Below are 72,089 nucleotides of genomic sequence, written 5' to 3'. Positions count from 1 at the left end.
CTGTTGAAACTGCACACACAGTTCAGTTCAAAGTGAATGATGGCAGGCCTGTGTGGCAAATGGCTTGTTTGCAGAAAGGCCTAATGTAGATCCGGTCTGCGTAGACTCCGGTCCTGGATTAGACAGTTATTTTTATTAGGTTTTATTTACTACAGTGTCTATTCATTTTTCAATTGCACGTCCACTTTCCCACTCTATATTGCTATAGAATTTTCACAATCGCCTTAGTATACGTAATTCCCAAACATTTGAAGAATTTATGAAAATGTGAAAATGACCATATCTAAGTGCTCGTTTGTCAGAAAATGTTTTAAAAAGCGTCATAGTCTTCCTGGGGGAGTATATGAACAGATTTGAATAAGATTTAATTTTGACAAAATGCTGTCAGTTCCACTTTAACATTCGGAATGAATGCCTAAACTTAACCTTCGAAATGTGATGTTGATGAATAAATGTTAGAATCTGCAGTGAGATTGAGAGCTTGTTGTATATCTACTGTGTACCAGCTCATAAACTGAAATGACCCTTATGTTGAAATGATGACACAAGAGTCTCACTGAAAATTATACTGTAATTGAGATGATAATACAGTGAGAATAGTCCTGTTAGTGAGACCTAAGACAGTGCTAATAAGGTTTTTAAAATAGCTATATCTTCAAGGAGGAGGTTGCTATGGCAGCACGGCAACCACCCGTGACAAAATGTGTATATTTAGAAAGTGTGAAAAAAATAGAAACCAATCATTACAATTTATTCCTTACGGAGAGTATGACGGAATGTATTTAGGAATATTGTGTGTGTTTGAGTGTGCGTGCACGTATGTACTGTATGTGTCTCTGTGTTCAATAAGCTCTCAAAGACTCAATGCAGAATCCAACGTTTTTCCATAAACAACACATTTTGAAAGTTAAGTTTATGCATTAATTCAGAATAGGGTTTGGGATAGGGTGTAACGATGTACGCTGATAGTTGGGAAGCAAGTTCAGGGAGTGAGTGTTTTAATAAATAAACACAACATAATACAAAACAAGAAACACGAACAACGCACAGACATGAAACAGAAACAATAATGTCTGGGGAAGGAACCAAAGGGTGTGACATATATAGGGAAGTTAATCAGGGAAGTGATGGAGTCCAGGTGAGTCCAATGACGCGCAGGTGCACGTAACGATGGTGACAGGTGTGCGCCATAATGAGAAGCCTGGTGACCTAGAGGCCGGAGAGGGAGCACACGTGACAAAGGGATGAAAAAAAACAACAACAAAAAAACTAGTGCCTAGCACTGGGATTGAAGACAAAAAAAAAGATTCCTAGCACTGGGATTAAAGACAAAAAATGAGTGCCTAGCACTGGGATTGAAGACAAAAAAAGATTCCTAGCACTGGGATTGAAAACAAAAAAAGATTCCTAGCACTGGGATTGAAGACAAAAAACAAGTGCCTAGCACTGGGATTGAAGACAAAAAAAGATTCCTAGCACTGGGATTAAAGACAAAAAATTATTCCTAGCACTGGGATTGAAGACAAAAAAGATTCCTAGCACTGGGATTAAAGACAAAAAATGATTCCTGGCACTGGGATTGAAGACAAAAAAGATTCCTAGCACTGGGATTGAAGACAAAAAAGATTCCTAGCACTGGGATTAAAGACAAAAAATGATTCCTGGCACTGGGATTGAAGACAAAAAAGATTCCTAGCACTGGGATTGAAGACAAAAAATTATTCCTAGCACTGGGATTGAAGAAGAAAACAATTCCTAGGACTGAGATTGAACATGCCACCCTCAGAGCCGGAGTTCGCGGCTTATACCCATCCAACATCCTGGTCCACAACACCCAATCATAACCCAAGCCTACTTGATGGTAATAGCGCTCACCGTTGTCCCTAGTGGCGGGTTTTGAAGGCATTTCCCGACGTCCTGGGGGCCTAGACAGACGTTGCATTTCAAAGTGGATCTTGAGCTACCTGGCTGCTTTGTTAGTGTGTGTGTGAGACAAATAATAACAGTATGTGTGTACAGTATGTGTGTGTGAGAGAGAAAGATAATGACAGGATGTGAATGTGTGTGTGTCCATGTGTGAGCACCATATCAGGGGCTGTGGTAGCAAGGGATCCAGTGTTTCTCAGCTAATTAGAGACATGTGTTAGTGAGACAGGGGCTTAGTGAGCAAGCTTCTCATACCCCCCCACACCCCAAATGATGGGAGTTGAGTGCTGTGGAGCATCTGTCTGGCTGAGCTGCATGGTTGCGGAGAGGTGGGGTGACAGCAGCTAAACTACGTTAATGAAGACATCAGCTTAGTCTGAGTCACAGGCAGCTGCCAAAACTCACACGTTACTAGTGTGTGAACCAACACCGCTGACAGCCCAGCTCGAAGGCCGAGACACACACACACACAGAACAGACAGTATGCAGTGCTTGTGAATGCAGCTTGGAGAGAGAGGCTGATATAGTGTGGGAGTGAGAGAGCATCATGACTGTGTCTCACAGCCAAGGAGATGTATGGAGGAAAAATGCGAGAGAGACGACAGCCTATCTCTCTCTGTGTGATGGTTTGATCTGATTTCATTTATTTCTTGGCTAGTCTGTAGTCCTATTAGTTTACTGCGGGAGGTGACTTGAGGATGCAGCAGTCAAGCAGACTGATCAATAGCAGCTGGCATTGAAAATATGAAGAAGTTAATTGCACATTTCACTCATCACTGCTGAGGTAACCTCTTCTAACCATCATCAGTTACTATGGTAATTCTGAGGGCTTGTGGATACGCGAGAGAAAAAAAGTCACATTTTATCTCTCTAGAATTTCTCAAAATGTTGTAGATAGGGCTGTTACAGTGACCGTATTACCGCCACACTGGTGGTCACGAGTCATGAAGGCAGTCAAACTCCATGTGACCGTTTAGTCACGGTTATTAGGGTTCTGCAAGCTCTGATGCTGCTGATGGTCATTAGTAGCCTACCAAACTTGCTGCCTGGTACTGCCTGGTACTCAGCACTCTATTGTCCCTCTAATCACTCAGACATCAGTGCAAATGTAATCGAAAATGACCTCATGTTGCGCAACATTTCTATAGGCTATGCAATTGCGGGAGAAAACAGAGTGATGCCTTCTATTAAAAAGAGGAGGATCCCATGAGCTTTCTATAGGCTAGGGCTACTATATTTATTTCTCAACTTTCCTAATATTAAGCACATTACTTGTCTTTACAACAGGAGTATAGCCTACCAGGCTGGCATGAAAATTAACCACGGGAATAGTGTCCCCCATTTGCTATCTAAGTGTAAGTGCATAGATGACTTATTATTTTTTTTCTGCCCCTGTCTCGAGGCAGGTGCATGATGGTGGTCTAAAACAAATGTAACAAATATTATTTAGTACAGTTGAAGTCGGAAGTTTACTTACACCTTAGCCAAATATATTTAAACTCAGTTTTTCACAATTCCTGACATTTAATCCGAGTAAAAATTCCCTGTCTTAGGTCAGTTAGGATAACCACTTTATTTTAAGAATGTGAAATGTCAGAATAAAAATAGAGAGAATGATTTACTTCAGCTTTTATTTCTTTCATCACATTCCCAGTGGGTCAGAAGTTTACAAACACTCAATTCATATTTGGTAACATTTCCATTAAATTGTCTAACATGGGTCAAACGTTTCGGGTAGCCTTCCTCAAGCTTCCCACAATAAGTTGAGTGAATTTTGGCCCATTCCTCCTGAAAGACCTGGCGTAACTGAGTCAGGTTTGTAGGCCTCTTTGCTCGCACACGCTTTTTCAGTTCTGCACACACATTTTCTATAGGATTGAGGTCAGGGCTTTGTGATGGCCACTCCAATACCTTGACTTTGTTGTCCTTAAGACATTTTGCCACAACTTTGGAAGTATGCTTGGTGTCATTGTCCATTTGGAAGACACATTTGTGACCAAGCTTTAACTTCCTGACTGATGTCTTGAGATTTTGCTTCAATATATCCACATCATTTTCCTTCCCATGAGGCCATCTATTTTGTGAAGTGCATCAGTCCCTCCTGCAGCAAAGCACCCCCACAGCATGATGCTGCCACCCCCGTGATTCACGGTTGGGATGGTGTTCTTCGGCTTGCAAGCCTCCCCCTTTTTCTTCCAAACATAACAATGGTCATTATGGCCAAACAGTTCTATTTTTGTTTCATCAGATCAGAGGACATTTCTCCAAAAAGTACAATCTTTGTCCCCATGTCCAGTTGCAAACCGTAGTCTGGCTTTTTTATGGCGGTTTTGGAGCAGTGGCTTCTTCCTTGCTGAGCGGCCTTTCAGGTTATGTAGATATAGGACTCCTTTTACTGTGGATATAGATACATTTGTACCTGTGTCCTCCAGCATCTTCACAAGGTCCTTTGCTGTTGTTCTGGGATTGATATGCACTTTCGCACCAAAGTACGTTCATCTCTAGGAGACAGAACGAGTCTCCTTCCTGAGCGATATGACAGCTGCGTGGTCCCATGGTGTTTATACTTGCGTACTATTGTTTGTACAGATGAACGTGGTACATTCAGGCGTTTGGAAATTGCTCCCAAGGATGAACCAGACTTGTGGAGGTCTCCAATTTTCTTCTGAGGTTTTGGCTGATTTCTTTTGATTTTCCCATGATGTCAAGCAAAGAGGCACTGAGTCTGAAGGTCGGCCTTGAAATACATCCACAGGTATACATCCAATTGACTCAAACGAGGTCAATTGGCCTATCAGAAGCTTCTAAAGCCATGACATCATTTTCTGGAATTTTCCAAGCTGTTTAAAGGCACAGTCAACTTAGTGTATGTAAACTTCTGACCCACTGGAAATGTGATACAGTGAATTATAAGTTAAATAATCTGCCTGTAAACAATTGTTGTTAAAATTACTTGTGTCATGCACAAAGTAGATGTCCTAACCGACTTGCCACAACTATAGTTTGTTAACAAGAAATTTGTGGAGTGGTTGAAAAACGAGTTTTAATGACTTGTATGTAAACATCCGACATCAACTGTATGTAAAGACAAGATTAAATCAAGTATAGTCTGATAGGTGACAATATTAGCCTATCACTTGTGAATTACATATTATCACTTGTGAATGATGCCCAGCGTAAGTGTCACGCCCTGACCTGAGAGAGCCGTTTTCTCTGTTTAGTTAGGTCGGGGTGTGATATGGGGTGGGCATTCTATGTATTGTATTTCTTTGTTTTGGCCGAGTATGGTTCCTAATCAGAGGCAGCTGTCTATTGTTGTCTCTGATTGGGAATCATACTTAGGCAGCCTTTTCCCACCTGTGTTTGTGGGTAGTTGTGGGTAGTTGACGGAACTGTTTGCTTTCGTTTTGTTTCTTTGTTTGAGTGTTTCGTTATAGTAATAAATATAAGCACTTACCACGCTGCGTTTTGGTCCCCTTCTCATTACGACAAAAGCCATTACAGAACTACCCACCAAAAACGGACCAAGCAGCGTGCCCAGGAGGAGCAGGGATCCTGGGCTCGGGAGAAGAGAGAATGGAGGACGTCCTGGACCTGGGAGGAGGCAATGGCAGGGGACAAGACCCTGCCATGGAAGCAGGTGGAGACGCCGCAAGCGGAACGGCGACATTACGAGGAGCAAGCCCAACGACGGAAGCACGAGAGGCACCCCAAAAAATTATTTTGGGGGGGCACACGGGGAGATTGGCAGAGTCAGGGTGGAGACCTGAGCCAACTCCCCGTGCTTACCGTGGGGAGAGTAGGACTGGTCAGGCACCGGGTTATGCGGTAATGCGCATGATGTCTCCAGTGCGCAGCCACAGCCCGGTGCGCTCTGTGCATGCTCCCCTCAGTAGCCATGCTAGAGTTGTCATTCAGCCAGGAAGGATTGTGCCGGCTCAGCGTTCCTGGTCTCCGGTGTGTCTCTTCGGCCCAGGTTATCCTGCGCCAGCTCTACGCACGGTACCCCCAGTTCGCCAGCACAAACCAGTGCGACTTGTTCCAACGCCCCGCACTTACCGGGCTACGGGGGGTATCCAGCCAGGACGGGTTGTGCCAGTCATAAGCTCCAGACCTCCAGTGCGCCTCCAAGGCCCAGTATATCCTGCGCCAGTTCTATGCACTGTGTCGCCAGTGCGCCTGCACAGCCCAGTTCGTACTGTGCCAGCGACCCGCCCTTGCCGGACTAATGTAAGCATCCAGCCAGGAAGGGTTGTGCCAGCCATAAGCTCCAGACCTCCAGTGCGCCTCCACGGCCCAGTATACCCTGTGCCTGCTCTGCGCACCCAGTCTCCTGTGCATCTCCCCAGTCCGGTGAGACCTGTTCCAGCTCCATGTAAGAAGCCTCCAGTGATAATCTATGGTCCGAAGCCTCCAGTGATGATCTATGGTCCAAAGCCTGTAGTGATGATCCATGGAACGAAGCCTCCAGTGATAATCCATGGTCCGGAGCCTCCAGTGATAATCCATGGCACGAAGCCTCCAGTGATGATCCGTGGCCCGGAGCCTGTAGGGATGATCCATGGCCCGAAGCCTCCAGTGATGATCCATGGCCCGCAGCCTTTTCCCACCTGTGTTTGTGGGTAGTTGTTTTCCGTTTAGTTATCTGTTGCCTGACGGAACTGTTTGCTTTTGTTTTGTTTCTTTATTTGAGTGTTTCGTTATAGTAATAAATATGAGCACTTACCACGCTGCGTTTTGGTCCCCCTTCTCATTACGACGAAAGCCATTACAGTAAGGCAAGAAACAATATATACCTTTTTTTGCAACTTTTTAAAATCATAGTCCCACACCTCATGTAGCCTAGCCCATATGCCTATATGTTTTGATAAGGTTTGTATCACAACTAAAGTGGCCAAATAACTTCTTAAAATTAAGCACATTAATCCACTTTACAAGGGGTGTAGAGCCTAACTGGCATACATACGCAGCGTGCGAGTTTTACGTTAAGGGAAGATCATTTATCATAAAACTGCACCTTTATAATAAAAACATTACATGCATAATTGCATTTGCGTTCACTTTTGATAATGGTGTTTTCCCACTAATGGAACATTTGAGCATATAGCCTACTGCTATGTGTGCATTGATGCACTTATAATGTGAAGAAATAGCCTAATTGTTTATCAACATTTTAAGCTAAACTTTCTAATCTGTTGCGTCAGACTCATTGCGTAAAAAAGCTTTCGTTGATGCTAGTGGATGTATTAATTTGGAATCTATCACATCCCACAATTGTCCCAGACTATGTTTGTAATATTTATTTCTCCCACAGGATAGAATAGATCAACTTTTGTACTATGAGGGATAGTAGATTGACATAGGCTAGTGCTTTTACTGTTCGTTAAGCCTACTCATCTTGTTGGCTGACGAAAGTAAATGTGGACACTTCCAATATCTTCTATATGCGACTCTGAATTGGATAAGGACTCGCGCAGTTGCGTCCCCGATGTGTCTGTCTTCACTTGTAGCCTGTGAGAAAGACACAATCACGTGATGGCGAGTCATGTGAGTGAGAGGTGCTTCGGAACATGCAGCATGCAGGGAGAAGGGAATTAAATGATTATATTGAGCCCAAGGGCACAACGGCCACTGGCCGCTAAAGGCATGATTTTTTAGGGGGCATTACGGCCACACAAAAGGGATGCTGCAGGGAAATTTATCAAATGCTTGTCAAATTGTGAATGAGAGACTGATGAAGTGTGTACAGCCTGCGCAAAAAACAAAGAGCTCATGCCTTTCATGCAGCCTTAGAATGTATTAAATACCAAAACATATAGCTCAAAGTTTGTATCACAACTAAAGTTAAATAAATAACTCTAAATGAAGCATATAGGAGTACCTGTTTCCTTGTTAACCGCTCAACACAGAATAGCAGCATGTGCACACTCCCTCAAATTATTTGGAGAAAATATACTTTCTATTTTATTCAGCTTTGTACAATTGTATTCTTTATACTAGAAAATACTAGAAAATAATGCCAAAGAATTCTAAGCAAATCTTGTCTGCTAAATGAGTGTAGCCCACAGCCATGTGGCATAGCCAGATCAGGACCTAACATAAATACAGCTCAGAGTATGCTATTCTGTTCTTCTGAAATAGACTACATTTTCTTCATATCATGTTTCTTAAGACCTGTCTAAAATAAAAAATTATGGATTTATTGGGAAGTTGTGGGGTATATTGCATGGATTTATTTGACTTTTTAAAATGTAGATGTTCCAAAGGTCTGCATCAGTGGCTTGTAGGCTATGTCTGGAAGCCAGGAGATGCAAAATATGTTTATATTAATTAATGGTCAATTACTGTTAGATCAGCAGTTATTTCATTGACAATCACCGACTGACAAAAGTTTGTGACCGCCACAGCCCTAGTTGTAGAGATGCTTACTTTTCCTCACATGAAGAGAGACTGGGGTGAGAATGCAGACATGCAACCTGGCATGTGAAAGAAAGACCTACAGAGACATACACACAGAGAATGTAAACATTAGACCGCAATGTCATTCTCTCATTCTCCCTCCCTCTCTCTCCTATCTCTCCTCTCTCTGCTCTCTCTCCTATCTCTCCTCTCTCTCCTCACTCTTCCTCCCTCTCTCAAAAATGGTAAGAGCAGCAACAGGGTACAGTGTGGGTAATGTCACATCGACTGTGACATTTCTCTCCACTCCATCTGTCCCCTCTCTTCTCGCAGGAGAAAAAAAACATTTGTGGCCAAACTGATGGACTGTCAGATGTAAGTTTAGTCTGTAAGAGGTATTGGATAACGCATTGTTAGATTAGGGTTTGACTTGGCTGAGAGTGACTGATAGATGGTCCAATATGGGTTGAGCTGAATTGGTACTTGTGTTGGCAGATAAAACTGACTGAGCTAATGTTTTTGGGTCTGGGTGACATTTTCCCTTCCTCTGATCCTGGAGCTAAAAGGCAGATGGAAGCCTTGTCAAAGCCAACATCAGATACGCCAAACAGCATGCAAACAACAAATAATTCTGCAGGGAATGATGACAGTTATGATAGTAACTAGAGAGGCTGCTTGATTATTGTGTGTGTGTGTGTGTGTGTGTGTGTGTGTGTGTGTGTGTGTGTGTGTGTGTGTGTGTGTGTGTGTGTGTGTGTGTGTGTGTGTGTGTGTGTGTGTGTGTGTGTGTGCGTGTGTGTGTGTGTGTGTGTGTGTGTGATTGTGTGTGATTGTGTGTGTGCGGACTCAGAGTGCTCCCCTTTGTAAAGCTCTAACAGTCACATACAACTAACAAGCATCAGCAGCATGTTGTTTATGCTGTTAAGCCTATGAGACCAGACTGTTTGTCCTTAAAATGTAGATTCTGTGTCGTGTGTCTGCAGAACAGGGACAGCTACAGTGGGCTCACTTGTTTAGCAGAGTGGCCTAAGGAGAATAGCATAGAAAAAAACCTGAAGAAAACCATTAGAAATGTGGGCACTGTACTGCAAAGGGAGCAAACGTTACTTACAGACCTACAGTATGAATACATACAAAAACATGTCACCTGTCCAATGATTGAAAGATATAAAAGAGGATAAAAGAGGAGAAGGGAGAAGAGGCTACATGACTAGAGAGAAGTAGAAAAGGGTGAGGCTTCCCATGCCCTTTTGCTCTTGTTTGTGGAGGGAGAGTGCAACTTATCACGTTTGTCTGGTTTTAGATGTATTGTTTTATTCATGCAACTCCTGGCACAAACTAAAATGGCTACTGCAGATAGAATAATGATGGTCTAATTCCATTCCCATGCATCCATCAATACAGTGCTTTGTAAAGCTGTCAGATGGAATGTTGATTTTTTTCATTAAAATCCATATTTGGTGTTTCTCTCTCAAAGGCGACAGACAACGTCTTTCAAAAATGATTACAGAAGCGTCAACAACAACGCTACACACGCACTCATGCAGGACGACGGGCAAGCAGGCAGGTAGGCAGGCAGACACACGCGCACACACACACACACAACACACACACACACACACACACACACACACACACACACACACACACACACACACACACACACACACACACACACACACACACACACACACACACACACACACACACTGCAGAGCCTGAATCAGGCCTCTGACAGCCCATAGTAAAGCTAGCCTTCAGGCATTGACACAACAGCCAAGCTGAGGAACTGAATAAATCTATTCACAAACAGTGGGTTGCCACAGACAGTGAATACTATACATTTACTGGAATTTACTCTAACAGCTGCATGTTAAAGAGACAGTACCAGCCGACTACAGAATGCAATAGAATAGCCCTTCGATACATTTGACTTGCACCACTAAACTACCCTATTTATTCCCCTTGATGGAGAGTGGGCTATAGAGTAGAGAGTTCCTGAGAGTTGCTCGTTCCTAAGAGCTCCCCTGATAGTGAAGAAAACAGATTATTACTCCATATTGCACCATTTACGCAGTTTTTGTTTTGGGCTTTTCAGATTTCTCTAGCAGCAGGCAGTGTGTCCGGGGATCAACGTCAGATATGAGAGAGAGAGTCAGAAAGACTGTACAGTCCTGATTCTTGGCAGTGTGTTAGATAGATGGATTCCAGAGAGAAAGAGAGGGGTGAAACGAGGAGAAGAAGTAATGAGAGAGAGAGAGAGAAGCTGAGGGAGAGACGGAGAGAGACAGTCACAGAATTTAAACAGGCTATAAAAGTAACTGAAACCTTACTCCTACATTTAATGCTTGAAAGTGTGTGTGTGTGTGTGTGTGTGTGTGTGTGTGTGTGTGTGTGTGTGTGTGTGTGTGTGTGTGTGTGTGTGTGTGTGTGTGTGTGTGTGTGTGTGTGTGTGTGTGTGTGTGTGTGTGTGTGTGTGTATCACAGAGTGAGAGGTTGATGCTCATATGCTCATTATTTCTTTCCCAATTGCATAATTTTAACCGTGTCTTACTGTCTTAAAACACAGACAGAATACCCAGGCAGCCACAGAGAGACTCAGCAGAGAGACTCAGCAGAGAGACTCAGCAGAGAGACTCAGCAGAGAGACTCAGCAGAGAGACTCAGCAGAGAGACTCAGCAGAGAGACTCAGCAGAGAGACTCAGCAGAGAGACTCAGCAGAGAGACTCAGCAGAGAGACTCAGCAGAGAGAGACTCAGCAGAGAGACACTCAGCAGAGAGAGGGATGCAACACATGGTAATTCCACAACCAAGTGTGACAGATGACCGTGACAGAAAAGGAAAGAGAGAGCAGTGGTGTGTATTCATGGAGCCAAGGGAAGCCAGGCTTCCCCAAAAAAATTACCAAAAAAAGACAACCTAATTTATCTTTCATCTCTCTGTGTTTTCATAATTTCACAACAAGCTGAATGTACACTATATGACCAAAAGTATGTGGACAGCTGCTCGTCGAACATCTCCTTCCAAATCATGGGCATTAATATGGAGTTGGTTCCCTCTTTACTGCTGTAACAGCCTCCACTCTTCTGGGAAGGCTTTCCACTAGATGTTGGAACATTGCTGCGGGGAATTGCTTCAATTCAGCCACAAGAGCATTGGTGAGGTCGGTCACTGATGTTGGGTGATTAGGCCTGGCTCGCAGTCGGCGTTCCAATTCATCCCAAAGGTGTTCGATGGATTTGAGGTCAAGGCTCTGTGCAGGCCAGTCAAATTCTTCCACACCGATCTCGACTAACCATTTGTATATGGACCTCGCTTTGTACATGGAGGCATTGGCATGCTGAAACAGGAAAGGGCCTTCCCCAAACTGTTCCCACAAAATTGAAAGCACAGAATCGTCTATTGTATGCTGTAGAGTTAAGATTTCCCTTCACTGGAACTAAGGGTGCCTAGTCCGAACCATGGAAAACAGCCCCAGACCATTATTCCTCCTCTACCAAACATTACAGTTGGCATTATGCATTTGGGCAGGTAGAGTTCTCCTGGTATCTGCCAAACCCAGATTTGTCCATCGGACTGCCAGTAGTGTGATTCATCACTCCAGAGAACACGTTTCCACTGCTCCAGAGTCCAATGGCGGTGAGATTTACACCACTCCAGCCGATGCTTGGCATTGAGCATGGTGATCTTAGGCTTGTGTGCGGCTGCTCGTCCATGGAAACCCATTTTATGACGCTCCCGATGAACAATTCCTGTGATGACGTTGCTTCCAGAGGCAGTTTGGAACTTGGTAGAGAGTGTTGCAACTGAGGACAGATGATTTGTACGTGCTACGCACTTCAGTACTCGGCGGTCCCGTTCTGTGAGCATGTCTGGCCTACCACTTGGCGGCTGAGCCATTGTTGCTCCTAGACATTTCCACTTCACCATAATAGCACTTACAGTTGCCTGGGAAGCTCTAGCAGGGCAGAAATTTGACAAACTGACTTGTTGGAAAGGTGGCATCCTATGATGGTGATACGTTGAAAGTCACTGAGCTTTTCAGTAAGGCCATTCTACTGCCAATGTTTGTCTATGGAGATTGCATGTCTGTGTGCTCGATTTTATACACCTTTCAGCAACAGGTGTGGCTGAAATAGCAGAATCCACTAATTTGAAGCTGTGTCCACATACCTTTGTATATATAGTGTACCTCACCGGGGAAAGCATCTGAGCGAGAGAAACAGCGCCCCCTGTCTCTGTATGTGTACGCCATCTGTTTTATGCAGTCTGGTCATAAAGAGTATGACATTGTTACCGTCCGTGGCATTGAATGCAATGGAAGCCAGCGAGCATTTGGCTACCCTTGATAAAAAAAAAAGAAAATAATAGCCAATCAGCGGTGAGCTCAACTGTGAATGGTCCTGGCACACCAAAAAAAGTGTTATGGGAAACCAGTTTGGATTTGGCTTCACTCCTATCACAGAGAAATACATAATCGTTAGAAACAACTTGAATTGTTTGCATCTCATCCTCCGGTGGCTAGCTAGCTAGCTAAAATTAGCCCTTTCCTAAATTAGCCATGGATGAAAATAGAGATTTGGACTTGTGGCCATTCGGATCAAACCATAAAATACATTGTGCCCCTGGACTGAGAGGATGGAAGTTCAATATGTAGCTAGATGTAGATGGCTAATGTTAACTAGCTAACGTTGGCCATGAGGTAGGCTAGCGAGCAAGCATTTTAGCCAGGTAGCCTAGGACAACAAAAAATTAAAGACTGTACTATACCGTTTCTTCAACATGAAAGAGAGGAGAATGGCATTGGCGTTTCAGGGTAAGTCAACATGTTTTTTATACTTGCACGAACACACACACACACACACACACACACACACACACACACACACACACACACACACACACACACACACACACACACACACAAATCAGAACCATGGACAGCCACATCACATTTAGCTTACGTTGGCTGGACTAAATAGTTTTGGTATCTTTTAGTTGTTACTGTATTAGACTAAGCATAGCTGATTTGATGATGTTGAGGTTGAAATGGTGCTGGAATAGTGGAGGCAGCTCCTGTTATATTTGCGGTGGTTCTAAATCAATAGTTGTTTAGTAGTCCGAAAATGTAGGAAACATGCACTTTCTTGACCATGCTGTATGTCATGTAACTGATTGTTACATGCAATATACTTTGTGGACTTCACCGGACAGAGGTTGTTCTCCGGTTTTGTGACGAAACAAAGGTGTGGTTGAATTTATTCTGTCACTCAGTCTTCTTATTGTCTCTGCCTTTAGGCCTATATCATGGTGGCAAGGCATGTGAACTAACAGGTTATAGCGCAAACAACGCAGTTATCACAACACATAGGTTGTAATATGGCCTTTTTTCCCCAGGCTTGGCTTCCTCAGAGAGAGAGAGAGAGAGAGGTAAAGAGAGAGAGAGGTAAAGAGAGAGAGAGGTAAGAGAGAGAGAGGTAAAGAGAGAAAGTGGTAGAGAGAGAGGTAAAGAGAGAGGTAAAGAGAGAGGTAAAGAGAGAGGTAGAGAGAGAGGTAGAGAGAGAGAGAGGAGTGAGAGAGAGGTAAAGAGAGAGAGAGGAGTGAGAGAGAGAGAGAGAGAGAGAGAGAGAGAGGTAGAGAGAGAGAGAGGTAAAGAGAGAGAGAGAGAGGTAAAGAGAGAGAGAGGTAAAGAGAGAGAGAGAGGTAAAGAGAGAGAGAGAGATAAAGAGAGAGAGAGGTAAAGAGAGAGAGAGAGAGGTAAAGAGAGAGAGAGAGGTAAAGAGAGAGAGAGAGAGGTAAAGAGAGAGAGAGAGGTAGAGAGAGAGAGAGGTAAAGAGAGAGAGAGAGAGGTAAAGAGAGAGAGAGGTAAGAGAGAGAGCGAGGTAAGAGAGAGAGAGAGATAAAGAGAGAGAGAGAGGTAAAGAGAGAGAGAGAGAGAGAGGTATTGCATTGAATTGAATTGAATTGAAATTGAGAGGTAGAGAGAGAGAGAGAGGTAAAGAGAGAGAGAGGAGTGAGAGAGAGAGAGAGAGAGAGAGAGAGAGAGAGAGAGAGAGAGGTAAAGAGAGAGAGAGAGAGAGAGAGAGAGGTAACGAGAGAGAGGAGTGAGAGAGAGGTAAAGAGAGAGAGAGGAGTGAGAGAGAGAGAGAGAGAGAGAGAAGGGGTTGAGAGAAAGAAAGAGCGAGAGAGAGAGAGAGAGGTAAAGAGAGAGAGAGGTAAAGAGAGAGAGAGGTAAAGAGAGAGGTAAAGAGAGAGAGAGAGAGGTAAAGAGAGAGAGAGAGAGGTAAAGAGAGAGAGAGGATTAGAGAGGTAAAGAGAGAGGTATAGAGAGAGAGAGAGAGAGAGAGGTAAAGAGAGAGAGAGAGAGGTAGAGAGAGAGAGAGAGGTAAAGAGAGGTAGAGAGAGAGAGAGAGGTAAAGAGAGAGAGAGGAGAGAGAGAGAGAGAAGGGGTTTAGAGAAAGAAAGAGGGGGGAGAGAGAGAAGGGGTTGAGAGAAAGAAAGAGGGGGAGAGAGGGGGTGCAGTGCTACTCACTCGTTACAGAGCTGCCAGTGTCCTCCTGGGTAGTCACTGTGTGTGGAGGTTTGATCAAACACTGTTAGAGAATACTCTGAAATCACAGGGTGTCCTATGCTCAGAGGGGGGATGCCACATTGTGTGAATGTGTGCACAAGCACACACTCACACAAGCACACATAAAACACATACCCAGACAAAAATTAAACACATAAGCAAACTCAAAATAAACACACACACGCAGGCTCACAGACAATCTCAGACATTAACAAACACAGAACCACACTCTGTCACGTCCTGACCAGTATAAGGGGTTATTTGTTATTGTAGTTTGGTCAGGACGTGGCAGGGGTGTGTTGTTTTGTGTTGTCGGGGTTTTTGGGTAGTGTTCTATGTTTTGTATTTCTATGTTCTATTTTCTAGTTATCCTATTTCTATGTTTAGTTTTTTGTTTTGACCTTCAATTGGAGGCAGCTGTTCCTCGTTGCCTCTAATTGAAGGTCCTATTTAGTAGGGGTGTTTTTCTATGGGTTTTGTGGGTAGTTGTTTCTTGTTTAGCTGTGTGCCTGACAAGACTGTTTTCGTCGTTCTTTTTGTTCAGTGTTCATTTCTTTTAATAAAGAAGATAATGAGCATTCACGTACCCGCTGCATTTTGGTCCAATTCATACGACGCCCGTGACACACTCCCCCATTCATGGGCCAAAATTTAGCCGACACACACACATGCTGCATGCATCAACACACTCACACACATGCACACATAAGCGCACCTCCTACAGTGATTGAAAAAAGTTGATAGAACAGAGTTGTGAATTAACTGTTAAAGAGACGGTGGACGGAGGGGCACGGGCACAGCCACACCCTCTAGTTCAGATGGGAACAGTAATAGTAGGAATAGTTGGGTCTTTTGAGATGTGTAACTGTAAGGGTCCTGTGTGTAGCTGGTGTAGAGAGTCAAGCGCAGGACAGCAGATATGAGTAGAACAACACCAGGTCTGTAATGGTCCTGTGTGTAGCTGGTGTAGAGAGTCAGGCGCAGGACAGCAGATATGAGTAGAACAACACCAGGTCTGTAAGGGTCCTGTGTGTAGCTGGTGTAGAGAGTCAGGCGCAGGACAGCAGATATGAGTAGAACAACACCAGGTCTGTAAGGGTCCTGTGTGTAGCTGGTGTAGAGAGTCAGGCGCAGGACAGCAGATATGAGTAGAACAACACCAGGTCTGTAAGGGTCCTGTGTGTAGCTGGTGTAGAGAGTCAGGCGCAGGACAGCAGATATGAGTAGAACAACACCAGGTCTGTAAGGGTCCTGTGTGTAGCTGGTGTAGAGAGTCAGGCGCAGGACAGCAGATATGAGTAGAACAACACCAGGTCTGTAAGGGTCCTGTGTGTAGCTGGTGTAGAGAGTCAGGAGCAGGACAGCAGATATGAGTAGAACAACACCAGGTCTGTAAGGGTCCTGTGTGTAGCTGGTGTAGAGAGTCAGGCGCAGGACAGCAGATATGAGTAGAACAACACCAGGTCTGTAAGGGTCCTGTGTGTAGCTGGTGTAGAGAGTCAGGCGCAGGACAGCAGATATGAGTAGAACAACACCAGGTCTGTAAGGGTCCTGTGTGTAGCTGGTGTAGAGAGTCAGGCGCAGGACAGCAGATATGAGTAGAACAACACCAGGTCTGTAAGGGTCCTGTGTGTAGCTGGTGTAGAGAGTCAGGCGCAGGACAGCAGATATGAGTAGAACAACACCAGGTCTGTAAGGGTCCTGTGTGTAGCTGGTGTAGAGAGTCAGGCGCAGGACAGCAGATATGAGTAGAACAACACCAGGTCTGTAAGGGTCCTGTGTGTAGCTGGTGTAGAGAGTCAGGCGCAGGACAGCAGATATGAGTAGAACAACACCAGGTCTGTAAGGGTCCTGTGTGTAGCTGGTGTAGAGAGTCAGGCGCAGGACAGCAGATATGAGTAGAACAACACCAGGTCTGTAAGGGTCCTGTGTGTAGCTGGTGTAGAGAGTCAGGCGCAGGACAGCAGATATGAGTAGAACAACACCAGGTCTGTAAGGGTCCTGTGTGTAGCTGGTGTAGAGAGTCAGGCGCAGGACAGCAGATATGAGTAGAACAACACCAGGTCTGTAAGGGTCCTGTGTGTAGCTGGTGTAGAGAGTCAGGCGCAGGACAGCAGATATGAGTAGAACAACACCAGGTCTGTAAGGGTCCTGTGTGTAGCTGGTGTAGAGAGTCAGGCGCAGGACAGCAGATATGAGTAGAACAACACCAGGTCTGTAAAAGTCCTGTGTGTAGCTGGCGTAGAGAGTCAGGCGCAGGACAGCAGATATGAGTAGAACAACACCAGGTCTGTAAGGGTCCTGTGTGTAGCTGGCGTAGAGAGTCAGGCGCAGGACAGCAGATATGAGTAGAACAACACCAGGTCTGTAAGGGTCCTGTGTGTAGCTGGCGTAGAGAGTCAGGCGCAGGACAGCAGATATGAGTAGAACAACACCAGGTCTGTAAGGGTCCTGTGTGTAGCTGGCGTAGAGAGTCAGGCGCAGGACAGCAGATATGAGTAGAACAACACCAGGTCTGTAAGGGTCCTGTGTGTAGCTGGTGTAGAGAGTCAGGCGCAGGACAGCAGATATGAGTAATCAACGTACTTTACTAAAAAAAACTGATTTACAAAGTAACATCACGAGCCCACAAAGATGGACCGAATTACAATAAACAATCACTCACAAACACAACATGGGGAACAGAGGGTTAAATAATAAACAAGTAATTGGTTGCGTGAAGCCAGGTGTGTAAGACAAAGACAGAACAAATGGAAAATGAAAAGTGCATCGGCGGCGGCTAGAAAGCCGGTGACGTCGACCGCCGAACGCCGCCCGAACAAGGAGAGGGACCGACTTCGGCGGAAGTCGTGACAGTAACTTGGTGAACAAAATATGTTTTAACAAGCTGTTGTCGTAAACAGCACATGTTCAACTTAATAAAAAATCTCAAGAGGTCGAATAACACATTTACTATATAGTAAGTGCCGATTATGTGCCAAAGAAAGTAACAGGCCTCACCGTAACAGGTTTGACGATTTACTCTTATTAAATCAGCCAGCCATCTATCCCCTTGTGACAAGGTGAATGGAAGCTTGTTGTGTGCAACAGGGAGGGGTATTTGAATGGAAGCTTGTTGTGTGCAACAGGGAGGGGTATTTGAATGGAAGCTTGTTGAGTGCATCAGGGAGGGGTATTTGAATGGAAGCTTCGCAAAAATATATATATATTCTAGCCTGTCTATCTATGGATAACATAGTTGATGTGTTATGTTTGACCCATTCAGTTTTCCACCACAAAACACCAGAAAATAGCCAAAACGAGTAGAACCAGCTCACCTACTTTCACGCTATGATTTGACTTTTAGATGTTCAATGTTTCTTTTGAAAAAAATATTTAAAAATGAATAGTTTCACCTTATTAAAACAACAGTTAAGTTCACGTAACAGTGTTGATCTTAAAATGATGTACAGATGAAAATTAAACACTAATAATAATCTTCAGAAATTACTTTGTCAAAGCAACAAAATAAATAGGACTTTAGAATGATGTTGAAAACTTGGAGACATTTTGGGTTAAAATCCTCCTGGAAGTCACAAAGGCCGGACGGAGGGATATGTCAAAATGCTGAATTTTGGCACATTTATTCATTACTCATTTGGGGTCTCAACTTACTGTTGAGAGTTAAAGTAATAGAATACACAATGTGCAATTTAGAAATGTGGTTGTGCATCAGCAGTCACTCAATTAGCCCATGTCAGCAATTTTTTTTTTAGATTGGTAAATTAGTCTAGCGGCCAGCTATCTAAACTTGTAGTTAGCATGGTCAAATTACCGACCGGGATGGAGCCCATTGATCATCAGTTATCATATTAAAAACTGCAAACATTTGCCTCCACAATATGACAAAATGTGTAGAATTGCATGAAATGAGTTATAAAATTGCTAAATCTTCTGTCCGCCCTCACCAAAGCTGCCCATCCCTGATCCATACTATTCAAATACAGTGTGACCCAGAACGGACTGCTAGTTTTTGAAGTACTGATAGTTTTTTTAATTAAACTGCTGTTTTCGCAAGCATGCTCGCTAACGTTGTTGCACCAATTTGTAAGTCGCTCTGGATAAGAGCGTCTGCTAAATGACGTAAATGTAAATGTAAATGTCTAACGCCTTGATCACACCGACAGTGTCATTGCGCAAAATAGTGCACAGCATCATCTGGATATGTGTGAAACAAAAGTTCAACATTCACCTTCTGCTACCATTTCTGTCAAGCTGTCTACGCATACAGTTAGATCCATACGTTTTATAAATCCAAGGTATGCACCACACAGAACGGACTGCAACTGCCTCTGCAACGCAATGCTGCAAGGCAAACACAGCGTTCCATTGGAAATGACTGTACTTCTGGTGTACCAAAATGCAATAACGCTGTCGGTGTGATCGAAGCGAAACGCCATTGGATTTCATGAAAATGCAACGCGTACAGTTGGGGTGAGTAGCTACTGGAAGTGTTGTTGAATCCAAAAGGTTGATTCATGGGGATCTACTCGTGAGGTAACATGTCATTACAGAGCCAGTATAGGCCTACTCAGTTGTCCGCATTGTCAAATATAATAGAGCCGTTTGTCTTTGTCCTCGAGATAATGTAAATACGCTACGCTCACCTGTCTTCTCTCCTTTATATAAGGAACAAAGGAAGGTATTTTTATCAGCCCTGATCCTCAGTGAGTGCAGAGAGAAAGGAGATCACAAACGGAGGAGAGGAGAGAAGACAGGTGAGAAGACAGGTGAGGTGAGGTTACGAGAGACTTAAATCTTCTCTAAAATCAAACTGTGACTTACAGGCTGACCACACCGCTCGCGACGCGTGCGTTGCTAAATATATTTAGAAATCTATGTTATTCAATTATTGCACCCACACTGCTCGCGTGCGCCAACGAGTGTCTGCGTTGCCAAAGGCTAAAATAGAAATCAGTCCTATTTCTGACGCAGATCGTGCTGCAAGTCCTGCCTCTCCCATCTCCTCATTGGTTTGTAGAAGCAGGTACCCACGTGCCATCTCCTCATTGGTTATATTCACATGGGTGAATGAAGACGAACGAGGTCAGTGGCGGTAATGCACCTAATTTATGAAAGTTGCCAATCGCAATATAAAGTCAAGAGAAGAGAAAGCCTGGAAGGAGGAGAGATGACTAGAAATAATTCGGTTGACCGTTTTATTTGTGGATTAATTGTCGGAGTAGAGGACCTTGGGAATTTCAGGTAAAATAACAACTCAATGTTTATATCCCAGGACAAATTAGCTAGCAAGCGCAAGCTAGCTAGCTAAATTGCCATAAATGTTTAATGCTTTTCGACCTGTTCCCAAATTAATGTAATTGGTTGTTTTGATATTTGATAGTTTGTTTTGATATTTTAACCTGCGTGCCGTGATCGCGTTTGGTGTGGGGGGGACAAAATACATTTATGCACGATGGCGCACGATGGCGCACGCGCACAGCCGGTTTGTGCTCCGTGTGACACACACGTAGCACTGAAGTGATGATCAAAGCAGGTACGCAACTTTGTATTTAGAAATGGGGGGTACATAATAAAAATTACAAATAAATAGAATAATAATGGGGGGGTAGATCAGCTTTAATATTGCAGATGGAGTGTGGCTTCCATCAATGTAATTGTCTGCATAATTTCCAATCCCCCATATACCGTTCAAAAGTTTGGGGTCACTTAGAAATGTCCTTGTTTTTGAAAGAACATTTAAAAAAATGACCATTAAAATAACATCAAATTGATCAGAAATACAGTGTAGACCTTGGTAATGTTGTAAATGACTATTGTAGCTGGAAACAGCTGATTTTTTTATGGAATATCTACATAGGCGTACAGAGGCCCATTATCAGCAACCATCACTCCTGTGTTCCAATGGCACATTGTGTTGGGTTATCCAAGTTGATCATTTTAAAAGGCTAATTGATCATTAGAAAACCCTTTTTCAATTATGTTAGCACAGCTGAAAACTGTTGTTCTGATTAAAGAAGCAATAAAACGGGTCTTCTTTAGACTAGATGAGTATCTGGAGCATCCGCATTTGTGGGTTCGATTACAGGCTCAAAATGGCCAGAAACAAAGTACTTTCTTCTGAAACTCGTCAGTCTATTCTTGTTCTGAGAAATGAAGGCTATTCCATGAGAGAAATTGCCAAGAAACCGAAGATCTCGTACTACTCCCTTCACAGAACAGCGCAAACTGGCGCTAACCAGAATAGAAAGAGGAGTGGGAGGCCCCAGTGCACAACTGATCAAGAGGACAAGTACATTAGAGTGTCTGGTTTGAGAAACAGACACCTCACAAGTCCTCAACTGGCAGCTTCATTAAATAGCACCTGCAAGACACCAGTCTTAACGTCAACAGTGAAGAGACGACTCCGGGATGCTGGCCTTTTAGGCAGAGTTGCAAAGAAAAAGCGATATCTCAGACTGGCCAATAAAAAGAAAAGATTAAAACGGGCAAAAGAACACAGACACTGGACAGAGGAACTCTGCCTAGAAGGCCAGCATCCTGGGGGTCGCCTCGTCACTGTTGATGTTGAGACTGGTGTTTTGCGGGTACTATTTAATGAAGCTGACCCCAAACTTTTGAACGGTAGTGTATATGTATATCTTCAAAAATATATTTTACTTGATTATTTTCCCCTAACTCTACCATCCCTCCCCTAATTGGAGTAAACTAATAGACAACAACACATAGAATTCTACTTCCAGCTTATACATGCTATATACATTTTACAGACACAACATATTTTACAATAGCTATATTTTGTTGGTTTTTAGTCCCATCCTTCAGCTCCACTCAACCCCTCCCATCTATCTCTGTACACCATCCAGCTTGCTATATATTTTTCAACTGTGCTGTGATGTTTCACAAAAGTTCTGAACCTTTCTACTCTCATGGATTCTACATATTGTAAATTAAAAATGACAATTTTTGCTTAGAGTATTATTATATTATTGATCAATTGACTATTACTTTTTAAATCACCCATCAGTGCTATTTGCAGAGGGGGACATAACTTGGCAGGGGCTCTGGGGGCCCTCCCATTTTTGGTGGCATATAAAGCACACTTCCTGAATCTCTACACAATCTAATATGACCCATGGCCCTTCTAGCCATTTATATTTAGAACAACAAAAAGTAAGCAAAAATGCCCACAGTCATCAAGCTAGGTAAGAGATTATTAAATATGTTTAAGTGATTGATAAAACTGAAGTAGATCCATGATAATTAAACAATCAATTTTGTGTTGCACCTTTAACCAATAGCCTAGCAAATGAAAAACTCCTACAAATAAAGTACAAAGACAACTTTTGATTGTCTTTAAGACATCATCTATATCAAATTTCAGCTAGACCACCCAGCTAACCCGAGCCTCCTACACGCCGACCCCCACCAGTCTTGTCAATAGCTCAACTCTCTCCCCAACACAACTTCCTTCCCATCTTTTTTTATATGTCTCAAGGGAAAGGTTTAGAGAACAAAAGTTGAATGAAAACACACATACACCTACACATTAACACACAGAAACAGTACACCCTGGACGTGGGCATGTTTTCAATACAGACTCCTTTTGTCGTACAGTATTCCATGTAGGCATCCAGACCTTATGAAAGTTGCACAGTATACCCTTAATCTTAAAACAAATAGTGATACTGTACATAACTTGACATTTCTTCCATACACTATGGGAGGAGAACCAACCTTCCAATTAATGGCAATATATGTATTAGGCAGTAAAATGCCAGGTTACACAGTTTCTTCTGAACAGTTTCCAGTATCAACATTTCCAAGAAAAAAACTAAAACAGAGAGACATGCTATAGACATGCTGAGATAAAAGAACATACTCTTTGACAGAATTCAGCCAGCCTTCACAAGAACACAACATATGCAAATAATATTACGTCCCCTTTGTGTTTTACACCTCCAGCAGAAGAATAACATTTCTGAGTGATGATATTCAGTTTCACTGGCTTATAGTACCTTCTATGGGTGGTTTTAAACTGCAGTAATTTATGTCTGAGATTATATGAACATGACTGGGCATTCTATCATATCTGTATCCATTCATCATCATCAATAGCATCTCCCAGGTTTTCCTCACATTTTTTTTGTAAATGTTTTGTGTCATCGGGAAAAGCCTCTATCAAACTTTGATACAGTTTAGGGATCAACTTTCGCGGTTTGTCAGACTGCCTTAAAATAGAATCTGACTTGTCCCGTGTTTGCTCAACAGAGGGAATAAAGTGTTGTATCTGCAATAATTTACCTCACCTCTGTGACAGACTGGTCCTCTCTGGCTGCCTGACACTGCTGGGACCCCTGTCACCATCTGATCCTGCTACGACCTGATGAGCATAGTGTTGTGTATTGACTGCACTAGGGGGCTGCATTCCGCAGGATGCCTGCTGGACCTGTGGTCTCCACACAGATCATTGTGGCAGAGGCTGCATTTTTCATGCTGCCGGAGGGAGCGGGCGGTCAGAAAGACGACTTTGGGATGAAAATATTTTTGTTGTCCCACAGATTATTTTGAAACAGTCCTCTTTCTGCTTTGTTTACCTTAGCCTACCTATTGTATTAAAAGCACATATTTTTTGCATTATTCACACACAGAATTCGCTGCTTCAACTTCAGTAGCCTCTCTCCTCTCTTAGTTTGGCGGGAGAGTTCAAGTGTGCCTAGTATGTGTGGTCTAATTGAAATAGACTAGGCTGCCTACATGGTCGGAGAATCACATGGCAGTTAACTTGAATGTAAAATTAACTTAAATAGGATTAGACTGTAGTTTACTGCAGTGTCTGTAAATAAATATTGATAATGAAAAGAAATGGAGGGCGCTCAACCAACGGGAGTCGAAGTGCAATCAAAAGATGTGATCATGATTGAAAAGGAAAAGGCGCACATATAAGTATGGATTACCCATTTATTTGTCTGTGTCTGCAAATCGTCCTCCTAAAAGGTAGGCTATATCCTATAGGACTATACAAAATGTAGCAAGTGTCTCTGTCATCATTCATGCTGCCTCCAGTTCAGTAACCATACCTGCGAGATCAGGTGCGCGTGTGGTCTCAATTAAATAGAGTAGGCTATAGCCTATGTATACATGAGGGGAGGAGCATGGGACAGTTTTCTTTCCAAGGAAATGTACTTTCCGTGCTGGTCCAGCCATCCTTCCAGAAGCTTTGCCTTCACACAGCCTGTCAGCCCGCTCTGTGGTGTCTGTGTAAACCTAAATCTAGTTGCATCAACACTCCAAACTGCTCGGAGGCGTCAGAATGTGGAGGGGACATGTCTCCCCCGTCCCCAGTGAAAGTTGCACCCATGGATCACAGCATAGAGTTGACACTGAAACCTTCCCTGCACTTCATCCAGAACACAGGGGGGACAAATCCAGAATCAGACAGAGAGAGATGGAGGGAGGAGGGAAAAGAGAGAGAAAGAGACAAAGACATTGATCATGTTCTTTCCCATAAAGATTAAATTTGTACTGTCATACTGGCTAGGCCATCTGTCAACAGCTTTATTTTAACACCAACCATCATGGGGAGACATCCTCTCTAAATATATCCCTTTTCACTTCTCTATGATGTATTTTACAGCTGTGGGGATGGTAGCAGTGTAACATAGATTGTGGTGGAAAGGATTCAGGATAAACACACACACTGACACACGATTGACTCTGACTCTGAGAAATGGTCTGTGCATCGTTTTTATAGTCCGAGCTGCCATAGCAACATTAGTGGACAGAAGTGTTGAAAGGGAAAGTTTAGGAGTGTTTTTATTCTGAAGAATCTCCCCTTGTTATTCTACTGGGCTGTAGAGCAATGGGAGGGTTTTAACAACAAGCATCGAAACACACATAGAGCACAGACATGTACGTGTCTGTAGTGCAGGTTGTGTGTTCTGTTTTACATTCTCAACTATAACCTCTTCACAGTCTATTCACAGCTTATTATCATACCTTTTTACTCTACTCTATCTGATAAGTTGCACACATTTTTTTACCTACCGTACCTTTTGCCCTTACACTCTCACCCATTACAGGAACATCTCCTGTAATGTAGGAACCTGGTGTCTGAGTCCTTTTACTCAAAAGTGCGAGAGCAGTAAGTGATGGAGTCTATTCTCTCCCACACCGCCACACAGCTGTGCTGTGTTAAACAGTGATAGGCTGAATGCAGAGAGAGAGGGAGAGGGAGGGAAGGAGAGAGAGAGCAGTCCCATGCTGATAGTCTTCCTCTGTAGGTAATGTTCTCATCCCCTTACCTCCGGCATTCCACTGTGCAGGAGCAGCATCTGCTAGAAGTCTCAGCACTCTCAGAAACTCACACACCTACTGTACACACACACATACAAACAGAAAGATGATGCTGAAGCATTCCTCTCGGTGTAAAGGTACACCAGGCAGCTCTCAGGTATAGTGCAGAATATTTCTAAGATGCTCCAAACTCCATGTTCCAATATAATTGATATAATAAAGTGATTGGTTTATTTTGTAGAATAGTGTAACTACTACAAAATTTTAGAAATTAATATAAAGACTGATTTCGGTAAAGCAACTCTGCCCAAAGTCTCCACTAGAGTGAGTTGTTTCACTGAGATTCAGGGCTTTATTTTCCTCTGGAATTCTGTAATTTACCTAAGCATCAGCATGCTTGCAATCAGATGGGAGGGGTGGGAATATTTGAGGCGTGTCCTTAAAAACATGATCCAAAGTGCAAATTTCAGGCAGCGCTTGTAGAGATATTTAACCTCTACCGGATCGGTGTCCCCCCCCCCCCCCCCCCCCCCCCCCGCGCGCAGAACGGTTGAGGTAACGTAGGTTAATGTGATTAACATGAGGTTGTAAGTAACAAAAAAAAGACATATCTGATATAGGCAGAAAGCTTAAATTCTTCTTAAACCTCTTATGGAGCCGCCCTTTTTTTTAAATTTTTGCCTAAAATGACATACTCAAATCTGACTGCCTGTAGCTCAGGACCTGAAGTAAGGAGATGCATATTCTTGGTACCATTTGAAAGAAAACACTTTGAAGTTTGTGGAAATAGAATATAACACAATAGATCTGGTAAAAAATAAAATACAAAGAAAAAAACAACCGTTCTTTTATATTTTTTTGTACCATCATCTTTGAAATGCAAGAGAAGGGCCAACATGTATTATTCCTGCCCAGGTGCAATATACATTTTGGCCACTAGAAGGCAGCAGTTTATGTGCAAAGTTTTAGACTGATCCAATCATCAAAGGTTAGTGCTGCATTTAGCTGTGTTTTGGGTTTTTGTGACATATATGCTTGCTTGAAAAATGGCTGTGTGGTTATTTGTGTCTATGTACTCTCCTAACATAATCTAATGTTTTGCTTTCGCTGTAAAGCCTTTTTGAAATCGGACAATGTGGTTAGATTAACGAGAGTCTTGTCTTTAAAATGGTGTAAAATAGTCGTATGTTTGAAAAATTGAAATTATTGCATTTTTGAGGTTTTGTATTTCGCGCCACGTTCTTCCATTGGATATTGGCGAGGCGTACCGCTAGCGGAACGTCTGTCCTCAACAGGTTTTAATGGACAAAAAAATGTGCTTTTCTTTCAAAAACAAGGACATTTCTAAGTGACCCCAAACGTTTGAACGGTAGTGCATATCCAACCAACGGGACATTAAAAACTGTAATATCTTATGTTTCAACGACTAGATGAATAACATACAGCTGGCAGGTTATACACTGTATCGGCAGGATAGAACAGTAGCCTCTGGTAAGACAAGGGGTGGTGGTCTATGTATATTTGTAAACAACAGCTGTTGAACGATATCGAAGGAAGTCTTGAGGTTTTGCTCGCCTGAGGTAGAGTATCTCATGACAAGCTGTAGACCACAGTAATTACCAAGTGTTTTCATCTATATTCTTCGCAGCTGTCAATTTACCACCACAAACCGATGCTGGCACTAACTTCACACTCAATAAGCTGTATACAACCATAAGCAAACAGGAAAACACTCATCCAGAGGCGGCGCTCCTTGTGGTCGGGGACTTTAACCTGTTTGGCCTAGGGGGCAGTATTGAGAATTTTGGAAAAAATATGTGCCCATTTTTAACTGCCTCCTACACCAACTCAGAAGCTAGAATATGCATATTATTGTTCAGGTTTGGATAGAAAACACTCTGAATTTTCTAAAACTGTTTGAATGGTGTCTGTGAGTATAACAGAACTCCTATGGCAGGCAAAAACCTGACAAGGTTTCATGCAGGAAGTACCCTGTCTGACAAGGAGTCGTGCGTCTTGCATCTGTTTATTGAAAAGTAAGGATCTTAGCTGTAACGTGACAATTCCCAGGGCTCCGATAGGCTCTCAGAACCCGGGAAATACCTGAAGGTTTACGAGGCAGCCTCAGGCTGAAACACATTATCGCCTTTGGCAAGTGGCGGCTCAGAGGACCTTTGAATGAGGCGCGTGCACGATTCGCTCCTGAGGAGAAATTTAATTCGGCTGTTTAGGCTCAATGCATATTACCGGTCGGAATATTATCACTTTTCTACGAGATAAATGGCATAAAAATTGGTTTTAAACAGCGGTTGACATGCTTCGAAGTACGGTAATGGAATATTTAGACATTTTTTGTCACGCCAATGCGCCATGCTCGAGACCGTGATGTAGCATTCTGATAGTGTCTAGAACTCACGAACAAAACGTCGCTGTTTGGATATAACGATGGATTATTTGGGACCAAACCAACATTTGTTATTGAAGTAGAAGTCCTGGCAGTGTATTCTGACGAAGAACAAGCAAGGTAAGAACATTTTTCTTATAGGAAATGTGATTTTGGTGGAGGCTGACCTGGGTGTGTGTCTAAATAGCTAGCCCTGTGATGCCGGGCTATGTACTTAGAATATTGCAAAATGTGCTTCATCCGAAAAGCTATTTTAAAATCGGACATATCGAGTGCATAGAGGAGTAATGTATCTATAATTCTTTAAATAATTGTTATGCTTTTTGTGAACGTTTATCGTGAGTAATTTAGCAAACTGTTAGTAAATTCCCCGGAAGTTTGCGGGGCTTATGCTTTTTCTGAACATCACATGCTAATGTAAAAAGCTGTTTTTTATATAAATATGAACTTGATTGAACAGACATGCATGTATTGTATAACACAATGTCCTAGGTGTGTCATCTGATGAAGATCATAAAAGGTTAGTGCTGCATTTAGCTGTGGTTTGGGTTTATGTGACATGATATGCTAGCTTGAAAAATAGGTGTCTGATTATTTCTGGCTGGGCACTCTGCTGACATAATCTAATGTTTTGCTTTCGTTGTAAAGCCTTTTTGAAATCGGACAGTGGGGTTAGATTAACGAGATTCTTGTCTTTAAATAGCTGTAAAATAGTCATATGTTTGAGAAATTGAAGTAATAGTATTTCTAACGATTCAAAAATCGCGCCACTGGATATCAGTGGCTGTTACGTAGGTGGGACGAGTTCGTCCCACATGCGCCAGAGAGGTTAACCTCTATGGGCTAGGTGGGACGTTAGCATCCCACTCTATTCAACAGCCAGTGGAATCGCGTGGCGCGAAATACAAATACCTCAAAAATGCAATAATTTCAATTTTTCAAACATACAACTATTTTACACCATTTGAAAGATAAGACTCTCGTTAATCTAACCACATTGTCCGATTTCAAAAAGGCTTTACAGCGAAAGCAAAACATTAGATTATGTTAGGAGAGTACATAGACACAAATAACCACACAGCCATTTTTCAAGCAAGCATATATGTCACAAAACCCAAAACACAGCTAAATGCAGCACTAACCTTTGATGATCTTCATCAGATGACACTCCTAGGACATTATGTTATACAATACATGCATGCTTTGTTCAATCAAGTTCATATTTATATCAAAAAACAGCTTTTTACATTGGCGTGTGATGTTCAGAAATTGTATTCCCACCAAAAACTTCTGGTGAATTTACTAAATTACTCATGATAAACGTTGACAAAATACATAACAATTATTTTAAGAATTATAGATACAGAACTCCTTTATGCAATCGCTATGTCAGATTTTAAAATATCTTTTTGGCGAAAGCACATTTTGCAATATTCTGAGTACATAGCTCAGCCATCACGTCCAGCTAATTTGACACCCGCCAAGTTCGAGGCAACCTAAACTCAGAATTACTATTAGAAAAATTGGATTACCTTTGCTGTTCTTCGTCAGAATGCACTCCCAGGACTGCTACTTCCACAACAAATAATCCATAGTTATGTGCAAATACCCCCATTTTGTTCGTGCGTTCAGGTCACTATCCAAAGGGTAACGCGCGAGCACATTTCGAGACAAAACATTTCAAAATGTTCCATACCGTACTTAGAAGCATGTCAAACGCTGTTTAAAATCAATTTTATGGTATTTTTCTCATAAAATAGCGATAATATTCCAACCGGACAATACTGTATTCATTCAAAGAGGAAAAGAAAAAATGGCGAGGTCTCGTGAATGCGCATTTCCGTTCCCTTTGTCCTCAGGCAGACCACTGACAAACTGAGTTACTATACTTTGCCCAGAGACAGGAGACGCCCCAATCCTCTTTCTGGCAGCTTTAGAGAGCCAATGGAAGCCTTAGAAAGTGCAACATAACCCCACGGATACTGTAGTTTCAATAGACAAGCAAAAGGAGAACTACAAAATTGAAGACAGGCCACTTCCTACTTGGAATCTTCTCAGGTTTTTGCCTGCCATATGAGTTCTGTTATACTCACAGACACCATTCAAACAGTTTTAGAAACTTTAGAGTGTTTTCTATCCAAATCTACTAATAATATGCATATTCTCGTTTCTGGGCAAGAGTAGTAACCAGTTTAAATCGGGTACGTTTTTTATCCGGCCGTGAAAATACTGCCCCCTAGCCCAGACAGGTTAATGCAGGGAAACTTAAATCCGTTTTACCTCATTTTTACCAGCATGTTACATGTGCCACCAGAGGAAAAAATAAATACTAAAATAAATAAAAAAACACTCTAGAACACCTTTATTCCACACACAGAGATGCATACAAAGCTCTCCTTCGCCCTCCATTTGCCAAATCTGACCATAATTCTATCCTCCTGATTACTGCTTACAAGCAAAAACTAAAGCAGTAAGCACCAGTGGTCAGATGAAGCAGATGCTAAACTAAAGGACTGTTTTGCTAGCATAGACTGGAATATGTTCCAGAATTCTTATGATGGCATTGAGGAGTACACCACATCAGTCACTGGCTTCATCAATAAGTGCCTACCAACCCGTAGCACTCAAGTCTGTAGCCATGAAGTGCTTTGAAAGGCTGGTCATGGCCCACATCAACACCACTATCCCAGAAAGCCTTGGCCCACTCCAATTTGCATACCGCCCCAACAGACCCACAGATGATGCAATCTTTATTGCACTCCACACTGCCCTTTCCCACCTGGACAAAAGTAACACGTTTTACGTTTTAGCAGACGCTCTTATCCAGAGTGACTTACAGTAGTGAATGCATACATCTCATTTCATGCATTTTTTTTTGTCTTTCTTTGTACTGGCACCCCGTGGGAATCGAACCCACAACCCTGGCGTTGCACACACCATGCTGGCGTTGCAAGCACCATGCTCTACCAACTGAGCCACAGGGAAGGCCGTGTGAGTGGCTATGTGAGAATGCTATTCATTGACTACAGCTCAGCATTCAACACCATAGTGCCCTCAAAGCTCATCACTAAGCTAAGGACCTTGGGACTAAACACCTCCCTCTGCAATTGGACTTCCTGACGGGCCGCCCCCAGGTGGTAAGGGTAGGTAACACCACATCCGCCACGCTGATCCTCAACACAGTGGCCCGTCAGTGGTGCGTGCTCAGTCCCCTCATTGTTAACTCATGAATGCATGACCAGGCACGACTCCAACACCATCATTAGGTTTGCTGATGACACAACAGTGATCACCGATAACGATGAGACAACCTATAGGGAGGTCAGAGATCTGGCCATGTGGTGCCAGGTCAACTACCTCTCCCTCAACGTGATCAATAAAAAGGAGATGAATGTGGACTTCAGGAAAAGGAGGACCGAGCCCTCCCCCACTCTCATCAACGGGGCTGTAGTGGAGCAGCTTGAGAGCTTCAAGTTCCTTGGTGTCCACATCACCAACAAACTATCATGGTCCAAGCACACCAAGACAGTTGTGAAGAGGGCACGACAAAATCTATTCCCCCTCAGGAGACTAAAAAGATTTGGCATGGGTCCTCAGAGCCTCAAAAAGTTCTACAGCTGAACCATCGAGAGCATCCTGACTGGTTGCATCACTGCCTGGTATTGCAACTGCTCGGCTTACGACCGCAAGGCACAGAGGGTAGTGTGTACGGCCCAGTACATCACTGGGGCCAGGCTTCCTGCCATCCAGGGACCTCTATACCAGGCAGTGTCAGAGGAAGGCCCTAAAAATTGTCAAAGACTCCAGCAACCCTAGTCATAGACTGTTCTCTTTGCTACCACATGGCAAGCGGTACCAGAGCGCCAAGTCTAGGTCCAAGAGGCTTCTCAACAGCTTCTACCCCCAAGCCATAAGACTCCTGAACAGCTAATCAAATGGCTACCCAGACTATTTGCATTGCCCCCCCCCCCCCCCTTTTATGCTGCTGCTATTCTCTGTTTATTATCTATGCATAGTCACTTTAACTCTACACGTACATATTACCTCAATTACCTTGACTAACGGGTACCCCCTGTATATAGCCTCGCTATTGTTATTTTACTGCTGCTCTTTAATTATTTGTTAGTTGTATTTCTTATTTTTCAATTTTTTTACCTAACACATATTTTTCTTAAAACTGCATTGTTGTAAGGGCTTGTAAGTAAGCATTTCACTGTAAGGTCTACATATCAGGGCACAAGGCGAGACCCAGATGCAGACACAGGAGGCAGATGGTTGGAGTCTTAGATGTTTATTGATCCAAAAGGGGTAGGCAAGAGAATGGCCGTGGACAGGCAAAAGGTCAAAACCAGATCAGAGTCCAGGAGGTACAGAGTGGCAGGCAGGCTCAAGGTCATGGCAGGCGGGCACAGAGTCCAGAAACAGGCAAGGGTCAAAACCGGGAGGACTAGCAAAAAGAGAATAGAAAAGGAAGGCGCATCGGAAAAACACGCTGGTTGACTTGGACATAAAAGATGAACTGGCACAGAGAGACAGGAAACACAGGGATAAATACACTAGGGAAAACAAGTGACACCTGGAGGGGGTGGAGACAATCACAAGAACAGGTGAAACAGATCAGGGTGTGACACTACACCTGTTGTATTTGGCGCATGTGACAAATACAATTTGATTTGATTTGTTTTGGACGTGCTTAAACCCCCCTCCATGATGTAGGCTACTGTACATGTGTCCATGCTCATCATGAAACAAAAGATGAGAACCTACCGGCAAACCTCCTATTTAGAAGTTATTTTCCTGTAACAATTGTTTGTTTTCCGTTTCATATTTTGAAAACCGAAGCCCTCCATGGGCTACCTTTAGCTACCCTAGGCCTACTATAACGAATGCTCGTTCAACAACAACTTGTCGTGTCTTTTTTGTCCTGCCGATTTTATCATTTTATCCTGCCGATTTTATTACATTTAACATGTATTTATCATTGTAAAAAAAATAAAGAAAGATTGCTTGTTTTTCGTTTTAATTTTATTAAAACAAAGCTTCACAGTCCTGGTTTTATAGCGAGAATGTCGAGGGCGCGGATGCAATTCAACTTCTAGAGAAGTGTGGATGCGATCTGTAAGATGGTTCCATTATGTATGTGACACATATTTGAGAGCAGTATAAGGGTGAGTGGACATTCTCCCTTTATCTTTATATTGGTTCTTTGTCCTGCTACTGTGTGAAGTTTGGATGTAAAACCCTCCATAGTCTGCATTGTTTTAATATGATGTGCCCACAGGAAGTAATTATGGTGCATGTACATGTATTTAGACATAGCTTATTTAATTAAAACAAGTTGTTGTTTCAAATCAAATCATTATTTATATAGCCCTTCGTACATCAGCTGAAATCTCAAAGGGCTGTACAGAAACCCAGCCTAAAACCCCAAACAGCAAGCAATGCATGTGAAAGAAGCACGGTGGCTAGGAAAAACTCCCTAGGAAAAACTCCCTAGAAAGGCCAAAAACCTAGGAAGAAACCTAGAGAGGAACCAGGCTATGAGGGGTGGCCAGTTTCATTTTGGTTAGAATTCGATTAGAATTATTCGCTCTCTTTTTAGTGAATTTAATCTAGCTAATTGACAACATTTGGCATGTGCATGCTCAGCCATGATGCATATAGATAAATTATAATACTCAAACGTAATTTTTTTTCCAGTGATGAAGACATGGATATGTCTCATAGGGTATCCAAAATGGGTCACCTTAGAGCACCTTTATCTCCTGAATGTTTTGGCATTTAGGTCCAAAAAGTCACTTTCTGACCACTTCAGCCCTGGGCAAACATGTATGGAACGTTTTGTTTAAATCTCCTCCTCACCTCGCACATGGCATGCGTCAATGACGTCAGACATTGGTTTGCATGTGCTTTGAAATGTGTATGTCCCATGTATGTGAGACCTCAGAATGCTTAGCTTACATGTTTCTCGTATGGTTTTAATGTAATAAATGCAACATTTCTGTTATGTCTAAATGTAACCCACTCATATAAGTCAGACATTAGTGTCGAGTATGTGAGCGTGATTGTGTGAGTTTTACTTTGTAGTAAAACATTTCCATCAAAACCACAACCATCATTATCATATTTCCCAGCATGCTCTACTGCAGATAGTTTTTTTGGCGATTGTTTTTAATATCTCTGTTTTGCATGTACCCTGATTGATTGATTCATATTATGCTGTACAAAGATAAATAACATACGTTTTTCAAAACTAATCCAATCAGTTAGTTCAATTTACTGAAATGGTTGTTCCAGTCAAAATGGTTTAGGTAGTCTTCTTTATCAATATTCCTCACCCTCATTCTGAATGCAGGTTGCGGGTGAATAAAAATTCAAACTCATGGATGTCCTAACAGTGGTTGGATTCCAATAAGAATGTATTAATTAAGAATTGATTCATTTCCAATAAGAACACATCACTTTGCAAGTCATTATAATGTGACTTCCAGGCTTGATGTGGCCAGTAAACCAGGAGGATCCTAACACCAATGTGTTAGAGTAAAATTTGGCCATCAAAGTAAGGCCTTATAATACATGTCATGTATTGTCATACACTGTTCCATTTTTATAATAACATTTGCCTACAGTAACAACTGAATTGGTGAAGCCAACAAGGCTACCAACAAATTCAACAATGATGTCTCTGTCACTAACAAATACAGTCATGGGTGGTAACTCTACAATTGACCCGAAAAGGCAAGGTACTCTGGGAAAAATGCAAATAAGGCTTTACACTAAGCAATATGTTAATTTAACTCTGAAAAGTGTGGACCCGTAATGTCAATTATATTTCTGTTATTTAGTGAAATTTGTTATTTAGTAAAATTATTTGATGTATGAATATTAATTTATTCCACTTTTGGTTATTAAAACGGAGTCACATAGTAAATTTGAATCATTATCATGTGCTCCCTTTTTACACTGCATTTCAGGGTACTGTGAACACAACTGTGTTGTCACAACTGAGACGGAGAGAGGTAACGAAACCCACCACCACGTTCGCAGGCGCACCCACACCGACTGACTGACAGACAGACGGCAGACGCATGCATACTCAATCACAATAACCCCATGCTGAGGGTACTAGAATAGAAGAGGAGTTTAACCAAATTGTTTTTTATGACAAATAACAGTGAGCTACGAACAAGTTTATTCTAACTATATTTATTACAAACCAGATAAAACACCAGCAACTTTACAAATAGTACATGTCTGACAGCAATGGTATATAAATTACTTTTGGTCTGAAATGTTTGTGATATCATAAACACTTTCTCAGAGTTCTTTTAGAAGTGCTTCAAAAGTTGATTTAGCATTCCCAACTCAAACAAGTTAAGAAATAAAACCGATCCATTCTTGAGGCAAAATGTTGATGAGTACAGTACATGGCGGAATACCTTTCAACAATTCATAAATATAATATTTGTGAACAACTCGTTCATACAAAGTTAATGATCAGATTTATGATCAAAGGTTTCAGCGCATCTGCTAGTCAGCGAGTCTGGAGCTTTGAGTCATCAGAGAACACTAACTCAATATTTTACAGGAGAAGTAAAACTACATAAAAGAATTGCATCCAAAAGTCTATTTTTGTCACATCTGCTCCTGCAACACCCTCTGCTGCTCATCCTGTGTCTCCTTGACCTGCAGCCGCTCCCCCAGTTCCCTCTCCCTCTCCCTCTCCCTCTCTCTCTCTCTCTCTCTCTCTCTCTCTCTCTCTCTCTCTCTGTGTGATTGTGTGGGCGGAGACAGGTGTGCTGGAGTCAGAGCAGACCCCCACCAGCTGCAACCTGTTCCATAATCAAGACCTCTACAAATACTCAGTCCTGCCACTTCCACACTGCCAGATCGTAATCTCTGCTCATTCCGCCCACTCTGAATCTGGTCCCTGGCTCCAGTGCCACGTCTCGTCATCTTACTACTTTGTCCTGGATTCCCCACTCTACTACTCCCTTGGATGCCCTCCGGACCTGTTTACCCTGTCCCAACCCCTCTCACTCCAGCCTCCGCACCTGGTGTCCTGCAACTCACCTGAGCTTCCCCTGGCCTGCAGTCCATCTTCCCCGTGTTTAAATAAAGACCATGGTTACTTCATCCCAGTCCCCTCGTCTGAGTCTGCTCTTGGGTTCCCCTGTTCCACTCCGCGTAAAAATGTCCATTACCCCCTAAAACCAGCTCTGGATGGTTCACATCAAAATCAAATGTTGTTTCTGCCTTGTTCTTCTTGAATCTATCAAAACTCATTAAGTTCTCTCAAAGGAGTGCCAATGTACATTTCAAGTTCTAATTCTGCGTAAAGGAAGTAAATGTAAATCCTTTTGTGTTAACAAGTAATAAGGTGCTTGGAATTAAAAATCAATCACATAAAAATTAAAAAAAAGCTCTAATGCTGCTCAGCTCTCCCTTATCTCCTTTCCTATTCTCTCACTTATCCGCCCTTCCCCATCTTATCATCCCTCCCCATCTCACATCCTCTCCTTTTCTCCCCTCATTTCTACTCCTCTCTTATGTACTCCTCCTATTTCCTTAGCTCTTCTCATTCTCTCTCTATCTCCCTCCTCACCTCTCCTCTGTTCTCATTCTTCCGGGCATGGCTTCAGTGGGTTTTCCTCCACCCACAGAGAGTTGGCTTGTTTCTTGTTTCCAGCTGAACCCCGCCCCTTCAGCTTGATTGACAGCATCATGATGACAATTGCCAGGATACAGACAAGAGGGATGAAGATGAGTATAACTAATCCAGTGGGGCATCCTGGTTCAGACAGCAACTCAGACTAAAGTTCTGGAGAGGGAGAGAACAGAGGAAGGTAAGATAAAAACCAACACATTGTGATTCAGTTGTATTTGTATAGTCCGACATCATGGACTCATAAATGATGACATCATACCTATTGGTCGTCGTACAGTGAGGTTGGTTCTGCCTGATTGGTCAGAGGCACTACATTCCCAGTTGCCGTCATGACTGTACTTGTACTGGTCCACATGGCACTGGTAAACTCCACTGTCATTCTGACGAGCTCCCTGTAGACCCAGCAGAAAGGTACCATGAGTGTTCCCGGAGAAGATCCCCTTCTGGTCCTAGAGCCCTTGGTTGTCATCTGGGTATTTCAGGGTGCAACCATGGCCTAGAATCACCAGGGGAACCCTGTGAGAGGAGCAGGAGCAGGAGCCACGCCACATGTAGAGTGCGTAGAGAGAGGCAGGGTCACCTGAGGTCAAAGTGCAGGTCAGCTCCACCCGCTTCCCATCTCTGACCTCCATATCCAGATCTGTCTTGTTAACACTGAGGTCACTCACTGAGAGAGAGAAACATAGAGACAGAAAGAGAGAGACTCAAGTCAGAGAAACTGCAAATTAGCACAACAAGATACTCTACAGATCTGATATACATTGCATGTTCTTCTACCGATGCAGTGTTTTGTTGCCTTGTCATCAGGATAATTCACCCGTCTCTTGTAGGCGGAGTTCCATAGCTGCAGAAGAGGACAGGAGCTTGTACCATACGCCGTGAGGATCCTGTAGCCACTCCTCCACCACACAGTAGTACCTCCCCCTGTCCCAGCTACGGGCTTGTCGAATGGTCAGTTCGAAGCTCCACCTCTCACGTCTTCTCATACTGATTCGCTGTTCTGTGCCTAATTCCGCCCCTAGTGTTATCACTGCATCGCGGTCTGAGCTGAGGACGGTCTGGTTCCCCACCCCCTTCTTCTGGGCCAACCAGGTGACAGCGAAGCGGGATGAGTTAGAATTTGCCTTGACAACGGAGCATTCCATCTGTATGACTGCATTGATGCTCTGATCCAGAGAGGAGGGGCTAGAGGACAGGGTAAGTACACCCTCTGGAAGAGAGAGAGAGAGAGATAAAGAAAGTGTGATGGAGGCTGAGACCCTAACCCCAGGTTGACCTGTAACCTTTGACCTTACCTACCTGGAGTCTGGACCAACACAGCCAGCAGGTTGGAGTTCTGCGGCTTCCTGTGTCTCCCTTGCAGGAACGCTGAGATCACACACTGGTAGCGCCCTGCCTCCCTGCGGCTTGCTCAGATGATGCGGAGGATGTGATGCACCTCCCCCTTGCTGGTGGTCACCCTCAACTGGTAGTTACTCTGGTTGCCACGCCACATGATGTCACCGGTGTGCAATAGTGTCAGGATGTTGTCCGGGGCCGACCCCCCCCTCGCGCTGCAGGTTCCACGTCACAGTGACTGGGAGGGAGGGCCCTCGAACCCGGCACACCAGCTCCACCTCACACCCCTCTGTCACCTCAATACCGCAACTCTTCAGGTCCACCCTCAGCAGAGACTCTGCAAGCTGAGGACAATGATGAGATATCACTGATGACAACTGTCAGGTTTTTTAGTGCCAACTCTACTAGTGGCTGTGAGGGCAAGGAGATTCAATCGAATCCATCTGACATGTGAGAGATCAGTGGCCATAAAGTTATTGATTTCTACATAGATAATGTGGGAGCTGAAAGCTTACCTCATGCTACATGTCTCAGTTAATATTTACCAACACTGTCTCCAATAACTTGATGAATAAATCTGTGCCGAGTTAAATTAAATATTCATGGAAATCAATGAGGCAAACAAATGTTTAGTTTTCACTTTTCTGTTATGTTTGACCACCAGGGTGACATTCTCTCTCTCTCTCTCTCTCTCTCTCTCTCTCTCTCTCTCTCTCTCTCTCTCTCTCTCTCTCTCTCTCTCTCTCTCTCTCTCTCTCTCACAGTGCTCTTACCCCCCGGGCTGGACCTCCACGATGCAGTCTTGTGATTGGCTGCTGGTTTTCTTGGCATTACCATTGGTTTCCGTGGTCCACTCGGAGACAGTGCACTGATAGGCTCCTGCGTCAGAGGGCTTAACCTCACTCAGCTCTAGGGTGAATGTGTCTGCTGTGGGACGCAGGGTACGAACGTTTCTCTGCCCCAACTCTGCCCCCGGTTCCATCACACCCACCCAGCTTAGGCTGATGACATAACTGAAGGGGCCCGTTGTCGTGGAGGCTGATCTGTATTTCCAGGTGACGGAGAGCTGACCCTTGACCCCGCTCACTCTACAGGCGAGTTGTAGATCGTCCCCTTCGTCAACGCTCACCTTCTGGTTCTCCATGGCAACGGGCAAAGTGCTCTCTGAGAACAGAAAAAAAGAAGGTGCTGAGTGTGAGAAGTGCTTGTGTGGTACATGTGTAATAACAGAGGTCAGAGTCAGGTCAATGCACAAACTAAAGTTATTGAGGATATTGAGGTTATGTTGTTGTTTGATGTAGCAGACATTTGGGAAGCTGATGAAACACCTACCACATTAAATTGGGTGCATTTAAAAAAAAAATAACAAAAAAAATGTATTTCACCTTTATTTAACCAGGTAGGCAAGTTGAGAACAAGTTCTCATTTACAATTGCGACCTGGCCAAGATAAAGCAAAGCAGTGCGACAAACAATACACATGGGATAGAGTTACACATGGGATAAACAAACGTACAGTCAATATAAATAAAGGTGAAATAAAATAAAATAAATAAATATCCTGCAGCCATCGCTTGCTAACTTTGCAGCAATTTCATGCACACAGTGGATATATACAAATGAATGGATATTTGATACCTGTACAGTACAGTTTGTCAGTGTGTGATATGGAGGCTGTAAACCGGTTATTTCGACATTGTAGAGAAAAACCTTTCTAAACAAAGACAGCTACGTATGTTCACACTGCCATATTGATCTGAGCCTTGCTGTTGTAAAACCACTACAGTGGATGCATCTCCCCTGTCGACGTCTGTCTGTACTCATCTTCAGTAGCCTTACAACTCCAACACACCCTCTAATTCTGACTCAGGGCCTGAGGACTCATCTGTAGTTCTGATTTGAATTGGCTTCTTACTAGATTACTCACCTGTAGCTTTGATTCTGCTCAGTGTCAGGTGTAATGGAAATTATATGATTAAAGGTTTGACTAAATGATTTCACTCAGAAACCCTATAACCTGTTGAAATGTATTCGAAATAAGGCTATAATAATGGGTTAAAAACTATATTCCAATACTGTGTGTGAGTAAGACACTGTTACTATTTCAAAATGAGCAGGGCAGAGTTGATAAGACGACCTTGGGAAAGGATGCCTCCCTAAATTAGGGGGAGAAACAACGGACTGGGAACAGCTAGGCTGGCAAAAGATAAGGAGACAGGTGGTCTGGGTACTGTGGAAAAATACAGCCGCCTAAAGCTGGGTGGAGTTCTCTACTGGTGTAAGTTAGTGTGTGTGTGTGTGTGTGTGTGTGTGTGTGTGTGTGTGTGTGTGTGTGTGTGTGTACACATTGTAAGGATTTCAGAGCTCTCATAAATAAACGTTTTGACCCTTGTGGGCTGGCTATCCGTCTGCTTCATTCAACCAGAATCTTACACACTCTGGGGGGGCAGACTGAGTAGTTTCATTGAAGTTCGGTTTAAGAACATTGATAACTTAATTCACGTAACACAGGTCACTCACCTATAGCTGTGATGGTGATAGGCTCGGTGGTTGACTCCTGGCTGGATCCCTGTGTGAAGACCCCGTTCCTATCCCTCTCCTGTGACCAGGCCCTGCAGTGGTACACTCCCTGGTCCTGGGTTCTGACGGGCCACAGGGTGAGCAGGTGTGTCTTCTACACGTCCGCACAGCTCTCAGCTCACCCCCGTACTCCGGCTCCACAGACAGGACGCCAGTTGGCCCGGTCTGGGCCAGTTCCTGGTTGACTTTGACCCAGGCCACGCCCTGCAAGGCCCTGGGCATCCACAATACACTGCACGGCCAGCTCCTCCCCCTCCTGGAATTGCGTTTTGAGCATGGACATACGTACCACCATAGAGCCAGAACCCTGGTCGGGAGCCACCTCTGACAGAGAGAGACAGAATTTCACTCACAACTACTTCTCAGACAGAAAGGAAACTCATCACTCATAATCACCTCTGAGACACAGGAAACCCTAAAACAGAATTTAGTTACAGGAAATCAGACAAAAGCAGGACTGGGCATAAGTCCTCTTAACCCATAATTCCTCTTAGCCAAGCACAAACACAAAAACATTGCATGGATGTGTAAACATAATCGGGTCCAACGCTAAGGCTGGGAAGCAAAAAACACACTGAGGTGTTTCTCACCTATGGCTTTGACCTCCAACGTGGTTGCCTGTGCGTCGTAATGGGAGATTGGATACCAGCTCCGGTCTGGGTCTTGGATCCACTCCTGGGCATGGCAGTAGATCCTCCCTGTGTTGGACAGCTCAATCCTGGCCATCTTCAGCCTGTATGTGGCCTCCTCCAGCTTGTCCAGACCAATGAGCCCTGCCTGGTACCGTCCCTCAAACCCCTGACCCAGACTCACCGTCAAATCACGGTCCAGAGAGATGATGGAGCGGGGCGAGGCCTCCCCGTCTCCATAGACATACCAGGTGACGGACAGGTGGGTGTGCTGGAAGGTGTTGTTGGAAGCGAGGCATTGCAGGGTTAGTGCATCACCCTCTGATAGGCTGAAGGAGGCGGGGCCAGTGGAGGAGGTGGTCAGGGTGTCCTCTCACTATGGAAACAGGATTTGAGGGATGGATATCAACACTACAGTAGGCAGGGGTTAACGTGATTGTCAGATTAAGTTCAAGTAACCAGAGTTAGTTAAGTAACGGTTTGTGAATTATACAGATATGGCAGACACATAAGGTATTGTCATTTAGGCAGTAAAAAATAACATTACCCTTCAATGTGGCTTTAGCATTGTATGTCCCGTTATATTCTAACTCTGAGTTTGGGGTGTGGCCTTCGTCCCCCTCCTCCAGACTCTTCACGTGGAAGAGGACCGAGGTCACTGACAGGCGCTCCAGAGTGATGCCACCGCCCGTGACGCGTACGCCATACACTGCCATGGCATAGTTGTTGTTGTTGTCAGTGCTGATGATCTGGATTTCACGGGTGGGTCTGTTTGGCTTGTAGATGGAGAATCTGAAGTCCTGCCAGGCTGCCGGGTTAGAGAAACCACTCACGTTGCAGGACATGGAGAAAGGGTAGCCAATCACACGATACAGAGGGCCAGACTGCACCTCCACAAGCACCTTAGCCCCGCCGAGATGGAGAACATAAGAAAAAAGAGGAAGATGATATTCTCAGACAAACTTAAGTATTTCTGGCTTCCTATTGTCAATAAACGAAGAAAACTGCATTCATATCGCCAAAGTTATGTCTCACAGCTCCAGCTCCAGCTCATAGACTCACAGCTCCAGCTCATAGACTAAAACCTGATGTAGAGGAGGTGTGAATGTGCTGCAAATCAAAATGTGTAATAACTGCTGCAACATTGCAATCTGACAGAAATCATCTTCCAGCGTCAGGGTTTGTGTTCAGTTAATTGTTTTCATAGCGCCTGTTTAATGAAAGCTGAAACATCATGTGACTCATTCCCAGTAGACGTTGTCTGTTATGCCAAGGCTATTTCATAAGATTTCATCAGCAGACCAACCATGTAGAAAGCAGGTTTTAGAAACACTTATTTAAAACTGTGGCCATTTCAACAGTCCACCCCATCATCTGACAAAAGGACACTAAAATGCAACTCAACACTTTACTAATAGTAAAAGAGAACTGACAATCTGCACAACCTTTTGTTGTTAATATGCAGATACTTTTTTTCACCCAGCAAATTGATACAGGGGACTGTATACAATGTTACATATTACATTTCTATGTACTTTAATGTGCATAATGTTCTTCTTTATTTTGCAAACTAAAAGGTACCCCTGGGTAGGAGTGGAGGGGTGTGTGTAGACCTGATGGTACACTTACCCCATTGGATGAGTCCACTCAAGAAGAACAGGAGACTGGTCCTCTACAGGTACTGCTTGATGCAACCCATCCTGCCCCAAATTGACCAACACGCCAGGCCAAACTACACACCAAGCACACGGCTGTATCAACTACACACCAGTAGCAGTTATCTGAAGTCAGACACCTCCGCCTTACCTAATCTGTCTGTCAGTCTGTCTGTGTGTCTGTAATATGTGGGTTCTTCTAATATTGCTTTGTCTACTTCCTAAAGACAGACTGAGAGGAAGCGGAATATATGGTTAAAGGGACAACTGAAACGAACAGAACACGCAGCCACTATGGGGACAGATACAATGGAAACACATGCATATTAAACGGGCATACTACTGTGAGTGTGTGTGTGTGTGTGTCTGTGACTGTGACTGTGTGTGTGTGTGTGCGTGCGTGCGTGTGTGCGTGTGTGTGTGCGCCTGTGTTCTTTATGCCATCTGCCTCTGACTCTTATCACAAAGGCTCAGAATAACATTACAGAGAGAAGATGTCTATTTCAATCCATTACAGCCCCATTGTAAACCAATCTCAGTATTTTTACTACACCTGTGTCTCAACATGAAATGATCCAAAACTGTTATCACATGAACATTGATCTGACACTGCCATCTAGTGGAAAAAGGGAAAACACATTTAACTATTACTGCAGCTGCTACAATTCAGACTGCCTCAATGCTGAATGAGACAATAACTTACTTGTTCACAAGGGTCATGAAATGGAAGATAGGCCCTGCACAGATTATTACATATATAATGAAACAATAAAACCACAGGGGGAATATGGCCAATATACCACGGCCAAGGGTACAACGCAAAGCAGAGTACGTGCATGTGTGTGTGTGCGTGCATGTGTGTGTGCGTGTATGTGTGTGCGTTTGTGTGTGCTAGGTAGAGTAAGAGAGTTTAGAGTTGTCCAACTGCCAGTTCTAGGGATTGACAGTTGAGGAAGGAATCTAGAACAGGAACGATGTTTCATCATGTACCACATAACATCCACCAATCACAAAGCACCAGCACCAGGAACGGGAAGTATTACAGAGGACCTGACAGGAAGAGCTGATAAACACACTCACACACACTTATGCACACACACTGTTAGGTTCTGTGCTGTGGTGAATGTGCGTTCAAGGGCTGGTGTGTATTGTCTCCATTCTCTGGGAAAAGTATGAAAAGTTGTGTGTTGAGTGTGTCCCGCAGTGTGTGTGTGTCTGCGGAGATAGGAGTTTGTGTTGTGTGTTGTTAATGGGGCTCTCATTGTGAGGATGAGTGACTCGTTGGAGAGGACCACCGACACCCCTCTGCCTGCGCCCTCAGAGAAAACCCCCAGAGAGGGCTCTGACCCTGGGGAAGAGGGTGAAGGGGGTGATGGAAGTGGGATGCGTTGGGAGGATGGAGGCCTGTCTGTGGAGCTCCAGAGGGGGATGGAGACGCTTCGTGTGAGTGGAGAGCTGACCGACGTGACTCTGCGAGTTCAGGAACAGGACTTCCCCTGCCACAGAGCTGTGCTCGCCGCCGCCAGCCACTACTATAGGTACATATACACACACTCTCTTCCATCACTGTAGAATGACCTCAGATGTTTATTTCACAACTTTGTCAAGTTATAATGCTTAGAGTACATTATGTGTGTGTCCAGGGCGATGTTCTGCAGTGGTCTGAGAGAGAGTCATGAGAAGCAGGTGGAGATAAAAGGGGTGGACAGTGAGACCATGAAGACTCTACTGGACTACACCTATACCAGCCGAGCCACTATCACACACACCAACGTCCAGAGAACACTGGAGGCCGCCAGCCTGTTCCAGGTGAGTCTACTAATGCTACCGTAACGCTGTGTAAACTCTATATAAATGCTGTATAAACACTATTAAAAACTGGGTGGTTCGAGCCCTGAATGCTGATTGGCTGACAGCCGTGGTATATCATACCCGTATACCATGGGTATGACAAAACATTTATTTTTACTGCACTAATTACGTTGGTAACCAGTTTATAATAGCAATAAGGCACCTCGGGGGTTTGTGGTATATGGGCAATATTCCCCGGCTAAGGGCTGTATCCAGGCACTCCACATTGCGTCTAACTAAGAACAGCCCTTAGCTGCGGTATATTGGCCATATACCACACCCCCTCTGGCCTTATTGTTTAACTGAAACACCAGAGAAATGCAGTAGAAACAGAGAATCTTTCAGACTTTTTCCTTCATCTTTGTCATTTTATCTCTCCTCCTCGTGTCTATCCTCTGTTTCTGTCAACTCATAACACAACCTTAGGGACTTTTAAATAGGTGAGTGTTGAATATGGAAATCCCCGTCTTCCTCCTTATGGAAATAGTGCATACAGTCACAAACTTCATCATATTTCCTACTTATTTGTCATCAGACAGAAGATGACTCTGAATCAGCTGACAGTTGAGACAGGGAAGTGAAAGTCATTCTTGTTGTTTACTCTCAGGATCTGTTTTCCACTCAGGCCTGAATTAGGCTCACAGCTGGATGACAGGGTGTGTGGGTGTATGTGTGTGTGTGTGTGTGTGTGTGTGTGTGTGTGTGTGTGTGTGTGTGTGTGTGTGTGGGTGTATGTGTGTGTGTGTGCGTGTGTGCGTGTGTGCGTGTATGCATGACTGTATGCATGAGAGGGTCGACTGAAGTCAGATAAAAGTGAATTAGATTAAGTTAGATAAAACATATTGTCTGTCATCTTGATTTCATCTCTTGCCTCTCTCTGTCTCCCCTCTCTGTCTGTCTTCCCTCTCTGTCTCCATCTTCTCTCTCCAGTTTCCTCGTGTAGTGGAGGCCTGTGCAGGGTTCCTGGCTGACTCTCTCCAGCCAGAGAGCTGTGTAGGTGTGCTGCGTCTGGCTGAGGCCCACTCATTGCCTGCACTGAGAGACAGGGTCCAGGACTACCTGGTTTCAGAGTTCTCCAGAGTGGTTCAGCATGAGGAGTACCTGGAGCTGCCAGCGGGGGCGCTGCAGAACGCTCTGAAGAGAGACGACCTGGGAGTGACACGGGAGGAGAGTGTGTTTGAGGTGTAGTATACATTTCATTACCTTAAAAAGCCATCACTTTCTTGCCTTTCACAAGATTTTTCATTTACTTTATGAGGAATGCAAAAATCCATCCATCCATCCAATATTTACTCTACTATAGGCTCTGATGCGCTGGGTGCGAGCGAAGGAGGAGGAGCGATGCCTCCTACTAGCTGGTCTTCTGTCACACGTGCGGCTGCCACTGCTGGAGCCGGCTTACTTCCTGGAAACGGTGGAGGCCGACCAGCTGATTCGCCGCTGTGACGAGGCCTTCACCCTGCTGCAGGAGGCCCGCACCTACCACCTGTCAGGCAGCGAGGTGTGTGTATGATCATACTGGTATCATGTTTGTGTTTATAAATGTTAGTTTTGGGTTGGTGTGTATGTGATTTTTGACGCGTCTCTGTCCGTGTGTGTCTGAGTGTGTTTGTAGGTGGTCACGGAGCGTACCAAGCCCCGTTTACAGCACTACCTATCTGAGGTGTTCATGATCATCGGTGGCTGCACCAAAGAGGAGCGCTTCGTTGCCACGGTGACCTGCCTTGACCCTCTGCGCCGCAGCCGGCTGGAAGTCGCCAAGCTGCCAATCACAGAGATGGAGGAGGAGTCCCACAACAGGAAGTGGGTGGAGTTTGCTTGTGTCACCTTCCGGAATGAGGTGTTCATATCCGGTGAGTGGTGCTGCTAGTTTTGTTACATTCACATCTGAGCATTTGTCCCTGAGAGCATCTTTACTAAGATGGAGCGGCGAAATTGCTGGAGGCCATTGTGTGGGATGTTTGCACAATCAGCTATGGTTTCCTGTGTGAGAGTGCTGTATTTATTGGCTTTCTGTTCATAGGAGCGGTTAGTACCATAGAGAATGATAGAGGACTCTTCTTTCTATCTGTCCCATTATGGCATCTTTGATCGTGTAGGAAGTGCCATTGAGGCCATCTCCGTTTTGAAGTTGTCCATTTTCTTCTACTACTTCTATGAGTTGGTAAACAAACTGTAAGGGTGCATACTGCCACCAGGAGTGTGTTGTTTGAACAGGATTAAAGCCACGTTTGGCGATTTACTGACACCAGCAGTTATGGAATGTTCACTCACAAGTATAATTCATTGGCTGATCCCTCCTGATGACCTGAATGGAATTATGTGATTATTCCTTAACCCATGATTATTTCAAAATGGTGAAGTCCTCAATGGTGCTGCCCATGCTTAAACTGGCTTTTGGGATCAAGAGTCATCTATCATTCTCTATGGTTAGCACTCATTGGCTATGTTTCATTCCAAAAAGTTGACTCCCCCAATCTTGCATCCTATCTTCCCTCACTTTGTCCTTCTTGTGGATCTGAGGTAAAGGGGTAAATGTAAGTTTCTGATTCGTTACTTATTATATCCATCCAGTCCTATCAGATCTTTGAAGGAGACAGAGCAAGCACAAAGCGGGATGCTAACTTTTTAAAATAAATCCAGAACAGCTGTGGCATTCCTCATTTACACACCATTGGGATTGTACACAGCCCCATATCCAGAGACAATGCATGAATCATTTTAGAATACCAAGGTGCCTTCTTTCCTAAGGCAAGTGCCGCTCTATTTTGTTCCCTCTACTAAGTGAAATGTCACAGACACCTAGATTGTAATATAAGTCCTAACATTAGGGCCGTGCACAAACCTTCCACGCGGCAGTTGCTTAAACTGAAAAAAGGGCATATGTGTGAACATTTTAGTATATAGTGGTTAGCTAGAGTCTAGACTACCTGTGTTGCTGGTGCCGACTGAGGAAGGGATGGAGTTGGGTCGGAGCGAGGGTCATTGATGCAGCCGCTCCTCTCTATCTTTCTGCCTCTTTCTGCTGCTTGTATCAACTGCCTAACAAGACTTTTCCCTGCCAAATTTCCCTCCCTTACTTCAACAAGCAATGGTTGTTCTTATAGGTCAACTGTTGTTTCTTTTTCACTCTCATTATCAACTTGTTGCTGCAGGAGGAAAAGAGACACAGCACGAGGCGTGGAAGTACAACGGTGCACTGGACAGGTGGATCCCCATTGAGCCCCTGGTGACTGGGCGCTGGAGACACAAGATGGCGGTTCACGGGGGGAAGGTGTATGCCCTGGGGGGGTTCGATGGGACTCAGAGACTCACCAGCGTGGAAGCCTACGACACATTTCACAACCGCTGGACACAGGTCCGTCTGTCCGTCTGTCTGTATGTATTATATGGTGTGATCACTCCAGTCATTCTGCATTGGAACTACTGTCTGATTAGACATGTTGTTACACAAGATATCTGGCAAATAGAGTTTCATAAGACACATACAGTGGGGGAAAAAAGATATTGATCCCCTGCTGATTTTGTACGTTTGCACACTGACAAAGAAATGATCTGTCTATAATTTTAATGGTAGGTTTATTTGAACAGTGAGAGACAGAATAACAACAAAAAAATCAAGAAAAACGCATGTAAAAAATGTTACAAATTGATTTGCATCTTAATGAGGGAAATAAGTATTTGACCGCTCTGCAAAACATGACTTAGTACTTGGTGGCAAAACCCTTGTTGGCAATCACAGAGGTCAGACATTTCTTGTAGTTGGCCACCAGGTTTGCACACATCTCAGGAGGGATTTTGTCCCACTCCTCTTTGCAGATCTTCTCCAAGTCATTAAGGTTTTGAGGCTGACGTGTGACAACTCGAACCTTCAGCTCCCTCCACAGATTTTCTATGGGATTGAGGTCTGGAGACTGGCTAGGCCACTCCAGGACCTTAATGTGCTTCTTCTTGAGCCACTCCTTTGTTGCCTTGGCCGTGTGTTTTGGGTCATTGCCATGCTGGAATACCCATCCACAACCCATTTTCAATACCCTGGCTGAGGGAAGGAGGTTCTCAACCAAGATCTGACGGTACATGGCCCCGTCCATCGTCCCTTTGATGCGGTGAAGTTGTCCTGTCCCCTTAGCTGAAAAACACCCCCAAAGCATAATGTTTCACCTCCATGTTTGATGGTGGGGATGGTGTTCTTGGGGTCATAGGCAGCATTGCTCCTCCTTGAAACACGGCAAGTTGAGTTGATGCCAAAGACCTCCATTTTGGTCTCATCTGACTACAACACTTTCACCCAGTTGTCCTCTGAATCATTCAGATGTTCATTGGCAAACTTCAGACGGGCATGTATATGTGCTTTCTTGAGCAGGAGGACCTTGCGTGCGCTGCAGGATTTCAGTCCTTCACGGCGTAGTGTGTTACCAATTGTTTTCTTGGTGACTATGGTCCCAGCTGCCTTGAGATCATTGACAAGATCCTCCCGTGCAGTTCTGGGCTGATTCCTCACCGTTCTCATGCATGAGGTGAGATCTTGCATGGAGCCCCAGGCTGAGGGAGATTGACAGTTCTTTTGTGTTTCTTCCATTTGCAAATAATCGCACCAACTGTTGTCACCTTCTCACCAAGCTGCTTGGCGATGGTCTTGTAGCCCATTCCAGCCTTGTGTGGGTCTACAATCTTGTCGCTGACATCCTTGCAGAGCTCTTTGGTCTTAGCCATGGTGGAGAGTTTGGAATCTGATTGATTGATTGCTTCTGTGGACAGGTGTCTTTTATACAGGTAACAAACTGAGATTAGGAGCACTCCCTTTAAGAGTGTGCTCCTAATCTCAGCTCGTTACCTGTATAAAAGACACCTGGGAGCCAGAAATCTTTCTGATTGAGAGGGGGTCAAATACTTATTTCCCTCATTAAAATGCAAATCAATTTATAATATTTTTGACATGCGTTTTTCTGGATTTTTTTGTTGTTATTCTGACTCTCACTGTTCAAATAAACCTACCATTAAAATTATAGACTGATCATTTCTTTGTCAGTGGGCAAACGTACAAAATCAGCAGGGGATCAAATACTTTTTTCCCTCACTGTACATAAACTGCTCTGATTCATGTTCCAGGCCCCGCCCCTCCTCTTGGGCGTCAGCTCATTCGCTGCGGCAAGCTTCAATAAGTGGATCTTTGCGATCGGGGGAGGGCCCAACGGGAAGCTGGCCACTGATAAGCTGCAGTGCTGGGAGCCAGGGACTGAGAGCTGGGGCCTGCGGTCGCCCATGCCCATCGAGGCCAAATGTACTAATGCTGTCACCTTCAGGGAACGCATCTATGTAGTTGGTCAGTGGATTAAACCTGTTCTACTCTCAGTTCACCTGTGCAATCATATTGAGTGTGTTTGTGTGTGTGTCCATTTGTGTGTATGTGTTGTAACAATCCTCCCCTCTCCCCAGGCGGTGCCATGCATGCTCTGTACTGCTACTCCCCCCAGTCAGACAGCTGGTCTATGGTGACCCGGCTGGGCGAGAGGGCGAGCTGCGCCCTCGCAGCCTGTAACAACAAACTATTCATCACTGGTGGCCGTGACGACAAGAACCAGGTTATCTCCACGGTGATGTGCTGGGACCCAGTCACAACCACAATGACAGAGGAATGTGTGTTACCGCTTGGTGTCTCTCACCACGGAAGCGTCACACTCCACAAGTCCTACACGCACATACACAGGATAACACCTGCGACTGCGTCGGTGTGACAAAGAGCTGGGACTGTGTGTGTGAGAATGAATGTGTGGAGAAAAACATAGGTGGATGAGGAGCATGGACTGTGTGTGTGAGAATGAATGTGTGGAGAAAAACATAGGTGGATGAGGAGCATGGACTGTGTGTGTGAGAATGAATGTGTGGAGAAAAACATAGGTGGATCAGGAGCATGGACTGTGTGTGTGAGAATGAATGTGTGGAGAAAAACATAGGTGGATGAGGAGCATGGACTGTGTGTGTGAGAATGAATGTGTGGAGAAAAACATAGGTGGATCAGGAGCATGGACTGTGTGTGGGTGTCAGCTTTTTTACTTATTGTAAGTTGTCTGTGAAATAACTAAATGTAATGCTGAGTTTAGTCTCATAACATTTTTTGAAAGTGTAATGTCACATTCAAACCGATACCACTAAATACATCTAAAAGTGACATTTGCATGAGTTGACTTTCTATCCGTATTGTGGGAGTGTTCTGTCAGAACACAAAGGCATCTATTCATGTGCTGAATTCACTCCCAACCCACAGTTTTCACACCCACATTACGCAGTTATACCCTCTCTGTCTTTCACAGCAGATGTACAGTTTGTGGTTATTATGGTTTCATAACTACCTTGAATCTACGCACTCTTTCTCTTCTCTCACTAACACTTCTCTTTTCCTACTAGCACTGACTTTGCTGATCTTACTTAATTGAGGAAAAATGTGACCGTGATATGTGGTTTTCTCACATAGCTATCTTAAAATGAATGTAGGGATCATAAAATGTATTTACCTCATGTAACATTATACTTGAATTTTCATGCCAATTTTCATACCCGGGAGAAAAGTCATTATTCTCGGGATGGAACATTTGTAAAATCCAAGGAAAATATTCAACCCTAATATGAACCATGATGGGCAGGCATAAGTGACACTGGACTAGGACAGACACCACAGTCTTTAAGGTGTCTATAGCTAGCTTTCCATCCAATTGGCAACAGATTTTTATGCAAATATTCTCAAATCTGCATATAAACAAAATATGAGCATTTCAGGGTTTCCTTTATGAACATTTGGCGCCGGACAATGTGACAACGAAGATTTTAATTGACCAGACATTTGAGAAATTTACTGGACATCCATATGCATTCAGATCCGACTTTGCGCAGGCAGCACCATCTATAAATTAGGGATATTGGCCAAATGAGCCACATTTAGAACCTAAATGTCCTTAAAAACGGCCTATAAGAAATTACAAAAACACTGTGTCTTGTGTTTAGATGTGTAGCATATGCAAAACTTTACAGACTATTTTTGTTATTGTTTTTTATAATACTTTCCTAAAACAATTATTGTCTACCTCAGGTTCCGCTGTGGAGATTTGAGCACTAAATGCTTCAGGGCATTGCATGAATATACTGCAGACCTATAGACTTAGGTGTCCACTGTATGATATTAATATAAACAATATAGCCTATATAAAGGAAGAGAAGATTAGGACTATCCCCAAAGCGATAGAGAGATAGGAAGAGAAGCTTAGGCCTATCCCCAGAGCAATAGAGAGATAGGAAGAGAAGCTTAGGCCTATCCCCAGAGCAATAGAGAGATAGGAAGATAAGCTTAGGACTATCCCCAGAGCGATAGAGATAGGAAGAGAAGCTTAGGCCTATCCCCAGAGCGATAGAGATAGGAAGAGAAGCTTAAGCCTATCCCCAGAGCAATAGAGAGATAGGAAGAGAAGCTTAGGCCTATCCCCAGAGCAATAGAGAGATAGGAAGATAAGCTTAGGCCTATCCCCAGAGCGATAGAGATAGGAAGAGAAGCTTAAGCCTATCCCCAGATAAATAGAGAGATAGGAAGAGAAGCTTAGGCCTATCCCCAGAGCAATAGAGAGATAGGAAGAGCAGCTTAGGCCTATCCCCAGAGCGATAGAGAGATAGAGATATGCCAGAGACATGCTAGACACCAACATGCATTCTTTATATCAGATGGCTACTGCATCTGCTATACAAATATAGACTTACAGTAGGAGGCTAATTCATACATTTTTTATCAGAATATTTTGTATAAAGATAAGCATTATATTGTCAGATTATAGGAGTAACTCTGGTAGGCCTGAAACATTCTTCCTCACCTCAAGTTCAACTGTAGGAGTCAGTTGAAGTGCCAGTGCTCACTGCCTTCACATCATAGGCTTGCAGTAGCTAAAGCTTAATAATAGCTACACCACACCAAACCTTCATAAACGTTTCTAAACTTTATTAGGGTAATATCAAAAGTAAGTCAAGCCATTGTTGATAGGGAATATAGGAGCAGGCAGGCTATTATATTGCGGCAAACACAGCATGACACAACAATGGCTCAACAGAATGAAATAAAACAATTGCAAACTGGTTTAAACCTTCACAAAAGTTTTGAACAGGCTATATTACAGCAATTACCAACAAAGGCAAATTCCTACCATACCCAACAAAAGACAGAAATAGTCTAATTGTCACGACACCTACGGAAGGTGGCGCCCCTCCTCGCCCGGGCGGCGCTCGGCGGTCGTCGTCGCCGGCCTACTAGCTGCCATCGATTGATGTTTCACGTTCTGTTAGTTAGGCCTAGGTTAGTTGCGCACCTGTTTTGTGTTAGTTGTTAGTGGGGAGGGGTATTTAGGCTAGTTAGTTAGGTTTGTTGTTTGTGCGGGATTGTTCGTTAGTCAGGGTGTGTTTCATGTGGTTCTGTATATTTTGGAGTTACGCTATTCCTTTTAGGCTGCGTCCCTGGTTACGTTCTTTTAAGGGTGGTGCGTTACTTTTGCACACCTTGCACTCCATACCTTTTATATTTTCCGTGTGGATATTTTTATTAAATTCATTAACGGAATCTTTCTGTCTCCTGCGCCTGACTCTTTTCGGAATCCACAAGCCACCCATTGTGACAGAATCCCACACCCGCATGGAGTCAGCAGGAACGTCAACACCAGCCCCGTCCATAGAGGAGCGGATCGATCAACACTCCACCCTCCTCCACCGTCTGGGTACTGCTATGGACCAGGTGCTGGCACGCCTAGAGAGTTGGGACCAAAGCGCTTCCGGCCCCACTAACCAGCCGGTCCAACAGCTGACACCTCAACCAGCATCTCCAGTAGCCAGTGTCAGCGGGGTTAAACTCTCCCCTCCCAGGGAGTATGATGGCACGGCCGCTGGATGTAAGGGGTTCTTACTCCAGCTGGAGTTGTACCTAGCGACCGTCCGTCCTCCTCCCTCGGAGGAGGAGAGTGTCAGAGTCCTCGTCTCGTGTCTCACGGGTAGAGCCCTGGTATGGGCCAACGCCGTCTGGGACAGTCCGGACTCAGCCAGGGACAGCTACCCGGAGTTCACCCGGTTTTCGATCATCCCCCGGAGGGGAGAGCGGCGGGGGAGCGGCTATTCCACCTGGGACAGGAGACAAGGAGCGCGCAGGACTTTGCTCTGGAGTTTCGGACCCTGGCTGCTGGGTCGGGGTGGAATGAGAGGGCCCTTATAGATCACTACAGGTGTAGTTTAAGGGAGGACGTCCGCCGGGAGTTAGCATGTAGGGACACTGCTGGCTCTCTGGACCAGCTGATTGACTTGTCGATCCGTTTGGACAATCTGCTGGCGGCCCGCGGGCGTCCGAACCGGGCCCTGCTCATTCCACCTCCTAGCCCTCCTGCTCCTACGCCTATGGAGATAGGGGGGGCTGCCGCTAGGAAGGTCGGAGGGGGGGGTCTCTCCTGTACCGCCTGTGGTCGCAGAGGACACACTGTGGACCGGTGCTGGAGGAACTCACCCGGGAGTCTAGATGGCAGGCAGAGCACTTCTTTGACACCTCAGGTGAGTCAGCGCCAGCCTCACCCAGATCCCTCTGTCAGTCACATGTATGTATTAGTGTCCTTTCCCGCTTTTCCCCCTCACTCCCGGCTTAAGGCACTCCCGGCTTAAGGCACTTAAGGCACTACTTTTTCATTACCGTATATTTTTACTTTTTACCCTCACTCAACTTTTTTCATTCAACTTTCTTACCCCGGAGGTTTTATCTGGACATGGTTCGTCAGGACTTCAAACAGCCGAAGCTAAGTAACATTAACATGATGCCTTCTAATTGCAGTCGTTGTACTTATAATATACAGGAGAACGATCGCCTTACGGCAAGGATAGCTGTGCTGCAAGCCCAGCTTCAGACGCAATCGCTAGGCAAGGGTAATTTCAGTGTAGAAAAGGATGAAACAGCGTCTGTGCCACCAGCAAGTACAGATAATAACGTTAGTATAAACCCCCTCGCACGGTCCCCGCAGCCGGACAACTTTCTCATGGCTTCTGGAGGGAAACGCTGTAGGAATGCTCAACCGGTGTCGCTTATTCAGCCGACAGAAACTTTCAACCGGTTCTCCCCATTAAGTGAGTCGGAGTCGGAGGCCGAGACTTCTCTGGTCTCTACTCCTCCCGCTGTGGGGTCTGAGACGCCGACGGCTCCCACCATTAGCTCTGACAAATTGAAAACCCTAGTCATTGGCGACTCCATTACCCACAGTATTAGACTTAAAACGAATCATCCAGCGATCATAAACTGTTTACCAGTGGGCAGGGCTACCGACGTTAAGGCTAATCTGAAGACGGTGCTGGCTAAAGCTAAAACTGGCGAGTGTAGAGAGTATAGAGATATTGTTATCCACGTCGGCACCAACGATGTTAGGATGAAACAGTCAGAGGTCACCAAGCGCAACATAGCTTCAGCGTGTAAATCAGCTAGAAAGATGTGTCGGCATCGAGTAATTGTCTCTGGCCCCTCCCAGTTAGGGGGAGTGATGAGCTCTACAGCAGAGTCTCACAACTCAATCGCTGGATGAAAACTGTGTTCTGCCCCTCCCAAAAGATAGAATTTGGAGATAACTGGCCCTCTTTCTGGGACTCACCCACAAACAGGACCAAGCCTGGCCTGTTGAGGAGTGACGGACTCCATCCTAGCTGGAGGGGTGCTCTCATCTTATCTACGAACATAGACAGGGCTCTAACTCCTCTAGCTCCACAATGAAATAGGGTGCAGGCCAGGCAGCAGGCTGTTAGCCAGCCTGCCAGCTTAGTGGAGTCTGCCATTAGCACAGTCAGCGTAGTCAGCTCAGCTTTCCCCATTGAGACCGTGTCTGTGCCTCGATCTAGGTTGGGCAAAATTAAAAATGGCGGTGTTCGCTTTAGTAATCTCACTAGTATAAAGACCTCCTCCATTCCTGCCATTATTGAAAGAGATTGTGATACTTCACATCTCAAAATTGGGTTACTTAATGTTAGATCCCTCACTTCCAAGGCAGTTATAGTCAATGAACTAATCACTGATCATAATCTTGATGTGATTGGCCTGACTGAAACATGGCTTAAGCCTGATGAATTTACTGTGTTAAATGAGGCCTCACCCCCTGGTTACACTAGTGACCATACCCCCCGTGCATCCGGCAAAGGCGGAGGTGTTGCTAACATCTACGATAGCAAATTTCAATTTACAAAAAAAAAACAATGACGTTTTCGTCTTTTGAGCTTCTAGTCATGAAATCTATGCAGCCTACTCACTCACTTTTTATAGCTACTGTTTACAGGCCTCCTGGGCCATATGCAGTGTTCCTCACTGAGTTCCCTGAATTCCTATCGGATCTTGTAGTCATAGCAGATAATATTCTAATTTTTGGTGACTTTAACATTCACATGGAAAAGTCCACAGACCCACTCCAAAAGGCTTTCGGAGCCATCATCGACTCAGTGGGTTTTGTCCAACATGTCTCTGGACCTACTCACTGCCACAGTCATACTCTGGACCTAGTTTTGTCCCATGGAATAAATGTTGTGGATCTTAATGTTTTTCCTCATAATCCTGGATTATCGGACCACCATTTTATTGTGTTTACAATTGCAACAAATAATCTGCTCAGACCCCAACCAAGGAGCATTAAAAGTCGTGCTATAAATTCTCAGACAACCCAAAGATTCCTTGATGCCCTTCCAGACTCCCTCTGCCTACCCAAGGACGTCAGAGGACAAAAATCAGTTAACCACCTAACCGAGGAACTCAATTTAACCTTGCGCAATACCCTAGATGCAGTTGCACCCCTAAAAATTAAAAACATCTGTCATAAGAAACTAGCTCCCTGGTATACAGAAAATACACGAGCTCTGAAGCAAGCTTCCAGAAAATTGGAACGGAAATGGCGCCACACCAAACTGGAAGTCTTCCGACTAGCTTGGAAAGACAGTACCGTGCAGTATCGAAGAGCCCTCACTGCTGCTCGATCATCCTATTTTTCCAACTTAATTGAGGAAAATAAGAACAATCCAACATTTATTTTTGATACTGTCGCAAAGCTAACTAAAAAGCAGCATTCGCAAATGGAGGATGGCTTTCACTTCTGTAATACATTTATGAACTTCTTTGAGGAAAAGATCATGATCATTAGAAAGCAAATTACGGACTCCTCTTTAAATCTGGGTATTCCTCCAAAGCTCCATTGTCCTGAGTCTGCACAACTCTGCCAGGACCTTGGCTCAAGGGAGATACTAAAGTGTTTTAGTACTATATCTCTTGACACAATGATGAAAATAATCATGGCCTCCAAACCCTCAAGCTGCATACTGGACCCTATTCCAACTAAACTACTGAAAGAGCTGCTTCCTGTGCTTGGCCCTCCTATGTTGAACATAATAAACGGCTCTCTATCCACCGGATGTGTACCAAGCTCACTAAAAGTGGCAGTAATAAAGCCTCTCATGAAAAAGCCGAATCTTGACCCAGAAATTATAAAAAACTATCGGCCTATATCGAATCTTCCATTCCTCTCAAAAATTTTAGGAAAAGCTGTTGCACAGCAACTCACTGCCTTCCTGAAGACAAACAATGTATACGAAACGCTTCCTGTCTGGTTTTAGACCCCATCATAGCACTGAGACTGCACTTGTGAAGGTGGTAAATGACCTTTTAATGACGTCAGACCGAGGCTCTGCATCTGTCCTCGTGCTCCTAGATCTTAGTGCCGCTTTTGATACCATCGATCACCACATTCTTTTGGAGAGATTGGAAACCCAAATTGGTCTACATGGACAAGTTCTGGCCTGGTTTAGATCTTATCTGTCGGAAAGATATCAGTTTGTCTCTGTGAATGGTTTGTCCTCTGACAAATCAATTGTAAATTTCGGTGTTCCTCAAGGTTCCGTTTTAGGACCACTATTGTTTTCACTATATATTTTACCTCTTGGGGATGTCATTCGAAAACATAATGTTAAATTTCACTGCTATGCGGATGACACACAGCTGTACATTTCAATGAAACATGGTGAAGCTCCAAAATTGCCCTCGCTAGAAGCCTGTGTTTCAGACATAAGGAAGTGGATGGCTGCAAACTTTCTACTTTTAAACTCGGACAAAACAGAGATGCGTTTTCTAGGTCCCAAGAAACAAAGAGATCTTCTGTTCAATCTGACAATTAATCTGGATGGTTGTACAGTCGTCTCAAACAAAACTGTGAAGGACCTCGGTGTTACTCTGGACCCTGATCTCTCTTTTGAAGAACATATCAAGACTGTTTCAAGGCCAGCTTTTTTCCATCTACGTAACATTGCAAAAATCAGAAACTTTCTGTCCAAAAATGACGCAGAAAAATTAATCCATGCTTTTGTTACTTCTAGGCTGGACTACTGCAATGCTCTACTTTCCGGCTACCCGGATAAAGCACTAAACAAACTTCAGTTAGTGCTAAATACGGCTGCTAGAATCCTGACTAGAACCAAAAAATTTGATCATATTACTCCAGTGCTAGCCTCCCTACATTGGCTTCCTGTTAAGGCAAGGGCTGATTTCAAGGTTTTATTGCTAACCTACAAAGCATTACATGGGCTTGCTCCTACCTATCTTTCCGATTTGGTCCTGCCGTACATACCTATACGTACGCTACGGTCACAAGACGCAGGCCTCCTAATTGTCCCTAGAATTTCTAAGCAAACGGCTGGAGGTGGGGCTTTCTCCTATAGAGCTCCATTTTTATGGAATAGTCTGCCTACCCATGTGAGAGACGCAGACTCAGTCTCAACCTTTAAGTCTTTACTGAAGACTTATCTCTTCAGTAGGTCCTATGATTAAGTGTAGTCTGGCCCAGGAGTGTGAAGGTGAACGGAAAGGCTGGAGCAACGAACCGCCCTTGCTGTCTCTGCCTTGCCGGTTCCCCTCTTTCCACTGGGATTCTCTGCCTCTAACCCTATTACAGGGGCTGAGTCACTGACTTACTGGTGTTCTTCCATGCCGTCCATGGGAGGGGTGCATCACTTGAGTGGGTTGAGTCACTGACGTGGTCTTCCTGTCTGGGTTGGCGCCCCCCCCCCTGGGGTTTGCCATGGCTGAGATTTTTGTGGGCTATACTCGGCCTTGTCTTCGGACGGTAAGTTGGTGGTTGTAGACATCCCTCTAGTGGTGTGGGGGCTGTGCTTTGGCAAAGTGGGTGGGGTTATATCCTGCCTGTTTGGCCCTGTCCGGGGGTATCATCGGATGGGGCCACAGTGTCTTCTGATCCCTCCTGTCTCAGCCTCCAGTATTTATGCTGCAGTAGTTTATGTGCCGGGGGGCTAGGGTCAGTCTGTTTCATCTGGAGTATTCTCTTGTCTTATCCGGTGTCCTGTGTGAATTTAAATATGCTCTCTCTAATTCTCTCTTTCTCTCTTTCTTTCTTTCTTTCTCTCGGAGGACCTGAGCCCTAGGACCATGCCTCGGGACTACCTGGCATGATGACTCCTTGCTGTCCCCAGTCCACCTGGCCATGCTGCTGCTCCAGTTTCAACTGTTCTGCCTGCGGCTACGTAACCCTGACCTGTTCACCGGACGTGCTTGTTGCACCCTCGACAACTACAATGATTATTATTGTTTGACCATGCTGGTCATTTATGAACATTTTAACATCTTGACCATGTTCTGTTATAATATCCACCCGGCACAGCCAGAAGAGGACTGGCCACCCCTCATAGCCTGGTTCCTCTCTAGGTTTCTTCCTAGGTTCTTGGCCTTTCTAGGGAGTTTTTCCTAGGGAGTTTTTCCTAGCCACCGTGCCTCTTTCACATGCATTGCTTGCTGTTTGGGGTTTTAGGCTGGGTTTCTGTACAGCACTTTGAGATTTCAGCTGATATACGAAGGGCTATATAAATAAATTTGATTTGATTTGATTTAGTCGATTCAGGCGCGGCCGGGAATTTTATGGACCGTGGGGTCGCAACTAAGTTAGGAATTCCCTTGGTTCAGTTGGGCCAACCCTTCACCGTGCATGCCCTAGATAGTCGACCACTAGGGTCCGGTCTGGTCAGGGAGGCGACCGTGCCGCTGGTAATGAAAATGCAGGGGGGTCATGAGGAGAGTACTAGTCTCTTCCTCATTGATTCCCCGGCGTTTCCGGTGGTACTAGGGATCCCCTGGCTAGCCACTCACAGCCCTAAGATTTCGTGGGGACAGAGGGCTCTTAAGGGGTGGTCAAGGGAGTGCTTGGGCAAATGCATAGGGGTTTCCGTCGGTCCGACTACGGTGGAGAGTCCAGACCAAGTCTCTACCGTGCACATTCCCTCAGAGTATGCCGATTTGGCTATCGCCTTCAGTAAAACGAAGGCGACCCAATTACCACCTCATCGACGAGGAGACTGTGCGATAGATCTCCAGGTAGGCGCTGCACTTCCCCGTAGTCACGTGTATCCCTTGTCTCAGGAGGAGACGGTGGCTATGAAAACATACGTCACTGAGTCCTTGAGGCAGGGATACATCCAGCCATCTAACTCATCCGTCTCCTCGAGCTTCTTCTTTGTGAAGAAGAAGGAGGGGGGTCTGCGCCCGTGCATTGACTATAGAGGTCTAAATGCCATCACGGTGGGTTTCAGTTACCCGCTACCTCTCATCGCTTCAGCGATAGAGTCATTTCACGGGGCGCACTTCTTCACGAAGTTAGATCTCAGGAGTGCATACAATCTGGTGCGTGTCCGAGGGGGAGACGAGTGGAAAACAGCATTTAGTACCACATCTGGCCATTATGAGTACCTCGTCATGCCGTATGGGTTAAAGAATGCTCCCGCCATCTTTCAATCCTTTGTGAACGATGTTCTCCGGGACCTGCTCGGTCAGGGTGTGGTGGTATACATCGATGATATTCTGATTTACTCCGCCACACGAGCCGAGCATGTGTCTCTGGTTCGTAAAGTGCTTGGACGACTGGTGGAGCATGACCTATACGTCAAGGCGGAGAAATGTGAGTTTTCCAAACCAGCCGCCTCTTTCCTGGGATATCGCATTTCCACGTCCGGGGTGGAGATGGAATGTGACCGCATTTCGGCCATGCGTAATTGGCCGACTCCCACCACGGTGAGGGAGGTGCAGCGATTCTTGGGTTTTGCCAACTACTACCGGAGGTTTATCCGGGGTTTTGGGCAGGTGGCGGCTCCCATTATCTCACTGATGAAGGGGGGCCCGGTGCAGCTGCGGTGGTCGGCGAAGGCGGACAGGGCCTTTAGTCGGCTGAAGGCTCTGTTCACCGATGCACCGGTGTTGGCGCATCCGGATCCCTCTTTGCCATTCATAGTAGAGGTGGATGCGTCCAAGGCTGGGGTGGGAGCTGTGCTATCACAATGCTCGGGCGCGCCACCGAAGCTTCGCCCCTGCGCTTTCTTCTCTAAGAAGTTAAGCCCAGCGGAGTGTAACTATGACGTGGGGGACAGGGAGTTGCTGCCTGTGGTAAAAGCCCTGAAAGTGTGGAGACATTGGCTTGAGGGGGCACGTCACCCTTTTCTCATCTGGACCGACCACCGTAACCTGGAGTACATCCGGGCAGCGAGGAGATTGAACCCTCGTCAAGCCAGGTGGGTGATGTTCTTTATGAGATTTCAGTTCATAATCTCGTACATCCCAGGTTCCCGGAACACTAAGGCCGACGCACTGTCTCGTCTCCATGACCCTGAGGAACCGTCCGCCGAGCCCACCCACATACTTCCAGCCTCCTGCCTGGTGGCACCGGTGGTCTGGGAGGTGGATGCGGATATCGAGCAGGCATTACGGGCGGAACCCACTCCTCCTCAGTGTCCCAGCACAGAAAAAAAATGTATGAAATGTATGAAATTGTATGAAATGTATGCATTCACTACTGTAAGTTGCTCTGGATAAGAGCGTCTGCTAAATGACTAAAATGTAAATGTAAATGTAAGTACATCCCGCTTGGTGTCCGCGATCGATTGATTCGGTGGGTGCACACGCTACCCTCCTCGGGTCACACGGGGATTGAGCGTACGGTGTGTGGTCTTAGTGGGAAATACTGGTGGCCCACCTTGGTGAGGGACGTGAGGCGCTATGTCTCCTCCTGTTCGGTGTGCGCCCAGAGTAAGGCTCCTAGGCATTTGCCTAGAGGGAAATTACAGCCCCTCCCAGTTCCACAGCGACCCTGGTCCCACCTGGCGGTGGATTTCCTCACTGATCTCCCACCGTCCCAGGGCAACACCACGATCCTGGTCGTTGTGGACCGGTTCTCTAAGTCCTGCCGTCTGCTTCCTTTACCCGGTCTTCCTACGGCCCTGCAGACCGCGGAAGCACTATTCACCCACGTTTTCCGGCACTACGGGGTGCCTGAGGACATCGTTTCGGATCGGGGTCCCCAGTTCACGTCCCGGGTGTGGCGTGCATTTATGGAGCGACTGGGGATCTCGGTCAGTTTGACAGGTTTCTGCGGGCAGCTTTCTGCGGTCCTACTGCCGGGACCGGCCAGGGGAGTGGGCGAGGTTCGTGCCATGGGCCGAGTTAGCTCAGAACTCTCTTCGCCACTCCTCAACCAATCTGTCACCTTTCCAATGTCTGTTGGGGTATCAGCCGGTCCTGGGGCCCTGGCATCAGAGCCAGACGGAAGCCCCTGCGGTAGAAGACTGGGTCCAGCACTCAAGGGAAACCTGGAATGCCGTTAAGGAGTCACTGGAACGGGCCAGGGGACAACAAAAAAAGAGCGCGGACCGTCGCCGCAGTGAGGCTCCAGTGTTTGCCCCAGGGGAGAGAGTCTGGCTCTCAACCCGGAACCTGCCCCTCCGCCTGCCCTGCCGGAAACTGGGTCCGCGGTTTGTAGGGCCATTTAAAGTCCTGAGGAGAATAAACGAGGTGTGTTACAGGTTACAGCTTCCTTCTTATTATCGTATTAACCCCTCGTTTCATGTGTCTCTCCTCAGGCCGGTGGTAGCTGGTCCGCTGCAGGAAGATGAGGTGCTGGAGGTCCCTCCGCCCCCCCCGGACATCGAGTGACCCCCGGCGTATACAGTCCGGTCCATCTTGGACTCCAGGCGCCGGGTGAGGGGTCTGCAGTACCTCGTGGACTGGGAGGGGTACGGCCCGGAGGAGAGGTGCTGGGTACCGGTGGGGGACATATTGGACCCTACGCTCATCCAGGACTTCCACCGCCTCCATCCGGATCGCCCTGCGCCTCGTCCTCCGGGGCGTCCTCGAGGCCGGCGTCGGCGCGCTGCGGGAGCCGCGCGTCAGGGGGGGGTACTGTCACGACGCCTACGGAAGGTGGCGCCCCTCCTCGCCCATAGGCGCTTGGCGGTCGTCGTCGCCGGCCTACTAGCTGCCATCGATTTATGTTTCATGTTCTGTTAGTTAGGCCTAGGTTAGTTGCGCACCTGTTTTGTGTTAGTTGTTAGTGGGGAGGGGTATTTAGGCTAGTTAGTTAGGTTTGTTGTTTGTGCGGGATTGTTCGTTAGTCAGGGTGTGTTTCATGTGGTTCTGTATATTTTGGACTTACGCTATTCCTTTTGGGCTGCGTCCCTGGTTACGTTCTTTTAAGGGTGGTGCGTTACTTTTGCAGACCTTGCACTCCATACCTTGCATATTTTCCGTGTGGATATTTTTATTAAATTCATTATAAATTCACATCTTTCTGTCTCCTGCGCCTGACTCTTCGGAATCCACAAGCCACCCATTGTGACACTAATGTTATTTATTTTACAACAGACCTAATTATAATCTATCTTAAACTAATTATGGAGCACAAAATTAAAAAGACAGATTGAATATAATTAAGCCAGCGAAAAAAAAGTTTTAAAAATTCTAATGATAAAACAAATGATTATAAGCATATTTAAGTTCCAAAATCACATCCTACCTGAATAGGGAGTTGCACAGTAGTCTGCATCTGGCCATGCCAACTTTCTTCTCATCTTCCACTACAATATTTTATATTAAATTCCCCTTGTTGGCTTTTCACTATAGGCATACCCTTTTCCTCTAACTTTTGTTTTATTTCAATGAAAAAAAGCCTTGATCTTCACAATCAACAGTGGCCTAGGCCAAGGCTCCTCTCTAACTCTCTCTCTCCTCAGCAGCAGGCTCATGTGTACGAAATGGTTGAGAGAATGACATTGAACCTGAAATTCAGGGTGTAGCCTATGATAGACAGCCTCTCCTGGAAGATTTAGCCCACTACAATTTCATATATAGGCTTTCATTTTTTATAGGCCAAATGCCGCAATTACTGGCTAAGGGAAACCCTGTTGCATTTTCCCATCAGTTGTTTCCATCAAATTGACTTGTTAAAGATAAAAATATGTGGGTAAATACGTAGTGCACATAAAAATAACTGTTGAGGTTAAACTCCCATTTACTGAATAACAGATACAAGTTAAATGGGTTTCCATAGCATTTTCAACTCTAGGCCTACTGATGGTTTTGTCTCAAATGTTTTTGCATACAGTAGGTATAGTAAATGTGCCCACTCTGGTATTGGCATGTGGCTCTAGCCAACGGCGTGAAGATACATTGCAGGCATAGCCTACTACATGATGAGATTATTATGGACAAAAGTGCAATATTCTTTTTTTTGTCAAATGGCAGCCAAGCATCGATCGTCATGTCACCAGAATAAGACCCTCCACATTTATTGAAAGGAGCATCAACCTCATCACTGTGCACTTTCACCACCCTGTGAAGTTCATCATAACTTATTTCATCTGTAGCCTAATAAACTGCATGCTAATTTGGTGACATTTTTCATCTGACATATTGGGTACTTTACTCACATAAAAAGGTTGGATTGAAAACTGGTTAATGTCAAGACTTTTTGAGGATGCTGGAGGAATATCTCAGATGAACTTGTGCATGCCTACAGGATATTTTTGAAATAGCCTCTTCAGAATAAAACATTGTGACTGGTTATGTTTATGCCACATATAAAAGGTAATACATTTAAAAAGTGAAAGGATAAATATTTAGGTTATATTGAAGTGTTAGATTCTAGGTGCGTGAGGAATAGCCACTCAGATTGGAGAGGAGGATGAGCGTGTGTTAAGATTTCCTGAATAACTGGGCCTGCCGTGAGCATTCTGCATGTGGACACATTAATATAGGACGACTTGGGAGAATGATGGTATGAAACATACAGCACATTCAGTATCAGAAGTAAAAATACAACCAGACTGGTCTGCTATTGTGTCTTTAGACCTTATACTATAAACTGTCCAGAGTAGACCCAACTGATCCAAATCGAATGAAACATTCAAATCACAAGGCTTTTGAGCCATTATTCAAATGGCATTTTCACTGCAGCCTAGAGTAGAATTTTGTACTCACTTGAAAAAGATAATGCAATTATTCATTGCATTGTGGTGTTGCAGGCTACTATAGTCTAGGTAGGGTAATTGTCCCTAACCAAGATCAATAAAGGAGATTTTCGAGCTGTGTGTTTCATATCTTCACTGTTCTTTCATGCACAATGATGCTCCTGGCATCCGCTGCCTATCAGCTATACCTATTTGTGCTTGTCGATTCTTACTGAAAATTGATGCAGCTTTGAATGCTTTTATGTGTGGTATGATTGCTAGTTAGCCTATTGCAGATCAGGACAAACGATCCACCTACCACTATTGTCACTATGAAGGGTTGACAGAGTGCAGGATAGACGTTAGACTGGTAGACTATGGTGATCTGAGGTATAGTAAAAGTGATAAAAACCGTAATGCTTATTAACAAACTATAGTTTTGGCAAGTCGGTTAAGACATCTACTTTGTGCATGACACAAGTCATTTTTCCAACAATTGTTTACAGACAGATTATTTCACTTATAATTTACTGTATCACAATTCCAGTGGGTCAGAAGTTTACATACACTAAGTCGACTGTGCCTTTAATTAACCTGTTACATCTAGGGGGCAGTAATTTCACGGCTGGATAAAAAACGTACCCGATTTAATCTGATTATTAGTCCTGCCCAGAAACTGGAATATGCATATAATTATTAGCTTTGGAGAGAAAACACTCCAAAGTTTCTGAAACTGTTTGAATGGTGTCTGTGAGTATAACAGAACTCCTATGGCAGGCAAAAACCTGAGATGCTTCTGTTCAGGAAGTACCCTGTCTGAACATTTCTTGCCCTTCTTTATTATCTCTGTCGTTTACAAAGGATCTCTGCTCTTACGTGACACTTCTCACGTCAACAATGGAGTCTCACAGCCCGGGAAAAACAGGAATGATGTCATTCAAAGCCCTGGCTGAAGCACACGAGAGCAAATGCTGAGTGGTCAGTCAATGGACTAAGCCTTAGGCGCGTGACACGCCCCGCCCCCGGCTTTCGGTTTTTTCCTCAGTTTACAGACAGGCAGATTCCCGGTCGGAATATTATCGCTTCTCTACGAGATAAATTGCATAAATATTGGTTTTAAACAGCGGTTGACATGCTTCGAAGTACGGTAATGGAATATTTCGAAATTTTTTGTCATATTTTGCGTCATGCTCGTGGCCGAGATTTAGCGTTGGGATAGTGTCTAGAACGCACGAACAAAACGTCGCTGTTTGGATATAACGATGGATTATTTGGGACCAAACCTACATTTGTTATTGAAGTAGAAGTCCTGGCAGTGTATTCTGATGAAGAACAAGCAAGGTAAGAACATTTTTCTTATAGGAAATGTGATTTTGGTGAAGGCTACACTGGGTGGGTGTCTAAATAGCTAGCCCTGTAACGCCGGGCTATGTACTTACATTATTGCAAAATGTGCTTCATCCGAAAAGCTATTTTAAAATCGGACATATCGAGTGCATAGAGGAGTTCTGTATCTATAATTCTTAAAATAATTGTTATGCTTTTTGTGAACGTTTATCGTGAGTAATTTAGTAAAATCACCGGAAGTGTTCGGTGGGAATGCTAGTTCTGAACGTCACATGCTAATGTAAAAAGCTGGTTTTTGATATAAATATGAACTTGATTGAACAGACATGCATGTATTGTATAACACAATGTCCTAGGTGTGTCATCTGATGAAGATCATCAAAGGTTAGTGCTGCATTTAGATATGGTTTGGGTTTATGTGACATGATATGCTAGCTTGAAAAATGGCTGTGTGATTATTCCTGGCTGGGTACTCTGCTGACATAATCTAATGTTTTGCTTTCGCTGTAAAGCCTTTTTGAAATCGGACAGTTTGGTTAGATAAAGGAGAGTCTTGTCTTTAAATAGCTGTAACATAGTCATATGTTTGAAAAGTGTAAGTTTTCGGATTTAGAGGAGTTTGAATTTCGCGCCCCGCCCATCATTGGATATTGGAGCAGACGTTCCGCTAGCGGAACGTGTAGATGTAAGAGGTTAAACAGCTTAGAAAATTACAGAAAATCATTTAGAAGCTTCTGATAGGCTAATTGACATACTTCTTGTCAATTGGAGGTGTACCTGTGGATGTATTTCAATGACTACCTTCAAACTCAGTGCCTCTTTGCTTGACATCATGGGAAAATCAAAAGAAATCAGCCAAGACCTCAGAAAAAAAATTGTAGACCTCCACAGGTCTAGTTCATCCTTGGGAGCAATTTCCAAATGCCTGAAGGTACCACATTCATCTGTACAAACAATAGTACGCAAGTATAAACACCATGGGACCACGCAGCCGTCATACCGCTCAGGAAGGAGACACGTTCTGTCTCCTAGAGATGAACGTACTTTGGTGCAAAAAGTGCAAATCAATCCCAGAACAACAGCAAAGGACCTTGTGAAGATGCTGGAGGAAACAGGTACACATTTTGTAACGTTACAATCTAATTCTAAAATGATTTAAATCATTTTTTGGAGCTCTGTCAGAATGACCCGGCCACACTGAACAATCGGGGAGAAGGGCCTTGGTCAGGGAGGTGACCAAGAACCTGATGGTCACTCTTGCAGAGCAACACAATTCCTCTGTGGAGATGGGAGAACCTTCCAGAAGAACAACCATCTCTGCAGCACTCCAACAATCAGGCCTTTATGGTAGAGTGGCCAGACGGAAGCCACTCCTCAGTAAAAGGCACATGACAGCGCACTTGGAGTTTTCCAAAAGGCACCTAAAGGACTCTCAGACCATTAGAAACAAGATTCTCTGTTCTGATGAAACCAAGATTGAACTCTTTGGCCTGAATGCCAAGCGTCACGTCTAAAGGAAACCTGGCACCATCTCTACAGTGAAGCATGGTGGTGGCAGTTCCCAATCAGAGGCAGCTGTTTATCGTTGTTTCTGATTGGGGATCATATTTAGGCAGCTATTTCCCCACTGTGTTTTGTGGGATCTTGTTTTTGCTTCACGTTTCGTTTGCTGTTTATTGTTTTGTGCGTTTCACTAATAAAGATGTGGAACCCAGATCACGCTGCACGTTGGTCCGAGTATGCTTCCAGTTTGTACGACGAGCGTGACAGAAGATCCCACCACAACAGGACCAAGCAGCGTGCCCAGGAGGAGATGGCATCCTGGACTTACGAGGAGATCGAGGAGAAAATATCCTGGACTTGGGAGGAAATCTTGGCAAGACACGAAAGCCTGCCGTGGAAGCAGACGCAAGGAGAGAAGGGAGGACAGCGACGACGCCGGGGTTCGCGGCCATAAAGACAACCCAAAAGACAGCCCAAATTTTCTTTTGGGGGCGGGGGCACACGGGGTGGTCGGCGGAGCCGAGGAATGAGCCAGAGACCGTCAGGGAGTCGAAGGAGAAACTTGATGAAAGATTCTGGAGAGAGGTGGTGGCGATGAGAGTGCTGCAGCGTGGGCGTGCTGAGCGTGCCACCAGTCCGGTGTCATCTGCACCGGTTTCACGCATCTGGCCTCCAGTGCGCCTCCCCAGTCCGGTACGTCCTGTGTCTCCTCCACGCACTCGCCCTGAAATGTGTGTCACTGACATTCTATACTGGGTGGTGTTGAAAACGCAAACCATGATATTGTAGTGCCTGAAGTCGGTATGTTTTGTTTATTGGTTGTGTGATGCATTGACACAGAAACCTGTTGGTGGAAAATTTGTTGCATATCTTTTATATAATTATAAATATATCAAAATGTGGAAAATCTGAATTCCCCCAACTGATCATTGTCTGCAGCCGGCTCTGATCGTAGTGTAATGAGACAGGCAGGGAGAGTGAACCCTCAACCTTCTGGCCAGTAGCCCTGCGTGGCATCGACTGTCCCCCCAGTAAATTTCGATCTGTCCCTAACTGTACTGTAAGTCGCTCTGGATAAGAGTGTCTGCTTTCTGACTAAAATGTGAAAGTGTCTCTCTCTCACACGCTCTCTCAGACACTTGCACACACATACTCATTTCTCTCTTTGCACTGCTCACTCCCACTCTTGTCCAAAGATGAGTGGCAGTAGTGTAACAGCAGAGCATGCTGTTTATTTGACTTGCAACTGTGGTATAGATCTCTATATACATTCAGGGGAATCAGTCTGTTGAGTTCAGTGGAGGGACAGGATGTGGTATGTGTCTGAGGCTGAGCTATGGCCCCAGTTTACTGAACATTGAGTAAGAACAGAAAGACCCCAGGAACACAAACCACACACACAATACTCGAGACTTACAAATCTAGTATTCTATTACAAACAGCAAACACCAGATGAATTAACACTGAGTTTAATTTCTGTAGTATCAAAGTTAATACCTTTAATCTTTAAAAACAAACACCTAAAAGTACAGCTCACTGACTATGATGCTCTAGATGTTTTAAAACATGCCGTGATAGCTCGTTCTAATGCAATTCTAATAAAGTCAGGTTGGAGGAAGAGGAAGAAAAAGAGAGAGATCTGACACATACGTGGTGAAGCATTGCTCTTTATTTGTAGCTGCTGCAATCAAAGTGTGAACCATTGTGTGACTACAGGGGTTGTTATGGTTAACAAGAATGCAAGCATGCAGGCACACACACACACACACACACAGACACACAGACACACACACACAGACACACACACACACACACACACACACACACACACACACACACACACACACACACACACACACACACACACACACACACACACACACACACACACCTACACCTAGCTCCTGTGGTTCCTGGGTCCTGTCCGCCTGGGAATTGGTATGGGCGGAGCATCATCTGGTTCAGGCTGTGGAGACCTGGGTAGAGGCAGGGGTCTGGAGTTTTGGGTGGCCTGCGACGGAGTTCTGTTTTTCGTCCGGGTTCGGCTCTGGGACTTGGGTGGGTGATGGTGGAGGGATGCTTGACGCGTGGGCTGGGTGAGGGGCGCAAGTCTCATCTCCTCCTCCTCTACATGGGGAACATCAGGGATTAGGATTCATCGGTAAGGGAGTTAGATGTTGGTAACTACATGTAATGTGAGTAGCCTTCTGTTTTATCATAGTACTGTTTTATCATCATGTACATAACTGCTGTGTTTTTATTCATGTGTGTTCAGTACCTTTTATGCGACTCGCGCGCCGCCTGCGGCTCTGGCAGACACACACCAAGGTGATGACGATGAGGATGAGAAGCAGACCACCTCCACCAGCCAGAATCACCACCATCAGCCATAGCTTCATCCCAAACAAAAGCACTGTAGAGGAAGAATCCTCTGCAGAAGAATCATCATCAGCATCATCATCATCATCATCATCATCATCATCATCGTCAGAAATGTTTATTTCATTTAGTCTCTCCTACGCACCTGTACATTCAGGGTTAACATCGTCACTCTTCTCTTCACTCGCTTTGTTACTCACTGTACACACGTAGCGGTCGACAGGTTTGAGCATTGCCTTGGTTATTGTCAGAGTTTTGTCAGTGGATCCTGGCAGTGTTTGTCTGTTATGGCTCCACACCACATTAACATCCACAGAGTTCCCCACATCACACCTCAGACTGACAGATGCATCAGTACAGGTGTGTGTCAGACGTGGCTTAAACACAGGCACTGAGAACACAAAACACACACTGTAATGAGGCCATATTTTCCCTAACACTGGCTGTGTGTGTACGTGCATGCTACGTGCGTGCATGCATATGTATGCTTTCTGTTTGTGTAGCCTACTTACAGAGCACACACAGGCGAGTTGTTTTGTCTAACACGAGTTTTCCCATGTTGTCGTAGATGGTGACCTGGTAAGACCCTGTATTATTCAGCTGTAGGTTAGTTAGTAACAGAGAACCATTCGGTGTGGTCTGGGGTTTCGGCTCAGTATTCTTCCTGGTGTCGTAAACTATCTTAGAGTCATGGGTCCACCGTAAATGAAATGACTGTCCAAGCAACTCCAGGCCATGGTCAATCACCTTGTTCTTTCCAACAGCAGCGTACATAGTACACTCCTCAGCACCTAAACATACAGTGAAATGGACATTTTACCATCAGATACAGCTGGTGATGACTTTTACACTGTTAGAAAAAAAGATGCTAAGTAGAACCATACGGGGTTTGTCCCCATAGGGGAACCCTTTTTGGTGCTGGGTAGAACCCTTTGCAGAGGGTTCTATTTAGAACCCTCTATGTAGGATTCTTCAAAGAACCTTCTGTATATGGTTCTACCTAGAACACATTTAATCATCTAAAGGTTCTTTCTAGAACCGTCTATGAAGGGTTCTACCGAGAACCCTTTTATCTGAACCCTCTATGAACAGTTCCACCGGCCTTATTACCATTTAAAATGACATTACATATATGAGGCCTTTCTTTGAGGGCCTAGCTATACCCTATTACAGGGGTGTTAGGAATCTCCTGGTTTACAGACCACATCAGGTCTGCAAATCACACTATGCTGGCTTGCAAAGTGATGTGTAATTCCTATTGGGATCCAGCCAGAGTTAGGATATCCAGCAAGTGGAATTGTTAATCACCCACAACCTGCATTCAGAATAACTGACAGGTGAGGGAAGATTTAATTGAGACTATCTCAATCATTTAAACGTGAACAACCATCTCAGTAACGGGTGCAATAAATCTAATTACTAACAGATTTGATTAGTTTAGAAAACTGTACATTATTTATCTTTGTGTTGCATAAAATGAATCCACCAATCTATACAAAAACACAGATATTACAGTAAAACAAACAATTCTGAAAGTCTCCCTGCAATAGAGCATGCTGGGAAATATTATAATATTTCAAAGAACCCTTGTGACCAAAATAGCTTTTTCCACCTGAGGAACATTGCCAAGGTGTGGCCATTTCCCTCTCAGGCTGATACAGAGAGACTCATCCATGCTTTTGTTACAAGAAGGCTTGACTACTGTAATGCACTCCTGTCTGGTCTACCCAAGAAAGCCATTGGTCAACTGCAAAACATACAGAATGCTGCAGCATGGGTACTGACCAAGAACAGACAGAGAGCACACATTACATTGGTTTTACGGTCTCTGCAATGGCTGCCTGTGAGTTTTAGAAATAATTTTAAGAGTATTCTATTGGTTTTTAAATCAATCCACGATTGTGCACCGAAATAAATGTCAGACATGCTTTTAAGTTATGTACCCAGTAGGTCCCTCAGGCCCTCTGCCACTGGCCTTTTAACCTGTCTGGGCTAGGGGGCAGTATTGAGAATTTTGGAAAAAATATGTTCCCATTTTTAACTGCCTCCTACACCAACTCAGAAGCTAGAATATGCATATTATTGTTCAGGCTTGGATAGAAAACACTCTGAATTTTCTAAAACTGTTTGAATGGTGTCTGTGAGTATAACAGAACTCCTATGGCAGGCAAAAACCTGACAAGGTTTCAAGCAGGAAGTACCCTGTCTGACAAGGAGTCGTGCGTCTTGCATCTTTTTATTGAAAAGTAAG

At 44.6% G+C, this 72,089-nt stretch overlaps 3 protein-coding genes across 4 annotated transcripts in view; 1 reads left to right on the top strand and 2 right to left on the bottom strand.

The window, feature by feature from the left end:
* Positions 1-36,370: 36,370 nt before the first annotated feature.
* Positions 36,371-43,186, bottom strand: LOC115156350 (immunoglobulin superfamily member 3-like). Its single transcript, XM_029703830.1, has 13 exons — positions 43,170-43,186; positions 42,442-42,475; positions 41,359-41,725; positions 40,773-41,183; positions 40,305-40,506; positions 40,123-40,244; positions 38,391-38,767; positions 37,769-37,947; positions 37,565-37,671; positions 37,083-37,475; positions 36,772-36,932; positions 36,541-36,657; positions 36,371-36,418 (listed from the first exon to the last, which is right to left on the bottom strand). The coding sequence occupies exons 1-13, from the start codon at positions 43,184-43,186 to the stop codon at positions 36,371-36,373; spliced, it is 2,535 nt and encodes an 844-aa protein (XP_029559690.1).
* Positions 43,187-43,551: 365 nt separating this feature from the next.
* Positions 43,552-50,488, top strand: klhl6 (kelch-like family member 6). Of its 2 annotated transcripts, XR_003868133.1 has the most exons (9): positions 43,552-44,004; positions 44,110-44,275; positions 45,248-45,499; positions 45,621-45,818; positions 45,933-46,170; positions 47,473-47,675; positions 49,427-49,640; positions 49,754-50,271; positions 50,328-50,488. XR_003868133.1 is itself a non-coding variant. In XM_029702746.1 (8 exons), the coding sequence occupies exons 1-8, from the start codon at positions 43,736-43,738 to the stop codon at positions 50,050-50,052; spliced, it is 1,839 nt and encodes a 612-aa protein (XP_029558606.1). In that variant the 5' UTR covers positions 43,552-43,735; the 3' UTR covers positions 50,053-50,488. The 2 variants fall into 2 exon arrangements, 1 of the variants encoding a protein (XP_029558606.1); XM_029702746.1 differs by having other exon boundaries at positions 49,754-50,488.
* Positions 50,489-69,110: 18,622 nt separating this feature from the next.
* Positions 69,111-72,089, bottom strand: part of LOC115155791 (T-cell surface antigen CD2) — a 5,315-nt gene continuing 2,336 nt past the window's right edge. Inside the window, exons 2-5 of the mRNA XM_029702745.1 lie at positions 70,351-70,629; positions 69,984-70,229; positions 69,738-69,890; positions 69,111-69,586 (exon numbers count right to left, since the gene is read on the bottom strand). Coding sequence (XP_029558605.1) covers positions 69,357-69,586; positions 69,738-69,890; positions 69,984-70,229; positions 70,351-70,629 — 908 coding nt within the window. The 3' untranslated portion in view covers positions 69,111-69,356. The remainder of the gene's footprint in view (positions 69,587-69,737; positions 69,891-69,983; positions 70,230-70,350; positions 70,630-72,089) is intronic.

The sequence above is a fragment of the Salmo trutta genome, chromosome 20 (genome assembly GCF_901001165.1).
Source record: "Salmo trutta chromosome 20, fSalTru1.1, whole genome shotgun sequence".
NCBI classification, from domain to species: domain Eukaryota; kingdom Metazoa; phylum Chordata; class Actinopteri; order Salmoniformes; family Salmonidae; genus Salmo; species Salmo trutta.
This window is presented reverse-complemented; position numbering and strand designations above follow the sequence as displayed.

Coding starts and splice junctions, on each gene's coding strand:
- LOC115156350 (XM_029703830.1), bottom strand. Junction 40,507..40,772: donor GTTGGAGGTCAAAGCCATAG/GTGAGAAACACC, acceptor TCTCTCTGTCAG/AGGTGGCTCCCGACCAGGGT. Junction 36,419..36,540: donor CAGGCAGAACCAACCTCACT/GTACGACGACCA, acceptor CTCCCTCTCCAG/AACTTTAGTCTGAGTTGCTG.
- klhl6 (XM_029702746.1), top strand. CDS start 43,736: ATGAGTGACTCGTTGGAGAGGACCACCGACACCCCTCTGCCTGCGCCC. Junction 44,276..45,247: donor AGGCCGCCAGCCTGTTCCAG/GTGAGTCTACTA, acceptor TTCTCTCTCCAG/TTTCCTCGTGTAGTGGAGGC. Junction 45,500..45,620: donor GGGAGGAGAGTGTGTTTGAG/GTGTAGTATACA, acceptor ACTCTACTATAG/GCTCTGATGCGCTGGGTGCG.